Source organism: Myodes glareolus, chromosome 1 (genome assembly GCF_982192425.1).
Source record: "Myodes glareolus chromosome 1, mMyoGla1.1, whole genome shotgun sequence".
In the NCBI taxonomy this organism is placed as follows: Eukaryota; Metazoa; Chordata; class Mammalia; order Rodentia; family Cricetidae; genus Myodes; species Myodes glareolus.
Genome location: NC_142026.1, coordinates 34,840,292 through 34,911,637, shown reverse-complemented (window position 1 = coordinate 34,911,637; position 71,346 = coordinate 34,840,292). Strand labels below are relative to the sequence as shown.

Below are 71,346 nucleotides of genomic sequence, written 5' to 3'. Positions count from 1 at the left end.
TGTGACACACCCTCATCCTGGCCTATCTAGATGTTGGCTGAACCCTATGGGGTGGTGTCCCAACAGTTACCACTGCCTGTCAGCCAGGTGGCCCTAGGCCTCAGAATCACACCTGCAGCCAGGAGGGCAAGGCAGGGGTAGGCAGGGACAGCACACGCAGGCCTGATGGGCTCCAGGGTGGGAGAGGTTTGGAGGCCTAGGCTCAGCACTGGTCAGAGCACCATTGGGGCCACTAGGCTCCTCTAAACACTGGGCCTCACAGATGGAAAGAACCATGGAGGAGGCAGGCTTAGATTCTGGACTCAGGCCAGTCCTGAGACTTCCTGAGTAGGTGCTGGGGTCCAGACAGGCCAGTATCATTGGGTCTGCAGCTAGGGGCAATAGCCTACTGGGCAGAGATGGTCCAAGAAAGGACAACTGAGGGATGGGGTTAGGGACCTTGATGTCACTGACCTTCTGATATCAGAACTGGGCATCTGTGCGTATGGGAGTGTGTTTGCCCTGGTGAGTGGTGTCTGTGTCCGAGTGTGATCTTGTCTGAAGCTGTGTAGGTGTGGGACACTATGCCTGCATATGTGCGCCCTTGTGCGAGTGAGGCCACGTGGATGTGGAGGAGGGTGAGGTACTACAACTCAGTGTTTTACTCAGGAAGACCCCAGAGCCTGTCTGAACCAAAAAGTTGTTTTTCCTTCATCAAAGCACAAAGTCCTTCAGAAATCTGGCCACAGTCTTTTTCAGCCAAATCCCCTTCCTTTGTGGACATTGTTTGGTTATATTTCTCAAGCTGTAGAACAGATATTTAATTTCTTAAGATGTTATTCATGGTACGCGAACTTTGTCATCTCTGCATACGATTCACTTGACAACAAAAGCCAAAGGGAAGGCTGGCCACCTGGCGTCGTTATTTGACCTCCCTTAGCTGTCCTCTCTCAGGGTGAGATACAGCTGCTGAATCCTAGGCCCTGATACGGAGTTCTTCATTTTGCAAGGTGGGCCTATGGCTATCAACTTCCTGTGGATGGCCCTAGCTAAGGAAGTCATTGCCTGTCTGTCCCTCAGGCAAATGCTTTGGAGGCCACTGCAGAGCCTCCAGAATATAGGTGTAACTCTAGGATACCCCAAGGGGAACCCTGAGAAGTAGAGCTGAGTCTCAGAGGCCTACTCTACTTCCTGCCCCGCTGGAGCACTTTCTTGCCTATTCCCCAGTCCAGGATGGGGGAGGAGTACATGAGACAGATTGGGGTGAATGACTCCTAGTGGCTCCGAGGCCCTTATAGAGGGCACTTGAGTCATCATCATCAAGGAAGGAGGCAAAAATGTCATTCAGCGATTTTCAGTAGTGTTTATGGATGTCCTGAGCCAATGACAGGGTCACATAGACCCCCGCCCCACTTCAGGAGAACAGATGGTACCCCGCCTTGGATGGAGGGGTTATTCTTTCCCATAGAGGTATCCCAAGAGGAAGATGACTTCTCTATCTTCACATTCAACAGCCCACCTCTCTGAGTGGCCCAAGCTTGTGAATTTGGCCCAAGTGGACAGGATCAGGGAGTGGCATAATGCTCCAAGTGCCCGGAGGGCCTCTGGGGGACCTATGCAGGAGCTGGGCTGTGGGTGGCCAGGCTTCTTGCTGTTCATCCCATCCCACCGAGGGCAACATTTTGCTCAGGCCAAGCAGGTGCGGCCCCAGACAGCTGGGCTGCCCAGCGTGCTTGCGGCGTGAAGTCAGCTGCCCAGCCCGGCCACCAGCCGCACCCTGGCTATTTTGGGAGCCTCCAGCTCAGAGCCCTCTTTAGCTGTTCCCACTCCTGCAGCTCCTGGGAGTCTGATCAGAGTGTGGACAATGCCCCTCTTGTTACACATCTGTCCCTTCCTGCAGACCTCTCTCCCCCATAGACACAGCTGGTCCTGCCGGAGAGTGGGAAGCAGTGCCTGGCAGGAGGAAGCTGGCCTTGTACTAAGTAGGTCTCAGGATCACAGCAGAACTGGGTCTTGAAGAGCTGGGAGGAAGAGTCTGGAAGGATGGCTTTGATAATATTCATGCTTAGGGTAAAGAGTCTGATAAACTCAGATGAGTGGCAAGGCCTACATTATACTATTATTATTATTATTATTATTACTACTACTACTACCCAGGACTCTGAAAAATTATCCCCAGACCCTCCTACTCCATGCCTTCACAGGCCCCAAGATTGTCCCTAGAGAGTTGGTCAAGGAATAGCAAGGTTTTGCCGCTCAGCAGGGCCAGCCCTGACTCTCTCCCATAGCTGGAAGCATGTGTAGGATCTCTGCAAATGAAGAATTGCATTGTTCATTCCTCCTTTCACTGCCTGGACAGATTTCCAAGCCCTAATGGTAAGGAGTGCATCAGACTTGTTCCTGGATTGGAGGTGTGCCCCTGAACGTATGCTCTGATCCTGGAATATGTGCTCTGACTTTGGGGCAGGCAGCTCTGTGCACAAGCGGTTTGGGAGGAGGGGCCTCGGAGCACCTCTTCTGCTGGGCTGAGTGTGACAAGTTGGGGTCTTCACTGGGGGTCAGGTGAGGGAGAGAATGCAATGCTGTGGGGTGTTGTGGAAGCAAACGAAGCAGGAAGGCAGGAGGACACGTGACTTTAGTGTTTGGGTGTTTTGGCAACAGGACCCACTACGGAGCTCTGAGGAAAGGAGCCACAGGATGGGGGTCAAGGGTCAAGAGGGAGGGGCGGAGGGCACTGGAAGGAAGCAGTGGAAGTCACCGAGGATATGGTTTGCTTGAGAGGGCCAATGGGTCAATAACATGTTCACGGAACATGCTTGGTAGAACATCCGTGTTCTACTGCGTCCCAGCTCGGAGACAAGGCTGAAGGCTCTGGCTGCTTCCAGACGGGACCTGGCCCTCGGTCCTATATGCTTCTCCTAGAATCCAGAGGTACCTGCGTGTAACCTGTGGGGACAAAGCATGCTCCATGCTGTAGAGAATGGTCTGACATCTGCCTTCCCAGAACTCCTGCTGTGGGACCTCCAAGTACCACCTGCCCTCCACACGCACCTTATTCAGGCTCCTGCAGTGAAATCCCACAGCCCGGATGGCTTATGGATGCTATAACCCCTGTCACCACTCAGAGGGCCCTGAAATCCAATCAAGGCAGAATCAGATGCAGCATTCTCTATGACATTGAGGGCCAACTAACTTTTCCAAAGGTAATCATGTGCTCACATAGGTAGAGAGGCAAAGAGGCTACGTGTCTCTCCTCGCTCCGTGTATGTGTGTGTGTGTGTGTGTGTGTGTGTGTGTGTGTGTGTGTGTAGTGGGGCGGACAGTGGTCAGCCTTGGACATCTTCCTCAGTTGCTCACCACCTTATATTTTAGATACTGTTTCTTAGTGACCCCAGAGCTCACCAATTCTGCAAGACCAACAAGCCAATGAACCCCAGGAGTCCTCCTATCTCTGGCTCTCCAGCGCCAGGACTACAAGCATGTACCATTGTACCTGGCTTCTAATATGGAAGCTGGGACTCTGAACTCAGATTCTCATGTGGTTTTGAGTCAGGGTCTCTCATTGGTGTGGACATTGCCAAGTAGGTCACTGAGCCTCAAGAATCCACCTGTTTCCACATTGACAGTGCTAGGGTCACAATGTGCATTGTTTGCTTTTTATTTTTTTAAATATGGGTTCAATTGACATTCTCATCCTTAACAAGGCATCCTTAACAGAGCTATCACCCTAGCTGCTTTTCCTCCTTCGCAAGGACTCAGATTCTCTCCATGAGGGCTATGTTTTCACGATGTGCTCATCCCGAAAGGCTCTCAATACCATAGCACCGAGTGTTAGGTTTCAATGTGTGCATTCAGGGGATGATTGTGAAATAATCTTTTCGTATACTCTGAAGATGTGTCACTCTGATTGGTTCAATAAAGAGCTGAACAGCCAATAGCTAGGCAAGATTTCCAGGCACAGAGGATGCCAAGAGTTGCAAGGAGACACAGAGAAAGACAGACATCTAGGAAATGAGGTAACAAGCCATAAGGCACACGGTAGCACATAGATGAATAGGAATGGGTTAATTTAAGTTATAAGAGTTAGTTAGAAACAAACCTAAGATAAGGTCAAGCTTTCATAACCTGCCTGGGAACAGAACAGGTGTTAGGGAACATGGTCCTGGATGCTCCTGAAGAGAGATGAGGCAGGTACCAAAGGGTCCTCCCCACAGACACCTTGAAACCACAGAGCCCTGCTCGTGAGCCCTTTACTAGGATGTGTGACCCTAACACTTTGGGATGGGGAGTCCTGAGCCCCAGCGGGACTCAGGTGTGGGAAGTGCTAAAGTCCTGATTGGCACTCTGCTTAGGTGTCCCTGGGAATGAAGATGCTCCAGAGGCTTTGGTCAAGATATTGGGTCTGAGTTGACAAGTCATCAGCCTTGTCTGATGTCATAGCGGAGGCCACGCCTTCCATGGCTTACAGCGTTTTCACTCTCCTGTGCGGAATAAGATGTCACCATGAAGTCCCTTCTCAGAGTCAGGGGCCAGATGTGTTCTCTAATCTCTCTTTCTACCCTTGCCCCTCCTGGGAGTCCCACACAATGAGGTTCTCCCTGGTGACCTAACCAGCAGGTAGGGCTGACACTTATTCTCAATTCTGTGTACTTAATGCCTTCTCTTCATCGAGTACAGTGAGAGCCATGTGCTCATCCCTCCACGGTTGTGAGCTAGTGAGTATCCTGGAGGGAAGATGCTAGCCCCGAACTCCTGTCTTCTTCCTCTTCAAATCTCGGCTCCTTTGGGCTGGTCTGTATTCTCCCATGCTCCTCAACCCTGCTAGTGCAGACTCTTCTGAGGGCCTCCCAGCTTGCCATGGGTGTGTCTTATCCCTAGCTCTCCAGCGAAGAGTCGGTTTCTTCCTGATTCATCCCAGCAGAGGAATTGCGAGGCCTCCAGAAGCTAACCATCATCCCGCATGCACCCATCCAACCCTTGGCTCACAGCAGCCTGAGCCTAGGAAGAGCCATCCTGTCCCCCTGCATTGGGCTTTCCACACTCTACATTGGGTGGAGCTCCTCTTAGGAGCACCAGTGTCCATGATTGATGCTCAAGGAGACACCATGTTCACTCTGGCCTTGGGGAGGCAGGAAAGGAAGTGATCCCTGCTCCTCCACAGAGAGACAAGGAAACCTATTTCCAAAGGTGGCACCTCCTCGCAAGGACTGGTTGTTATCCTCTTCCTAAGAGAAAACTGGAGAGGGACACATGCATGTCTGCCCCTTTCAGAGCTGGCTGAGGCTGCGTGGCCTGGCAAGTCCTGGCTTTCCTAGACTGTATGGTTTCTGGGGCCTGTGAGTTCAGAGAATAAAAAAGGTCACTGGATACACTCTCAGGAATGCACAGCCTGGGTTTCTGGGCCTATGCAGGGTAGAGGAGGGGCAGCCTTGCTGTTCTCTGGCTGCTTGGAGTCTGTGGCAGATGGTTCAGGGTTTTCATCTCAGAGTGGAGAAGGCTCCCTCTTCCTGGAGGTCGTAAGTGACCGAGGAAGCTGGGTGGGATGTTCCTGGTCCTGCTGAGCCTGAGCTCTCCCAAAAGCAGTGATCAAAGGCGACAGAGGCATCCTTGTGTTCATGACCACCACTGCTGAGCATTGGAAAGGGGTGTTCCTGTGGAGGGGCCAGTTTAGAGCTCACACACGCCTCTGAGACCAAAATCAGATTCAGATTCCAAGTGATGATACCGAAAAGCCCTGGAGCTCGGGGAAGGCTCCTCAGACTTGGGGAGGGAGAAAAGTATTCTCGGGGTACTAGGGCTGGAAAGCCTGTGAAGACTGAGCGCTCCAGGCCCAGCACTGAGAAGATGCTGCCCTGACAGCCTTCTCTGAGCTGCGTCTATCTGGAGGCATCCAAGCCACAGGGTGGAGGAGTAAGAACATCCAGAAGCCAGAATGTAGCCAAGGAACGCTCATCTGCGCTCAGGCCAGCCGGAACCCACAGGCTTGAATTAAGCAAGCCAGGCTGCGACTGCACCCCAGATTCTGTGGGCACCGCCCCAAGATGCTGCCTGAACCACCACACCACATTGGTTTCTTCCTGCACAGGCAGACATCTGTGTGTGCTGTGGGGGTGGAGAGCAGATCCCCTGGGATATTGTGTCCTGACAGCCTGTGGAGTGGGGGCAGGGCAGGATGCTGAGGTCTTCTCAGGGTTGGGGTCCTGACCTTCAGAGGAGAGAGAATAGCCGTTACTCAGGCCTGTGAGATGACACAGGCTGTGGCTGGAGCCTCAGCACTGCCTGGCCCACCTTCAGGGCCAGCCTCTTCTTTTCCTGTTGACCCAGTTAGGATGAGCCCAGCTTCCTGGGAATGGAGGTGTGGACTCGGGAAGGCCCTACGGTGGGGTCCAAGAGGGTAGATTTGAGTTCTCTTTGCCCTGCAAAGAGGGGTTGCTGGTGGTAGGCCTAAAGGCTCCCACATAAGCAGAAGGGATGAGCCGTGTCCTTTCCAATTACCCACGAGCAGGCTGATGAGCCGGGAGCCTCAAGAGCTGTGAGGAAGTAGTTCTGTTCACACAGCAAGCTAGCTCTTCATCACTCCTACTTGGTAGGGCCAAGAGAGAGGCCGAGGGTAGGACCTGGCACGGCGCTCTCACAGTATCCTGGGTGTTTTGAAGATTCTGAGTCTGGGATGGTCTATAGACTCGAGTTCAGCCAAGGTTAGCAGTGAGGGCTTTGGGAGTTCCTTGGCCCTCCCTTTTGAGGTGCAAGTTTGGGAGCTTTTCTGGGCCTGTGTATTTCTCGTTGCTGTGCTAAACATTCAGCGGCAGGAATGGAAGGTTTATTTTGGCTCATCCTGGTGGCAGGAGCTTGGGCTGGCCGCGTTGTGCATGGGGTTAAAAAGCAGAGGGAGATGAATGCTAGCACGCAGCTCTCTTTCTCATCTTTATTCAGCTCAGGGGCTGCAGGCTAGGGAATGGCGCTGCCCATTGTGCCGGGCCTCCTTGCGTGAGTCAAGATTGTCATTCACAGACGTGCCCGTGGCACCTCCCAAGGGACTCCAGATCTCAAGTTCAGACTTGAGATTGACAACCACAGCCTCTTTACAAATGGAGCGAGCCCTCTGGGGTGCCACGAGGCCTCTGTGAGCTGTGTGTGTGTGTGCATGTGCACAGGCATGTACACTTGCATGCACATGTTCTGGCTAAGCCTGCAGTACTGCTGTGACACAGTTGACCCTCCACCGTGGAGTCTCAGCCAAGCCAATGGGGATAAAGAGAGGGCTTTCTGGGCGGAGGGATCTAAGCACTGTGGTGAGGTGAGATGAACTTGTAGAACTGGGGGCCAGTGACTGCCCTGTTCACGTAGAGCAGGAAGGTCCAGCACAGCAGCCAAAGATGCCTCAGGTACAGCCTTGGTGGTGTCAGAGCGCCTTGGGATGCAAGGATTCTCCACCCAGCAGGTGCTGGCTGTCCACCTGAGTCATTTAAGCTGATGTTCTAGGGTGAGCAAGGTGGCTCGACACACACAAGGACAATGTTCCAGCTAATACTGTGATCTGTTTTGAAAACAACGGGACCTGTCTGGAAAAGCCTCTGTGATAAGCATTCAGAAGGCTGGGAATTCAGAGCACTGGAACCAGGAATGCAATTCCGTGCTGGTATAGATTTCCTGTATCTAAGGCCCCGGTGGGAGACCCTGTGGGGAAGGGGGTCTAGGACAGACACTGTCCTTGGGGGGTAGCAGGGCTGAGGAAGACACTTAGCTTTGCCCTGGAACAATGCTCTTTTAAATCCAAGGACCACAGAGTAAAAGAAAAATCAATTTCCAATTACTTTTAAGCCCAAGGCTTTTCAGGAAGATAAACTCAGAAGGCGGTGGCTGATGAGTATTGCCACAGAGGGGTGGCGTGTCGTCCTGGGTGCTACAGGACATGAATGGCACGGACCAGGACTCCCCCCATCTTCCAAGTATAGACTGGACATGCTTCCACCCTTCTCTTTCGGCGGGGCGGAGGGGGGGCTCCCTGTGCTGCTCTGATGCACCGTTGTAGCTGTGATGAGCGTTGAGGCTGGGAAGAAGGGTGTGGGGTGGGTGGGGCACAGCCTTTCTCCCTTGACATCCTACTGTGGTTTGAATGAGAATGGCCTTCATAGGTTCATACGGTTAAATACTTGGTCTGCAGTTGGTGGAACTGTTTGGAAAAGTGTGGCTTTGTGGGAGGAGGTATGTCTGTCACGGGGGGTGGGGGTGAGCATTGAGGTTTCAAAATAGCCATGCCATTCACAGTACCCTCTCTGCCTGCTGCTTGGGGATGCAGATGTGAGCTTTCCTGTCCTTATTGTTGTGACCTGGGTCTGTCTCACTTGACTACTCCAGAGTCTACACTTGAGGCAGAATGGCTGTCACCACATGGAAAGTCACACTGAGTACACAAAGGCTGCATTTTCTAGGTCTCATGCCTTTCTCTTCTGGGACCATTTGTTTACAACAAATTTCTAAAAACGGAACCCATGAAGCAAAAATCCTGTGTCTGGAAGTGTGTGTGTGTGTATGTGTGTGTGTGTGTATGTGTGTGTGTGTGCGCGTGCGCCTCTAGAGGGTCGAGGTTGACCTCAGGTGTTATTCCTCAGAAGCCATCCACTCCTTTTGTTTTTGAGACAGTGTCTCTCACTAAGACTTGGGGTTTCTCCAGCTTGACTAGACCGGCTGGTCAATGCGCCCTCGGATCCCACCTGTCTCCACATCCTCAGTGCTGTGATTTCAAGAGTGCACCATTCCACGAGTTTTTTCGGTGGACACTGGGGATCGAACTCAGGTCCTCATACTTGAGTGGCAAGCATTTTGCCAGCCGAGTTACCTTCCCAGCTACTGGCCTCTATTTCTGAACAGTCTCCAACAGAGGCAGATGCACACATGTACCAACAGGTAGGTCCCTTTGAACCATGTCCTTGTACCTGTTCACACTGATCATTCTTCCTGTTCCTACTTCCCAAGGAAGTAGAGCCTGGACAGAGAGGCTCACTATTGGAGCCTCCCCTTTGCTCATTGTCTATTGTTCAGATAAGGGCCCTAGTGGCCTGGGAAGCTTTCCCCTAGCTCTTGGGTTATAATTCTGCTGTCCCTGTGACTCCCAGCACTTCCGGTTATCATTTCTGCCATTTGCAACCCTCCCCCACTGGTACCCAGTTCTCTGCAGTGGGTCTCTGCTGTGAGTCCAGCAGATGTGGTGGGGTCATATGGGGCATTGCAGGTCTGAGGGTCTTTTGTCTCTTGCATGAAGGTTCAAGGATGGGCGGGGCTAGAGATCTAAAGTTCTTCCAATTTCTGAGGACACTCCTGGCTGTCTCCTGCATTTCATCAGTGTGCTGGGCAAGGTGACACCATGGTGCCAACTCCCTCAGGGTCCTCCTTCTCTGAAGGCATCTGGAATATGCTCTTCCAAATTCCTTGACACCCCAAAGGGTGTGTGTATTGTCTGTTAGTGAGCCATGTGCCCTTGGCTGTGAGGTCTTCTCTGTCACTCATTTATTGGCTATTGGTTTTTCTGCCTCGTTGTCCCCCTGTGATTTTTAACTACAGATGTGATACCCACAGTCTCCTCTCTCTCCATGTTGATTTTTTTTTTATCTCGTATCTCTTCCCTTTCTGCATTCCCAGAGGAATGCCTGGGCTTTCCCTCTCATGGAGTAGTATGTCAGCTTCCTCGGCAAACCTGTCTCTGAATCTATCGTTGTGTGTGGTGGTTGTAGTGGTAGTTTATGTGTATGTGCACGAGGGACGCCAGAGATCAGTCTTGTCATTGCCCGGACACCATGCACTTTGTTCCTTGAGACAGGATCTCTCAATGTCTGTCCCTAATTTTTTAAGATTTAATTTCAATATTTTTAATCACATGTATATGTGGGCCTGTACATATGTGTATATATAAGTGGGCCTGTACATATGTGTATATATAAGCATGTGGATCCCCTCGATCTGGAATTACAGATGGGTAAGAAAAGCTCCACCCGTTCCCCCCCCCCCCCTGCTAATCCGGGTCTTCTCTTTATCCTCTGGGCTGGGTCAGCCTCCCTCCTGGGTGGGATTTCAGTTCCCTCTCATAGGAGGAGCAAGTCAGCATCTTGGGCTGTTTAGGAGTTATGGGCAGAGGTCAAAGCCCTGCAATGGTCATCAGGGGCTGAGGAGGGGACAGATGAGAGCAAGGATGGATCTGCTTCCCAGCCATAAGATCTGCCACCCCATGTTGCTTATTTAACATGATTATGACCATGGCAAGAGGGGCCTCTGCATGTCAGAAGCGGGTTCATGGACAGTCTGTCTTAGTTTCTCTTCTGTTATTTTGATTGAACACTCTGGTTAAAGTGGGCAACTCAAGGGGAAAGGTTTATTTTTTTTCTTATTTATTTATTTATTAAAATTATCCACCTCCTCCCTGCCTCCCTTTTCCCTCCCCCTCCCCAAGGAGAAAGGTTTAATTTCGGCTTACAGTTCCACAGAGTTCCAGTCCACTGTGGTGGGGAAGGCGGGGCAGCAGGAGCCCGAGACTAGTTCCTTACATGGCACAGCAGAGAAGGAACAGGAAGTGGGGCTGGGCACTAAAACACCAAAGGCCACCCACAGAGGTGCACCTCCTCCCACAAGGATCCATCATTTCCTAAAGGTTTCCTAACCTCTCCTAACAGCAGCAACAACTGGGGACCAAGGGTTCAACCACATTAGCTCATGCGGGTGGGGCGGGGGGAGTGGCATTTCACATCACAACCATACTTTCTGACATCTCTCCTTTACCCTTAGTGCCAAACTGGTCACCAGCTCCCTTTTGGGGCTTCCAGATCTTCTCACCTTTAACTACCAAGTAACCCTGGGAAATTCTAGCTTCCCAGGCCTGAACATAAGGCTGAATTCTTTTATGGACCCAACAGGGGTCTTGGAGGATGGGCTCACCATCCTCAGAGGGTTCGGTTGGGCTGAGAGGTACTAAACTGGAGCCCCTCAGGTCTGGGTGCCAGTCATGTTGGGGATTTGTGCCCATCCTGTTGCTCTCACGAGTGTTGGAGGGCACCCTGGTGAACTGCAGACTTAGTTGTCCAGAGAGCTCACATGACCCACAGGTGCAAGTCCCGAGGAGATGATTGGATGCCGTAGGAGAGATGGAACAGCTTCTGCCTCTGGCTGCACCAGGGCAACCTGTGTCCCTGGGTCCCAGAAAGATAGACAGTTCATGGCACTGTCTAACCACAGAGAGGACTGCCATGGTACAGGTGGGGTCTGGGCCTCTGGGGCTGCTGCTTACAGGGCGGCTGACATCATGGCATCTTGCACAGGGGGTTGGCTCACACAGCTGTGGAGCAAACCCTGCAGTTTGACCCGAGGAAAGAACCAGGGTGCAGACCCAGCCAGGAATAGTGGGGCTGAGGAGGGCAGGGTTGAGCCGAGAGAGGATACTTTGCCTTGCGTGTTCCTCTGTGGGAGGTGTCATTCACTTCTGTTTCACACAGGGTGGCTTAGCTCCTGGCAGACCTCTCTTTTCACAGGTGTGTTGATGCCCAACAGCCTATAACTTAGATCTAACCTGTAAAGTGGACCCAAAGCGGAAACTTCCACTTGTTGAGCATGAGCGTAGGTGGGGGATGACTGGAATGACTGGGGCTTCAATGTGGGTAGTTCCCAGCTATCTACATGCACCTGTCCCATCTAGACCAGATGCTCCGTCCTTCCTCTTAATGTTCCCAAGAGGATGTGTGCATGCGGGAGGTCTGTAGCCTCTCCCACGTTTGGGAAACTGAGGTTGGCAAGCACAGAGACAGAAAGACCCATTCTCCTTGAGAGTGTTCTGTACCAGGGATCGGACCCAGGCCCCAATAATGCTAGGTCAGTGCTCTACCACTGGGCTAGGTCTCCAGCCCCAAGTTCAGCACAATTAAATCGTGTTGAGAATGTTCTTATCTGTATTGTAAGTACCCTCTAATGCTTCTTTCTCCTTCAATAAACTAAGCTGTTGAGCTCTGTGATGATTTGACCCTTTGATTGATGTCTGCCAGACCCCTCGCTTGTGCCCGACTCCCTTGAGCAGGGAGCTGTCAACCAAGCAGCCCCTCTTTTGTTAGCTGGCTGGACCATGGCATCCTAAATGCTTTAAGAGGTTTGAGAGACTGCACTTCAGCTGCCGGGGCTTCTTCAACCACAGGGCTGCTAGAGTCACGTGCTTCTGCTTCAGGGAAGAACTTTCTCCAGTTAGGACTGCTCTAGACAGTTCCACGCAGAGAATCGTAAGTCCCAGAGAACTCTAGATGAAGCTGCTTGTCCTGCAGCTACTCGGGACAGGAGCCACCTCTCCAGTGACTCAGACAAAAGCCTATGATCTGTGCAGAATGATGCTTATGACTGTCAGAATCCAATGCTATACCCATGCAAGGCTGTGGTTTGTGGGGTTACACTCTCAGTACATGTTGCACGCCCATCTTCTGCTACACAATCAGGTTTCTCTCCTGTATACTGACCCCTGTTGTTGCAGAGGTCAGGTCCCATTTGAGGTGTCACCTGAGTGGCCTTTTTACCTACCTTTGGTCCTTATTATGGGTAGAGTGGGCTGAGTTGGTCGCACAAGGAGCAGACAGAGCCCTGGGGCTTCTAGCGGCGGCAGTGTAATAGTCCCAGAGAGCCACCAGGACCTAAGGGTTTGGATAGAGAGAAGCTCTGAACTGAAATGCCAGAAGGCAGCCGGAGAGTTCCAGAGGCTGACCACAGGCATGGACATATAGAGAAGGTAAAGAGACACAGAAGCTGAGACTACAGAACATGAGAGGCTATGAAGTACCAGAAGTAGGAGGTGAGCCATCCGGCTGGAGCTCCAGGAGAGCTCAAGAGGGACACCTCAGAGCAGAGGGTCCTCATCCAAATCTTCAGAGCTGGAAATGGAGCTAGATCTTGGTGCTCTAAGCCCTGGGCAGCTGAGCCTCAGCCTTGAGGACTTGCAGTAGCAATCAGCCCTGGCTCTGAAAGCTTAATATTCCAAGCCACTGGTTCTCGGGGCTTAGAGCTAAAAGCCTTTCGTCTGGAAACGCAGCTCGTGAGTCTGAAACATAGAGCTGTCGGCACAAAGGGAGACATTCTTTGTTTACCTGCAAATTCTGTGGAGCTCTGGGCAGCTTTTGTGACACCACCAAGTGGCTTCCTGGGAGGGCTCAGCTGGTGACTTGCAGAGGACTTGATGTGAATCTGCCTGGAGTCCAGGACTGAGCTCGGAGGCCTCTGGTGCTGGGTGGACACAGAGCTACCCTGCAGAATACAGGATGCTCTCATTCAGAATGCCAGGTTCCACCACAAGCAGGTGTGGGGTTATTAGTCCAGGAGTGTTCTCCTAGGACACTGTCCCATCTTCAACGGTCTGGGGAGCATTGCTTCTATTGTGAGGGTCCCAGGGTACTTCTCACGGGACCAGTACACCTGGATTTAAAGCCAGAGACTGGTTCTGTTTGTCGTGTGTGTGTGTGTGTGTGTGTGTGTGTGTGTGTGTATGATGCATACATGTCCATGTATGTGATATGTATGGTGTGTGTGTGTGTGTCCATGTGCCCAGAGCTCCTGGCTCTCTCAGAGCCACAGGGGAATGCAAACTACACAGAGACCCAGGTGATTACAACAGTGACCGCTGGAAAACCCCTTTCCCAACGCTTTGATCTGTTTCAAAGAAACCAAAACAAAATAAAACCACACCCTTGCAAACAAAAAATCTTGCCAAACAAAACCAAATCAAAACAAAACAAAAAAATCACTCTAGCCTGGAGAGAGAAGAGACCATCCACAAATGTCGAGGAGGCCGCGATTAAGCAAGAACAAACACCTAGCTCTGAAGCCACTTCCAAAAGGCTCATGGCCAAGCGGGAATGCAGATGTGAAATTTTACTGCCTTAGGATCAAGGGCTGCAGCTTCCTGGTTAGGTGTTCGCACCCTTCACTTGCAATACTGAGCAGGGCAGTGACAGAGAAACTGGCGGTAAGATGCATCGATGGGTCTTGGTATCCAGACTTTTCTTTAAGTGGTGATGCTGAGAAGGCTGCCCACCAGTTAGCAGCCAAGAGACAGGGTACCTGACCTAAAGTCGAGGGGCAGAGCATCTTTGCTGACAGCTCAGCCCATCTGAGCCCTATCTGCAGCTCTGCCTGTAGGATTCACACGGGATCAGCTTTGCTTCCGTACCTCCCTTGCCAGCAGGTTCCCTACTCCAGGAGCTCCGATCCCCCTGCTTCTCGTCATGGAGGTGCTCCTCACATTGGTCCCCAGGATACCCACAGTCCTTACCCAGTGGTGCTGGCTGCTTCCCTGAATCATCTGGAAGCCAGCTGTGCTGGGAAGTTCGCACACTCTCCTTAAGGATTTATAAAAAGAGGGGGGGGGACTCCCAGGAAATAAAAGGCCAGGCTCTCCTGAAGAGTTGAGCGTGCCTGATTACTAATCCCCCCAGACCAGCCTTTCATCAGCGATAAGGCCTGTCTGAATTTAACAGCCGCAGAGCCGCACAGACTGGAGACCGAGGAATGACATGCCCTTAGATCGCATTTGACGCAAATCCTTTTCACTTTGTCTCATACTGGTACTTCAAAGGGGCCGAGGATCCCGAAGGCAGAGAGCCGATGCCACCTCCCGCCACCCCAGGGATGGCCCTGCGGTGGCTGCAGTTTGCTAAGAACGGCATCTAGCCTCTGGTTCTCTGTGCTGGGCATGGACTTGCTCGCTGACACTGCTGGCTGGCACACTCAGCCCTCTCATGTGACCAGGCCACAAAAGCCCGTGGCAGACATGTAGACTCATTGAGCCGCAGAAGGAGCTGATTTTAGTAAGGGATGCAGCTGACACAAAACAGACTCAAACGAGACTCAAAACAGATGCAGCCCGTCCTCATCAAGAGCTTTGCAGAGAGAAACCCACACCAGGATTGGATTTTAACGAGAAGCAAACCATTTGCACATGAAGGGCAATGAGAGGCGCTTGACATAACGTCTTGCCAATAGTGCGCCGTGATGACAGGGCCTGTCTACAGACAGGCTAACGGAGCATCAGGCTTGTGCGCACGGTTTCCCGAGCCATCCTTACTACTGTAGTTCATTCCCCCCACCCATCCTTTTTTCCTTTTTTTCTTTCTTTTCCTCAAGTGACTGCATTAGTAAAAATGGTTGCAGTGGTAAGCTACCACGAACGGGCCATAGCCTCCATGATTTCTTTTTTAACCACTGTAATTTGAAACAAACGGATCTGGCTAGGAACACATGAGAACGCTTGCCTATTCTGACGTGGAAGCCCTGGACTTCTCCTGCGTCATCCTGCCTATTGCTTAGCCAGCCTGCAGCTCCTGCTCTAGCGGGGATGTGCACAGCCACCAATGCCTTTTGAACCCCCTGCTGCATCGCATCTTGAGCTTAGGTGAGCTCAGGGATGCAGATACACCCACGAGTACCAGTTTCCTAGGGCTGTGCAAACAGATTCCCACACCACAAACAAACGTAGTGTCGTGACATGACACAAACATTATCATTGCAGTATGTAATCAATTTAAAACGACGGCTCAGAGAGGAGACATTTTTTATTGGACCTTCAAGATCAGGTTTGCTTTACTTTCAGCTCATCTCGAGGCAGACAGCCATCTTTAAAATGCCCAGTGGCTGGTGTGCTGTTGCTGGCACGGCAAGGTCTGAGAGATGACTTTGAATTTTCAGAAGAAGCAGCTATCGACTAGCGATGAAACTGAATGTCAGGCATCCCGGAGCCCTGTGCTATCAGCAACACCAGCTGCTCATGGGCCTTCTAGAACTTTTATCCCTGAGAATGCCACGTCCCAGTTGGCTCAGATTGCTGGTATGTGTCTTCTGATCCCCTCCCCAACTCTACTGGTCCCTCCCCCGCCCCTACCCCGCCACTGGATGTCAGCATCATTTCCTCTAGGTGATTGGTGAGGGTCTCGAGCCATGGCCCCTTAAAGAGCATGAAGGTATTTGAATGACCTCAGGCTAAATGTGGGGGTCCATTAAAAAGCAAACAAACCTACAGGTAGAAATTGTCTTAGGGTTCCTATTGCTGTGATAAAAAAATAAAAACCCACCATGACCAAAGGCAACTTGAGTTTATTTCATCTTGTGTTTCCAGGTGACAGTCTGTCGCTGAGGGAAGTTAGGACAGAACCTCAAACAGAGCAGGAACCCAGAGGCAGGAGCTGATGCAGATGCCAGGGAGGGGAGCTGCTTACTGGTTTTCTCCTCATGGATTACTCAGCCTGTCTTCTTATAGCACCAAGACCGCCCAGCCCAGTGGTGGCACAGCCCACCATGAGCTGGGCCCTCCCACGTCAATTACCAATTAAGAAAACGCACCACAGGCTTGCCTGAAGGCCAGTCTAGCAGGAGCACTTTCTCAGTTGGAGTTCCCTCCTCCCACATGACTCTAACTTGTGTGACATTGACATAAAACTAGCTATCACCGTAATGAAGCTGAGGGCCTTGCAGGGCTTCTGTACCAACAGTCACGGAGCTCGTACTTCCTCTGCCTTGGCCTAGATGTGGGTACAGAACACGGGATGCCAAAGCCGCCAGCTGTCCGCTTCACACCACTCCTGAGAGTCTCTATGGGTTTCTTCTTGATATGATTTGGTTTATACTTTATATAAAATTATATGACCCCCCCTTATCATTATATCGTATTTCTCTCATGATTACACACGTTCTAGAAATGTGCTTGTTCCGACGGAAGAGCACCACAGAAGCAATTCAGAAACCGAGTTCCTCCCTTTCAGTGGGGCTGTCCACAGCAGGAGGGTGTGCCGGGCATGGACCTTACTCAGGATGGCTGGTTGATTAGGTGAGCTGTGCACTGTAGGGCTTCATAGTGCTAACCACCATATACTAATTGCCTGGGCGACTCACTGATGGGTAGGCTGGTGCTCCTAGAGTTGAGGTGCAAGGCTGCTGCAGTGGAACAGGGACCATTTCCCCACTGCTTTGTCTAGGATGGGGTCAGACCAATAGGCTTGCGCGCTGGCAGACAAAATGGATTCAGGACCACAATGATGTGGCTCTGGTTACATCAGGCAGACCTAGGACAGACTAAAGGCTTAGGAACAGAGGCTGAGGTGCCCCTCACTTGAGATGGCAGAAATGCAAGGGGCTGGGACTCTCCTGCACATCCCAGAGCTAAGCCTAGAATGTGTTCAGTGGCGTGGAGCCCTCATCTAATGCTTCTGGCATCCCCAGGCTGTTCTGGAGGTAGGGAGCCCTAGAGGAGACCAGTTTTCACTCCCACCTCTCCCCAGGCTCCCTAGTGGATCTGGAGCCCCTGCAGGGTAGAAGGGGGAAGGCCTTCAGGTCTGTAATGGTCTCGTTCTAGTTTGTCTGTGCCTCTATAACAAAATATCCTAGACCTGGGGGGCCAAGGCCGAGGCACTAGCAGGGCTGGTTCTTGGTGAGAAGTGTTCTCCAAGTCCAAGGTGAGAGCAGAGCAGAAGAAAGATGGAGCTATGACTTGCAAGCAGATGGACGAGACTCCATTGCTATGACTTTAGCCCCAGCAGATCAAGAAGCCTCTTCAGCTCAGGGAGAAGAGAAAGCAGAGATGGAGGGAGCAGGCTGCTGCTTGTAGAACAAAGGAAGCAGAGGCTTTACCGCTTGCCCGGGGTGGGCTAAAGTTTGGCAGCTGTCCATTGGTCTTGGGCACCGTTTCAAAAGATGTTTTCTTCTCCTGCATAGCATTCTGGCCTTGAGGTTTGCAGGCGGACGGGCAGTGACTTAACCTGGGAACTGCTGAGTTACTCATCTTGCATAAATATTCTGACCTCGTGCTTTGGTCTGAGCTTATGATGAATCCGAGTGACTTCAGGGCCTGAGCCGCTGAGAAAGCACAAGGGTAGCGTGGAAGAAATACACACGGGCTCCAGTGGTTGACAGGCGGAGTCCACTCCGCATTAGTGTCTCAGACAAAACAATTTTTCACCGATCAACAGGCCTCTATATACAGCTGAGTGGAGTCTTGTTCAAACGTGGGACAACAAAGGGTACAGGACCCAGTGTGCAGAGGTGCCCATTCCTTGACCCCTCTCGCTCGCCCTCCGGATATCTGTGGGCTCCAGGGAAGACTTGGTAGTTTAGTTACCGCGCAGTCGCCAGTGTGACTGTGACCATAGCTCGCTAGTCTGTGTGATACTTGCACAAAGCTAGTGGGGAACTAACAATGTGTCACCCAGCTGCACGGCCTCCAAAGTGAAAGACTGACTCAACTATGGGAAAAGGCCACGACTGTGTTCTGGTGGCCAGCTTGACATCTGAGGTGGACTGGAGAAAATGAGGTTCCCCGTTTTGTCTTCTATGTGGCTATTTCAAATCTCACCTGTTGAATCGTAGGGGCCCCTAGTCTGTGACCATCCTGGTCTTGTGGTGCAACCCTTCTGCCTAGATGCTGGGAGCCTGGCACACAGTCCCAAGGAGACAGAAGCACACTTCTTGTGCAGGGGATGCTCCTTTGGGTCTCCATGTCCTCCAAGGGGCCTGGGGGTGCATGGGAGTGCCCCTCCCTTGAGAAGCTCCTCATGGTGTAGGAGCCTCGTGTGGCCCAGAGGGCATCTGGGAAGCAGACAAGGGTCTGTGCGGATGCATACAGTATCCCAGACCAGAGGCTGCAAGGGGAGCTCAAACCTGCTGGCCAGTGCCATGTAACTGTGAAGGGCCAAGGCTCTCAGCCTAAGCCTGTGTCCGGAGCCCGCAGCTCAAGGTTGAGAAGCACACTCAGGGCGACAGGAAAGATGACCTTGCCTTCCCCTCCCCTGTGCCCCTTAAGACTCGACAGGCACAAGAACATTTGGACATGTGACTGGGGGGGGGCCTGTGTCACAAAGGATGTTGGGCGGCCTTTGAGATTGACATAGACCGTCGAAACCAGGCTTATCACCGTTTTAATAACCAGAAACGACAGCCAGTAACAAGAAAGGAGCAGTCTGTCCCCCATGAGGAGGGGGTTAGGATGACACATTGGGTGGGACCTGAGATCAGATGGCTTCTGCTTAGCATTATCCTATGATAGTACCCAGGGAGGACTTGTGTGGTGAAAGCAGCGGGTGTCAGTCTGTTTCCCTACCTGGAAGGGAGCTGAGCCAGATTCAGGAGGTTGGAGATCCAAGCAACACGTTTGGCCTTACCCAGGTCTTGTTCACCCCTTCCTACTCCACTGCTGGCCCCTATACCACGGATTCTGAGTCTCGGTCCGACTCTGTCTCTCTTGTCTGCAGACCTTTCCTTGTTCCACAGGGTTTCGTGACTCTGTCCAGCACTGATGCCCTTCTGGGCTTAGGGTTTGTAGGGGGTTGAAAGAGACACAGCAAGGAAGCAGCCCTGAGGCTTGACCCCTAACCTAATAGCAGAGATCCTTTCTTTCTGTGTTCAGATTGAGGCGGGCCTGTCCTGGGCAGGCCATGGGCATCGGTCACAGCCTCCTGGACCTCCAATGCCGAGGCCCCCTTTTCCGGGCCCCATTGTGATCTCACTGGGAGGCCTTGGGACCAGGCTGTGATGAACACTGTCCTATTGTTGCCTTGACTCAGGCTCCATCCTGGGGTCAGATGGCTCAGAAAGGCCATATTTGCCTTGTAGGCATGGAAGGGGGAGGGGGAGGGAGCTGGGCCCGCTGCAGTGCGTTGTTGTCTCTGGGTCCCTACCCCATATACTGTGTCCCATTCATCCCACGGCAGCCAGGGACAATGTTCCTCAGGACACAGCAGGGCCCCCACCCAGGAAGGGTATCACATGACCTTACCCAACCAGCCAGCAGCAATGTTGATGGAGAGGCCGACAGAAACTGGACTCTGGGCATCTTTTACCTGTTTGGGGTAACCAGAGCCTGTCTGTGGCCCCACTCCTGGAACCTGAGCTGGGTGGGCCAAAAGGAGGGAAACTAGTGGGAGGGGCTAGCTCCTGTCCCCTAGTCCTATTTAAAGGGAGCTCAGTACCTTTTCGAAGTGCCCCGACCAAAGTGAGGAGCCTGGGCTCTGCCTGACCCAGGATTCAGCTCAGATACCTCTGCCCAATTCTGGACACCCATCTGATTTAGTTCAAGAGAAGGGTCTGCTAGGTGAGAGCTGGTACACATGCGTGTGTGCATCCTCCTCCTCCCACAGGGATGTGCCCCCATCCCCCAGCAAGACTTTTCTGATTTCCCCTGGATCTGAAGGCTCTGTGCCAAGCCCAGGGATCTTCTGGAGAAGGAGGCGACGGTGCTGCTCCAGGATCCAATTTCTACTGGCTTTGCCTTGACCTGTGTGTGTGTATGTGTGTGTGTGTATGGAGGGGGTTAGACTTGTCTGTAGTGAGGAGCTCCCCTGGTTATGGGACGAAGAAGCTCTTTTCTCGGTTGCACCCTGGTGTGACCGTGGTTGGGAGCTGTGGTTATCACAGAACCGGTCCCTCAGTGGTGGTCAGGATATGCCACGTAACCATACCCACCTGCTGCAGCTGAGGCTACGCTTGCCTTCCACTCTGACACACCCTTGTCAAGCTACTCCCTACCTTTCTCAAGTCTACCTGCAGGGAAAGTGAGGCCCCAGAGAGCTTCATGACTATGTATCTGTCAAGATAGCACCTCCTGAGGTATGGCTTATGCTAAACAGAAGTAAGCAGACCTCCAAATAGCTACAAAAGCCTTTATTCCAAGGAAGGATCTCTTCCTAGGCTGGGGTGAGAACATGGCCATTGTTCATTGGGGGCAATCAACCCCCCAGTTTCAAGTCCACATGTATGCACAGCAAGGCTAATGAACCACCCAACCCTGATCTGGTCTCCCCCTATTCCCCAGCCCCCCCCTGATTCCTCTGCTCCAAGTCCCAGTCCCAATACCCCCTATATGTTATATTCTGAGCAATGACCCAGAAACAAGGAGCATGTGTGGCCTTCACCTTAATTCCAAGCTGTCCCTTTATTGTTTCCAGTCAGCTAAGGCAGTTCCATGATTTTAAACAGGATGAGCCAGGAATGTCTAACTCCATAGCGCCATGGATGAGACCAAGCGAGGGGGTCCAGTTTCTCTGACAGGGTGAGCAGCCATTTACAGGAAACTTGGCAGGTGCCCACCCTGAGCTGCCAGCCTTCCAGACACAGGTAAACTCTGGGTTGGTTTCTGTGGGAGCCTGCGTGTCGTAGATAAATCAGGAGGGGACAGTGGAGGTCAGCCACTTGCTTGCTCTTGACATGTAGACCTAGTTAGAATCTGTGTGTGGTCTCCATGTAAAGTCTTTTACCAAACACACCTGTTGTCAGCATGACACAGCTGGGGCTGTGTGCAAGCTGTTCTGAAGAACTCTCCTGACCCTCTCTCTCAGTGTTTCCAGCCAGTGGTTCTCTGGCCTGGTGCCAGGGCAGTAGGGCAGGACGGGGTTGGGGAGAACAGGACTCTCTGCTTAGCATGTACGGAGGATGATGTGGCTCTACCTGTGGTCTCTGAACCCTTCAGTGACCTGAGGCATGAATCAGCTTGATTCTCTTCCAGTTCCTGCCTGCCACTCACTCCAAATTCAACCTCAGATTGCCTGTCTCCTGAGGAAGTTGACTTTCTCTATATTTGGGGTCCTGGTCTATCTGTGAGGCCTCTGCCCCACCCCTTCGTCCTTCCCTTCCCTGTTACCCCCTATTAAATTCATCTGGAGTGATGAGAGGTGAACACATACCTACTCTGTTCTCCGCAGGATACCCTCCAGTGTGTTTTTCAAAGTCAGTTTCTGCATCCTCGACAAACCAACTTTGTGCTTCCTCCCCTTGGATTTCTTGGGACATAGTGGGTACTTGCAGTGGCAGGTGGGCATTTGAGCAACAGGGGGGTTCTCGGTGCATACGTACTGCGTAGATGGCAGGTACTCTCAGAGACAAGGTTCCCAGGGGTGCATGACAGACTGTGAAGGGGGGAGTGGCTTAAGGGGAGTCTCCAAACAGTCAGTATGTGCTTCGATTGCTGAGGAAGCAACTTCCATGGGGGTATATGCCACGGGGCACAGCAATTGTTCCGGGCTGCTGTTGGATTCCCCGCAAGTGGGGACTGGGACAGGGCCTGGCTGTTCTGCCAGTCCTTCAGCATCTCATAGAACCACATTCACGACAGCATACTAGAGCATCCTGAGGACTGTGGGTGAACAAGGAGAACCAGGTGAGTCAGGTACTCCGGAGGACTTTCCTGGGACACTTCACTGTCTTGGCCACAGAGACATGAGCAGAGGCAGTGTGTCCATCTCTGAGGGGAGTTTATGAGCCAGTACCAGCCTGTCAGGATCACTCCCCTCCCTACCTGGCTTTCTGCACTCATGACTCCCCATGTTGGTGCTGAGCGACCGCAGTGGGGACCAGGTCCTTGGTTGACTCTTGGTGGATGAATAGGGGTAAGGAGGACATTAATCTTGGCTGTGGGGAACCCCCCGGGGTCTGGGTGTTGGGCTATCACAATGTAACCCAGCACCTTTGGCTGCTTGGCACCCACAGTGGAATCTCAGATGTGTTTGATTGGACAGTATGAATTGTAGGCAGGTCAGGACTGAGCTTCACATCAGAAAAGCAGCCACACACCACCCATGTAAGGGGCAGCCTCTGCTAACTCTCCTAAGGAACTAGATCACAGCTACCCATCATGGATAGCCGTGGGTCACCTGACTGTGTCTGGTGCATCACCAGGATAATGACCTGGTGGTGGAAGTGGCCTGCACTGTGGATGTTCACAGTGACATGATCTTGCACACGCTGGCTTTGAAGGGAGATTTCACTGTTAGTTACATGTGTGAACTAGTCACCTGCATTCCTTCATAACTGTTCTGAAAATATTGTTCCCCAAGGAAAGGCCAGAAGTAAGAAAATGACAGTGTAAGCAATCACAAAACCAGGAGTAATGACCTTCTATCACCTGACTCAGGGCAGAGCCTTTCTGGTCCTCACATTCATTTCCAGAGGCCTGAGGTTGCATTGATGCCCAGCGATGCCAGGCTTTGTCTGAGTTGTCAGGAAGGGGGATGTGCAGACAGCAAGACAGTGTCTGGTGTGTCACACATGGCTCAAAGCACCTTCACACTCTAAGTGTCTGAGAGAGGAGTGTCAATAGAAACTATCGACAGTGTGTATTGCTAACTTGCTTTCCAGACAGCCTGCATTGATTTGCCCTCCAGTGGCGACATGCAGCCCATGCCTTCTTCTGGGTTCTCTAGCAGCAAATTTCATCTCCAGGGTCTCGGCTAATTCCACAGGCAAGCTCTTACTCACTTCTCTTCATCTTCCTCTGAATTTAGAGACTTTAAAACGTGACCAATGATGGTTTGCGTTTCTTTCTTTGAGTTTTATGTTTTGTTTTCGCTGTGCTTTTCCTCCTGTTAAAGCCCTACTATCTGGACCAGTGGGATGGCTCAGCAGGTAAAGGCGTTTGTCACGGAGCCTGAAGACTGGAGATTGATCCCTAAAAGTCATAGGGTAGAAGGAGGAAACTGATCCTCACAGTAGTTCTCTAGCGTCCACAAGCATTCTGTGATATACCTACATACACACAAACACACACACACACACACACACACACACACACACACACACACCCTACACACACGCACACACACACCTACACACATGCACACACCTCCCCCCCACCTACACACACACCTACACAGACACACCTACACACACACCTACACACACACGTACTACACACACACACACCCCTACACATACACACGTACTACACGCACATCCCTACACACACACACCTACACACACACGCGCACACACACCTACACACCCCTACACACATGCGCACACACACCTACACACCTACACACACACACACCTACACACACACACACCTACACACACACACACACACGAACACACCAAATATTTGAAGAGCCTACTGTTGTAAGAATACATTAATCACATATAACTCAATATGTCAACAGCACTAAAATGTGCTGGGTGAGGAACGGAGCTGACTGTGATGGCCTGTCCCTTAGCCCTTGCAGTTGCTCTTTGCTCTTTGACTGGCATTTTCTGGCTCTGCCTTGTCACGCAACAGCCTCCAGGTTTCATGTGAATTTGGAATGATAAGATAAAAGAATGTGCAAGAGGGAAGTCATTTTTGCTCTTTGGCTTGCTCGGCCTTTATTCTTGTTGGTAAGTTCATCTACTCTGTTGCTTCCACTATGGATTCCTTCACCAATACTATCCAGCTTCTTCAGTCTTCCAACAGGGACTTTCTAGGAGTCTTCTAGACCTTCAGTGCGAGACTGGGACTGCCAAGGCATCAAGCCTCTTGGGCTCTCCTATGTGAAACGGCTATTGTTGGGGTGCTAGGCATAAAGTCAATCTGATAAAACCTCTTTAATGTTCATTCCTTCTATGGGTTCTGTTCCCTTCAGACCCCTGACTGCCACAGCTGGGCAGCACATGTGTTCTGCACTGATATTAGGTCCTAGTTCCCCCCTAATTCATGCCTCAGCCTTAAGCCTAAGATTTTAAACTGTTTGTACTTTGCAACATTTGGACAAAGTACCTGACATTAACACCTTAGGAGAACAGACTTCAGTCAGCGGGTGATGGTGCACACCTTTAGTCCCAGCACTTGGGAGGCAGAGGCAAGGGGGATCTCTGTGAGTTCAAGGCCAGCCTGGCCTACAAAGTGAGCTCCAGGACAGCCAAGGCTGTTACACAGAGAAACCCTGTGTCAAAAAAAGAAAAAAGAAAGAAAGAAAGAAAGAAAGAAAGAAAAGAAAAGAAAAGAAAAGAAAAAGAAAAAGAACAGATTTCTTTTGGTCCATGGTTTCAGAGATTTCTGTCCATGGTAAGCTGGCTCTGTTTCTTTGGGCCTGATTTCGGGGTTACTCATCTCATGGAAACCAGAAAAAAACCAATGACAAGGCTGTTGTCTCTCAAGGGCAGGTTCCTGGACACCCTTCCACCTGGCCCCATGTTGCAGGGTTTCCAAGGCCTGCAAACAGACCAATCAACATAATTATTGTCTAGTCCCTTGATGAATTCACCTCTCATTGGTTGGGTACACCAGCCTCAGACTAACCGCTCAATGCCTCAGCCTCGGAGGAAAAAACCTCTAGATCCAAACCACAGAATGAACGAACAAACAAACAAAAAAGCAAAAACCTGGAGTGCTTACCTATCGTGACTTTGTGACTATTGTTTACCTTCAACCAAAATTAAAAAGAGAAGAGGAAGAAGAGGAAGAAGGGGAAAAGGAAGAGGAAGAAAGAAGAAGAAGGAGGAGGAGGAGGAGGAGGAAGAGAAGAAGAAGAAGAAGAAGAAGAAGAAGAAGAAGAAGAAGAAGAAGAAGAAGAAGAAGAAGAAGAAGAAGAAGAAGAAGAAGTTGTTACTTATCTTCCTCGGTGGAAACTCTCTTGTACTAATGTTTTAGGTACCACAGTGTATTTTCCTCTAATGCCTGGTCATTTGCGTTCCTGGGACATTAATAACTGCTCTTCCCTGGTTTATCTCAGTTGCTCAGTGAGTTGGTCATGGATTCTAACACAAAAGCTTTTCTTGGAAGTTCCAGCTGGCCTTGGTGCTTCGTTCTGTGATCTTTGATATTTCTGCAGCCCAGGGACCTGCTGGCTGGGCTGCAGTTCATTTGGAGTCGATGACATCGCCGTTCCTCCCTTAGGCTGTGTCTGAGCTCCTGTCTCTTTCTGTTGTGCCATTCTTTGTGTTTGCAAGATATGATCGAGAAGGCGAGGTAGATAAGTTGAGCACTCGTAACTCCCCAGTAAGAAGGCAAAACTGAATTTAAAAGTTGGCAAAGGACACAAACAATTTCCACAGGAAAGTTGTGACAATGACCAGCATACTTAGGGAAAAGCAAGTTAAAGCCACACTGAAAGCCCATCAACCAGGACAGCAGTAAGTGTGGACAGGGCCAAGGGCAATCCCAGCCTCAGTGTCCCTGGTGGGCACTGAATGGTGCAGGAACTGAGGCTAACAGTTTGTGCAACTCGCAAAAAGTACATAGATGCAGGGAAAGTCATGGAAGTAAACTCACACATCTGGTGTGTGGTAGGCAGCAGGTCCTACAACTCAGAGGCCTGAGGACTTACTGCCCCTTGTCCTCATGAGTGTTCTTATTTTCTATTTAATCTGAGAAAAAGAATGTATTGTACCTACACCTGCCAAGTGAGAGAAGAAAATCTCCTGGAATTCAGAATTCTATACCCAGGTGGACTCCAGACTCTATCCCAGGAACTTCAGTAGCCCAGCCCTGAAAATGGCCTTTCTGCTGAGGACACAGTCTGAGAATTAAAACTGCATTCATGGAGCCAGTGGGTTGGCTCAGCAAGTAAAGGTGCTTGTGGTGCAAGCCTGGTGACCTATGTTTGATCCCTGGAACTCACAGCGGAAGGAGAGGACAACCAAAACAGTGGGACTCGCTGAGACATTTACCCACGGGTGGAAGGAAATACTATACAGCCATTGAAGCAAGCTTAGCAATATGTTCCGCGATGTAGCTCACTCTGTAAATACTGTGCATAAGGTAAGAAGCCAGACAGGAAACAGGATACATGGATGAGGCCACTTATTTGAAATGTTCACCCCGGGCAAATCTACAGAGACAGAAAGCAGTTTTGTAAGTACCAGAGGCTGGGGACAAGAAGGGACACTTCTAGCAGGGGTACAGAGAGGCGAGGACCTGCTGTTCAAGAGACATCTGTACTCTCTCCTGAAGGTCCCGACCTTGAACAGAACATTTAAGACGAAGGATTTTAGAATGTGTGAATGGCATCAGTAAAAATTCATGCGCACGTGGTTTTGTGTATTCCAACATGGCCAGGGTAGAAACCCCTGGAGACTATAAGTCTGAGCCTGTCTTCATTTTCACTCTGTTCTCTTTCCTCACTGTCTGAGGAGTTGCTGCCTGGCCCCCACCCCCAGCCCACCCCCAACCCCCACCCCACCCCCACCCTGCCAGACTAGCTTCCTGGTTTGTGTTTTTCTGGCCCATACCTTTCCAACTTGATAACGAATTGGTAGAGCATAAGGTATATCTTGACACAAAGTATTTTCAGCTGATGTCTGTCTCCCCAGAAAAAGGTTACATTACTGGGCTAGAAGTGCAATTGGATATTGTGTATCAAAACGCTTGAATTAAACCAAACACAGTAGGTCGAGTGTCAGAAAGAAGCCTGAGATGGTGTCACTGGGGCTCCATCTCCGGCATGCGTACAGCAGCCACCCAGACACTGCTCAACAACTCAGACTTAAAGTTTGCTAATCTGTAGTTGTTTTCTCACCCTTTATGCCATTTTAGGAAATCAGCAGGGTTTTGAGATTACTCTGTATTCATTGTAAGTTTGTTTTAAACATGATGAAAAACGGCTTCTCAGGCTGTGTCCTCAGCATAATGGATGAGTCTCAGGGCGGGACTACTGGCATAATTCCTGGTATAGTCCGGAGTCTGCCTGGGTATAGAATTCAGGGTTCAGAGAGATTTTCTGCTCTCACTTGGCAAGTGTTGTTCTGGCGATTCTTTCTCTAGGGTTAAAATAGAAAATATGAGCATTTGTGAGAACAAGGGATAATAGGTTCCCAGGCCCGACTCTTAGGGCCTGCTGCCCACCACACTCTGGCGGAGGGTCCTCTTATTCCAAGGCTTACAGTGTGTGGGATATCTGTCTCCTCTCACAAGAGAAAAACAACTTGCAGGATGTCCCCAAGGAATGCTGGTCACCAAACTGTATCTTACACACACGGTAACATTCATTTAAACTATGAGGAAGAGAACAAAACAAGAGCAAAACAATCAAACAAATAAACAAAAACCCACCCCAAACCAAACCACGACAACAAAACCCTCACACCATTCTTTTGACCAGCACACTTCAGAGTCCACACAAACCTGACAGGGAAGCAGTACCCCCATATCGGTCAGAGTCTCCTTGAGGCCACATGGGCCCTTTCACTTGAGGGCCTCTTCTGGAGCTTTTAGACTCTCATTTACTTTAAGGGTCTGCCTGGCATATGCCGCATGTCCCTGGCTATTGTGGTTATGCCCCTGCCTCCTTCCTGTTTTCATGACTTTCCTAGGATCACAGATCTAAGGGGGTCTGTCTGCCTGGTGCCTGGCCCTATGGCTCTGTTCTGGCAGTCCTTGATTTCCAACTTTGTCAATACTCATGTGTCCTTGAACTGGCTCTCAGGTTAAACCAACATCTGTGGACTAGCCTGGCATTAGCATGCTAGGTCTTTGACCAGCAATACAGTGAGAGCCCTGGCTGGCAGCATTGTCTGGTTCTGGGGTTTTGAGTCTGTTTGACAGTGTGGCCATGTCAGCCTAGGAAAGGCATGGGACAGAGTCACAAGAGAGGTGCAGCTGGTTCCTGCTGTGTTGTGCTCCAGTCAGCAGCTCTTCGTCACCCTTTGTGACGGGTGGCTGCCCTCAGTGCTCCCCAAGAAACTACAGCAGTCCCCCTCTGTGTTCCTTCCCCTTTACACCTTTTTCTCAACCCTTCTGGATACCCGGGACACAGACTAAGTTTTGCAGGTGTCCCCTGGAGTGTGTCTGGAGTGTGTGTGGTGGATCACAAAACACAGTCACTGAACAATCCATGAGTCCCAAAACTGCTTCCAGGTTGCTAAATAGCACCTCACAAAGTGATCTGCTTGGTCCTTAGCTTCAGCTGTAGGGGAAGAGAGCAAGGTGAGGAGGGCAGGACTGGAGAACATCAAAGCGCCAGCATTTAAGATAAGCATCTTTTGCCTTGGAGCCTTTACAAAATACCAAAGGGGCAGAAATAAAAGCCCCAAGACAAAACAGACAATTTCAAAGGGTTGGGCTTGGTTATAGGTGTGAGCAGGAGCCCAGGCAGAAGGGCATTCAGGACATTGGTCCTTTCTTAAAAAGTGGCCAGTGAGGTGGTTGCGGGGTGTCCCTCAGATGGCTCTGCAGGCAGATGTGGGGCAGGCCAGCCTTGGTTCCAGGGCTGTGGGACTCCTAGTAGGGAGATGTGGAAGACCAGATCACCACAGTTTCTGACTTTGCCCGTCATACAAATATCCACAGAGAAAAAGTCAGGTTTCCTGAAGTCTGGGACTCAGAGTGAAGCAGGTTTTCTGTTATGGTCATTGCTCATTGCTGCTCCCTCTGTACGGAGACTGAACCAGCAACAGAGACCACATAAAATCCAGAGCCCTGACTTTCTGTACTGCATCAGCCTTTCTGCCAAAATCCTTGTCCTGACTGAGTCCTGATTCTCCAACCTTCCAGAAAGGAAGTGGAAGCTGCACTCTCTAACAGGCAGGCCAACGGCCACTGCCCTATTTCTGCCAAAACAAATACTACGAGCCAACAAGTCACAGTAGAAATAAACGTGGCTGTCGTTGATTCTGTTCTCACGTCTTCTGTCTCGTGTCCTCACAGCTTCCTGTTGCCTGCTTATCACATGACACCCAAGGCGAGTGGACCCAGGACAGCGATGCCAAGAGAGGTGAGATGAAGTCATGTCACTTCTGAGTCAGCTGATTTGTGTCACTGTGACCGCAGTTCTTGACAGGGATAGCTTGGAGGAAACATTCGTTTAGGATTGTGGTCTCCAGGGGATTCAGTCCATCATGACAGAGAAGGCCTGGGGCGATAGCTCAGCTCACAGCGGAGGGGACATAGAAAGGAAGCAGGGAGGGAGTCCGGGCCCAGCTGTGACCTTCAAAGACCTGACTTAGTGACCACGTCCACCAATGAGGCCCTACCTCCTGAAGGCTCCACAGCCTCTCAAAATCTTATCAGCAGCTGAGGAACCTGCTTTCTAGACACCAGACTTCGGAGAGACGTTTCAGATTTAAACCAAACCACCTTGTTGATCAGGTTTCTCATGTGACAGCCTGGTTAAATGCAGATTTGGACTGAGCCCAAGGACCCCAGGCATGCTGCTGGTGGCAGTGGATGGAAGGGACAGACTGGAAGCAATTTTCTCTGCATCCAGTGCTGTGAGTTGAAGTCCTAAACCCTAGTCTATGTGACTTGGTTTAGATCAGTGGTCCTCAACCTTCCTAATGCCTTGACCTCGTGCTGCAGTGACCTTCAACCAAAAGATTATTTTCATTGCTACTTCATAGTTGCAATTTTGCTACTGTTATGAATCATAATATAAATATCTGATATGCAGGAGATCGGATGAACTCTCGTGTAAGGGTTATTCACCCCCAAAACGGGTGTCAACCCACAGGTTGAGAATCACTGATTTGGCGTCTTTAGAGATGTAAATCACATGGGTTAGAGTGTGATCCTAATGACAATGCCCTTAATAAGGTGAGTTTTGGGCGCGTACAGAGATCCATGAGGAAAGGTGGCCAAGGCGCTCTATGTCAATTCAACCTGCCATAAGCCAATAACAGCAGATACATTAAGCTTGGAAATTGGCAGTCAATGTATAGTGAACACTCAGTCCTCTCAGGGAGCCCCTTCAGGGAGTCCCTGCCTGCTGAACGGGCTCCCCAGACCTCCTCTGTAAGGCTGTGACCCCACTCCTGATCAACTGCCACTGTGGAGGTCAGTCTGGACCCTGCTCTAAGTGACAGCCGTGGCTTCCAGTGACTTCATTTTATAAAACAGCGGCTGGCTCCACTGAATGCAAATGCCAGGGCAGAATGGCACCTCATCTTATTTCTGCAAGCCAGCATCCATCGGCCCAGCCTGAGCTACAAAGGATAGACAGACAACATATACAAATAAAATATTACCTCTCCTTACAAATTCTCCAAATGAAACCAAGAACCCATGGACGCCACATGGGAACTCAAAGTGATCTCAGAAAAATAAGGCCTGAGAAAATATCAAACATGGAGAGCAATCCCTGAGGCAATCTTTACCCCTTGGCGTAGGAGAAAATGCGGGCATGACCTGGCGGCCTTCTAAATATGAAGCATGGTGCACCGTGCCCCTGAAATCGGAAAACACTGAATTCTGAGGCAGCCTGAGTAACTGGTAGCTGGCTGGTTGGCCAGTCTGCACTCTCCACACTTCATTTTATATGTTTCTTCTGCCCATGAGCCTTGTGACCAGGCCCTGGAAGCCGACAAGAGCGTCACCTGAAGAACCATCAGGATTGTTCTGCCCCTAGGCTTCTGGGAAGTTCTCTAAGTATGAGCAAAGATTCCTGCAGGAAGTCAGCTGCCACTAGAGGTGGGGGACACCTGGACCATGACTAGAAACTGCCATGGCTTCTGTTACTAAAGCGAGGGAAGTGTGGCGGTAGAGGAGGTGGTATAAGCGCTCACCGTCCAATCTGTGGTACTGTGCTCACCAAACGTGGTTGACAGGCGTCCACTATATAAGTAGTTGTTCATGTACAACAAAGCAGATGCTGTTCCCTAAAACCGTCTCTTGAGTAGCTCATCTCCACACCCTTTGCTGACCCACTGGCATTGCAAACTTGGCAGGGGATGCCCCAGTCATGAAAGCACCTGGGCCACAGAAAAGGAACAACACCCAACGTTGGTGCCCAGTGGCACTCACGAACTAACCTGTCGTCAGACTGCTGTATTGGCTCCAGAGCTCAGAGCGGATGAGCTCTTGGCTTGGTTCTCGGGGTTTCAGCCCAGCACCATACCCTGCTCAGACTTTGGAGGGGGAAACACAGGGCACACTAGAAGCCACATCAAAGCTACAGAGAGCTTGGGGAATTCTGGAAAGCAGAAATAGGACAGGACGGTTCTTCCCCAAAGCCTCTGGAGGGAGCGGTGGACACCCCAGACTTCAGTTTTACAGTCGTTAGAATGTGGCAGAAGTCCTCAGTGTAGGGAAGATTTCTGGGAAATAACCTTGGAAACTGACACCCAGAACAAGATGCCAGCCCTTCTCTGAAGTTGGGGGTCTTACACACACAGCAGAAAGAGCTAGAATAGGGGAAGCATCGAGGACTCAGGTGAAGGCCACCGCTGTGTAGCAAGTGCTTTTCATGACCTTGTGCAAGCTCCAGGAAGGACTCCTGCCCGAGGTGCTGTTAGGGACCCCTGCGGCAGACAGACTTGTTCTTTCGGCTTCCCTCTGTCTTCTGACTTTCCTCAGTTCAGCACACAGAATCTTTGCAAGTGAGAAAAAGCCACTAGCCACAACTTTTAAGGGAGGAGGTAAAACTTAAGAATGTCCTGGCCTGGGGCTGTCTTGCTTCTGTCAAATGGCAGAGCTTCCATTATCAAAGGGTGGAGAAGGGCTAAGACCCTGCCAGAGCCCGTTGGTGCCCCACTTCCCTTAGCAGACGCCCTGCTCGGTGTGTCTTTCTGCATCGGCTGCTCCCATCTCCCCTCACTGTTGGCTTAATCCATGTCCATATCTTTGCTTTTACCTTATGAACAAAAAGCAAAACTGTCATAGGATCGAGAGAGACGTATGAAAGCAAGGGTTTGGAAACGTGACAAGCTCCCACTGTCGTCTAAGACACCACCCCGTGTGCTGTCACTGCCACTGTCTTGAGTAAATACCAAGGGGCTTCATCTCTTAAGTCCCGAGCCAGAACCCAACAGCCTTGTGACCAGGCCCTGGAAGCTGGCAAGGGCAAGGGCATCACACGAAGAATCGTCAGGATCGTCTTCTGCCCCCAGGCTTTCGGGAAGTGCTCTAAGAATGAGCAAAGATTCCCGCAGGAAGTCAGCTGCCTAGAGGTGGGGGATACCTGGACCGTGACTAGAAACTGCCATGGCCTCTGTTACTAAAGCGAGGGAAGTGTGGTGGTAGAGGAGGCATTATTCCATATCACGCGTGGTTGGAATGGCGAGCGGCCAGCTGTGGAAGTGGCCATCTGAGTCTGATGCATGCAAACACTCCCAGGCACAAGCACCACGCCATGTGGACAGCCTGTTAGCACTCACGGTTTTATGTCCTACCTGTGGTCGGGTTAGGGTTCAGCCCTTCAGTGCACAATGGACCTGCTGATGGCATCAGGCACGTGGCCAGCCTGGACTAAACCAGGTGTGGACAGAGATGCAGAGGACAGACGGTTCAGGTCTGCGAACTCTAACCTGAGCCGGAGACATTCTCCTGAGTCAGCTGGACCATGGCTTCTGCCAGGCCACCGGCAGCGAGGCTGGGCCTGGGATGGAATTCGTGGGCATTGCCCTTAGTGGGGAGGGCCAGGGCTTGACTGCTTTTAGGCACTGTAACAATTGCAGCTTAGCTGTCAGATGCCAAGATGCAGTCTAAGAGCATGCTGGGGACAGCAAGAGTAGCAGGGCGTTGAGCAGCTACTGGCATCCACAGAACTCACACTCAGTGATAACGGGGCTGGATCAGGACTGGGCTGAGAGGAGGTGTGTGAAGACAGGCCGATGGACCCGAGGCAGGACTGAGTTGTCAATCCAGAGACATCCTGAGAGCCGTTGAAGTCTAGAAATGAAGACAACACCTACGTGGACCTTAAAACGGTGGCTGAGACACACCTGCTGATGGAAGAGGCCCCTAGAAGTGAATCGCTTTACAGCCAAGAAAGAGAAACAACCGGCATTCTGCCGAAATACGGACACAGCACTGAGGGAGACTGGCATTGTCATGCTGGGCAGAGCTTTCCCCAGAAAGTCTATCCTGCCCCCTCCCCAGCACAGCAAAGCTAGGATGGCGAATGTTCTCTCAGCAGACTTCTCATAGAGATTCTGAATCACAGGTGAGGCAGAGGGCAGAGTGCTGTCTTGGGCTTGTCACTGGCAGAGGGACAGCGGGAGAAGAGCCCCTCAGCCCGGACACAGACCACTCTATGCCAGTGGCCTCTGCTCAACGGTAGAATGTGTGGGACTGAGGGTGGACATCTCTTTGCCATTCATTCGAATCCGATGCTTCATTGTGAAAATCTGAGCTTCTTTGGTTTGAAAGTCCCAGGTCTGGGGTAATTTGGGCTTCCAAAGGACCGTGCTAAGTCCCAGTAGACTTTGGGGCTTAGCTCCTGCTCCATCTCTCAGGGCTTCTCCAGCTGTGGTTAGTTACTTTCAATTGTCAAACTGACTCAGTGTAAAATCTCCTGGGAAGACAGTCTCAATGAGCAGTTGTCTGGATCAGGTTGGCCCGTGGTCATGTCTGCGGAAGATTATTTTGATTATGGTCATTGATGTGGGAAAGCCCATTTTAAAAGTGGGTGGCACCATTCCTTGGCTCGGGGTCCTGAACTGTTAGGAGTAGAGAAAACAGAGCAGTGGGCACGCAGGCCTTTATTTTCTTCCTGCTCTCGCTTGTGGATGTGACTAGCCGCTTCCAGTTCCTGTCTTGGTTCCCCCACAGGGATGAACTGTAATCTGGAACTGTGACCTTAAATAAACTCCTCTTCCCTAAATTGCTTTTTTTATCCCCCCCCCAGGTGTTTTTTTTTTTAATCACAGGAACAGAAATGAAACTAGGATACCATCCAAAAGGCCAGCAAGATGAGGAGGGCGGTCAACACACTGGCAGTAGGAGACATGAGAGCAAGACAGAATTGCTTGTCTTGTGAGGCTTTGAAGTGTTAGTGGCTGGGTGGTTCTGAGCAGATCTGAGCTCTCGGTAATCCACATTTGCACCATAGATGCTGTGGGAGGGTGCCAGGGTCCCAGGTCGTGGGGGTGGCAAGCATAGTGGGACTCTCCCATTATCCTTCCTGCTTCAACTCTCAAGAGCAGAGGCCAGTGGACCCCGAGGATCTGCCCCTGCAAGACCTAGCCTGCCAGGCCATGCTATCCTTAGGCAGGCTGTGATGGCAAGATCCCAAGGAAGAGATGCTGTGTGTTGGTGCTGATTCTTAAAGCTGTATCTCTCTAAGGGAACTTCTTTGACCCAAAACATATACTGTTTTACACAGTATATGTTCACAGTATATGTTCACACCTGAACCGGTTCACACCTCCAGGCTCTCTGTGCTGTCCCAGCTCCAGTCCTTGCTGCCCAACACAGGGCGCCCACACTCTGCAGTGCTGGGTGCAATAGCCACATTGATTTCAGCTTCTCCTTGACCCGATTTCTTTCCATGCCCTTACATACGTGAGTCTTAAGGGTCCAAGTCTCTGGGATAGGAGTAGCCAGTGGAAAGTCTGCTTCTCGTGATAACCAATCCCACAGGTAATTCTGTCATGATGATCAGCTCCTGGTGAGCTGGTCCTCCTCACTGGTGAGGGCTGGCCCCCTGTCACCTTCCTTGTCCTTCCTTTCTCCTTCCTTCCAGTGTAATCAGATCATGTTATCCTTTCAACCTTTGTAGCAGCAAATACTTCACACAGGTAACATCTCCTACAGGGAGCACCTTCTACCAGGAGGATCTTCATACTTCATAGGGAGTACCTCACATAGCAGACATCTCTTGCAGGGAGCACCTCCTACAGGGAAAATCTGCATAGGGAGTACCTCAAATAGCAAACATCTCTTGCAGGGAGCACCTCCTACAGGGATGACCTTTCAAGGGAGTACCTCACTGTCTTAGGGTTTCTATTGTCTTAGGGTATTCCATTCCTGTTCTATGACCACGGCAACTTTTATAAAGGAAATCATTTAATTGGGTGACTTACAGTTCAGAGGTTCCGTCCATTATCATCATGGTGGCACATGTGCCACACAGGCAGACGTGGTGCTGTAGAGGTAGCTGAGAGTCTTATGTCCTGACTCGCAGGCAACAGGAAGTGACCTAAGACACTGGGTGTGGCTTGAGCATATACAAGACCTCAAAACCCATCCCTACGGTGGCACACTTCTTCCAACAAATTCACACCTCCTAATAGTACTGTTCCCTTTGTGGGGAGGCATTTTCTGCAGACCAACACACTCACAGAGTGGATATCTCTCACAGGGAACACCCTACACAGGGAGCACCTCACGAAGAGAGCATATCCTACAGGCAGTACTTCACACAGCAAACACTTCATACAGGTAGCACTTCACGCAGAGAGCATTTCATGCAGTGAGCTCCTCACACAATGGCACTCCATACACTGAACACTCATACAACAGAAACTTCTCACAGCAAGCCCCTCACACAGTGTCGTTGTTTCTTCTGACACCCAGTGTCATTGTAGCTGCCTTTCTGTGGTCAGCCTGTGGCTATGTGACACCAGGATTCTCCCCTTGGACTCCTCCACCCCCTGATGCTGCATTGTTTATGCCCCATCACCAAGGTCTAGATTCGGTCCTGCCTTATAACAGAGAGCGTCCTAATTTGGAAGGTAAATGTTTGCCTTGTGGGCACCCAGATTAACCATAGCAGAATCAGGGAATAGCTTTCTTTTCTCCTGAAATCTCAAGGGCATCCTGGGCACTCTGCCTCTATGGCGCTGCTGGTTTTCCCTCTGTCCTTGAAGATGTTTGAAGTCTCCTGGAAGCCAGCACTCCATTTCAAACAAAGCTGATGTGTAGGGTGTCAGGGCTGCAGTGTAGCCTGGCCAGGATGGAATCCTCACTTCTCTGGTGCCTCTGCTGCCAACAGGAGGGTCAGGGCTGGGTCAGGACCTCTGGGAGCTCCTTGTTTCCCAGTTCTCGCTTCCCGGAAGCCAGTCTTGGAACTTTTCAGGCAGGTATGGATTGCCAGAGCTCCTGATCTCATGCCTGAGGCATCTGGGAGGGTTTGTCATCAGAGCTGAGGGTGTGGGTCCTTGGGAGTATTGGGAGGTACCAAGGTTCCACAGCTGGACTGTCTGCTGCCTCCACACAGAAGTGTGACCTTGCTCCTCCCTGCGATGCTCTGCGAGGCAGATCCCCCAGGTCTGTCATGTGGGTAACAGTCCTCGGCGGTGTCTTCTTCTGTGTATAGACCATGCTAGGGACTCTGTGCCTTGTCACCCACTGCCACTTTGCCTTCAGCGTCCAGGCTTCCTCAAACGCATTTAAACCCTGAGTTCATGAAGGTGCCTCCCCTTTCTCTTCGTGGCAGCAGGTCTGTTTTGTGTAGCTTCTCCTACAGCGGTCCAAGGTCCAGATGGAGTTCTGTGATTACCGGCCATTGCTAGCTGGCAATGGGGCTCTCTCTGCTGTCAGGGAAACCCGCCAAGGGCTCGGCCACACACCTTGCAGATGTGGACTCCAAGATTCTAACAGCTCATTGCATTTACATACCTGGCAGAGATCTAACTCTCTGACACTTACATATCACACAGTGGTGCTGACAGCTGGGACCCGTTCACCATCACACCCTCAATCCAGAGACTTGTGTCCTCTGGCCTTTTTATGAAAAAAAATTGCCTGAATACTTGAATAGTCCCATCTGAGGCACCTTCCCATGAGAAGGTGGCTCCAGAGAGAGTTTCCAGGACCCTTTGGACACATGTGATGTCCTTCATTCTTACTTTCCATGGTTGCAGGAAGGAACCTGAGCTGGGGAACTCTCTCCCTCTTTTCTCCTTGGCTGTGCAGGTCATAGAACAAGGGTTTGAAAACCCCAGTGTCTGGGGTGGACCGATGCAGTGAGCTCTCACCTAGTATCAAGAGGGCTCTCTACCTACAACTCCCTTCTGCTGGGTCCAAAGCTCAGTGCATTGCAGACCTGCAGACTTGCAATCCTGGATGATCCTGGACTCTGGTACGTGCACCACTGGTTTGGAACTGATTTGAGAAGAACAAAAAGCTACAGAGAATTGGGCCTCCAGCTGCAGGCACCCCAGCTCTCTTCCATTCTTGCACATACTCATCATCACATGCATAAGGCACGCGTCTGCTTCTCATGAAACTGGGACAGTATCTGCTGTCAAAACGTCACTCTTCCTCCAGTCCTGAGAGCAGCGACAGTGGCCCTGCTCTGCCCTCCTTGGCCCTCCTGCACATACGTGGTTACACCTGGACCAGCATGCACGGACTTGGCAGCAATGAAGTTTCTAGACAGGAGGAAGGATGCTGTTTAATCTCCTTGCTCTGGCTCTGCACTTTGCAAAGCCAGAGCACCTTCACATCCCTGGAGGACCACAGGTCCTTGGCATCCATGGATGTATGTGTTTTTGGCTTGCATCCTCTTGGACCCTACACCTTCCCAACCCACTCTGGGTTGGTCCCCCTCGAGAGTGTTACAAAGAATTTATGCTTTCCTCCTGGGGAACAGGGATGCTGACTCAGGGAGAAAGGACAGCTGGGCAGCACACTTACGTCCACCACTAAGACTCTTTCCTCAGGATCCAGAACCAATCTTGTTTCCCGCCCAACCCCCAAGGTGAGGCACATTAGCCAATGCAGATGGCACAAGCAGAGGGAAGGAAATTCTCCCTTGGGATGGGGGAGACATATCTCAGACCTGAGGGAGACACCACCTTGGACCATGTTAGCATCTCGGAACTGCCCTAGGATGTTGCACAGCTGAGGACAAGAGGCCTGTTTGTGTGACAAGGACTTATCCAGAGCTGCCTACAACAGACACGGTCTTAGTGTTTTGGGGGGGGGCTGTCTTTCAGAGCTTCCTTCTCTCTGGAGTCCCTCAGGTACACACTGACTTGGCAGTCTTCCCAACACCTTCAGACAATTGATTTCTGCACACAGGGCGAGACCTGCTCTTTTTCAGAATAGTTAGCGAATGAACAAAACGTAGCTCATTGTGCTGGGAGTGAGCAAGGTGGTTCTTTTTATCCTAGCCAGTGATTCAACCCTTTTCCTTACAGTCTGATGCTGTTGTTTCTCAGGAGAGCTTCTCTATGCCAGATCCTAAGCATTTTCTCTTCCACTGTGTTTGTCAGTGTTGAAGGTTTCCCCTTCCACACACTGTAATGCTGAAGCTGAGTGTCACTATGCTGTTGGGAGGGATGGTGACTCAACGGCACAGGGTTCCAAGGACAGAGATCCTGTCACTCATGCCAAGCGGTAAAGTTCCTTTTGCAAAATCCTTTGTTTTAAAAATGGTAATTTGCATACAATTCTGGTCTAGCAAAAGCCCTTTGTTTTTCTCTCTGGCTCTTGTGACAGGCTGTTGATAGAGCCCTTGTCACCCTTGCTTGTCTGATGCATTGGAAGGTGTCACTCAGCTCAGACTCTGCCTGTTCTTGTTAAACCCCTAAAATGTGGGGACGGTGGGAGGAGCAGTGAAGAGGAATCCAGAGAGCAAAGAAACCCTGGACTTCCCCAGGTTCCTAGGGAGATAGCTCAGATGGCTGCCAGAATCAACGATTACAAGTGGTCTATCTTAGTTACTTTCCCATTGCTATGATAAATAAGTATGACCAAAGCAACTTGCAGGAGGAAGGGTTTATTTGTGGCTTACAGTTTCAGATGACAAGTCTGTCACCATTGCAGAGCTGAGCACAGTGACAGGCAGGCAGGGATGGTGCTGGAGCAGCAGCTGAGAGCGCACATCTTGATCTACAAACACAAAGCAAAGTGCTAACTCAAAATATTGTGTGTCTTTTGAAACTTCAAAGCTCATCCATCCTCAGTGACACATCTCTTCCAGCAAGGCCACACCTCCTGATCCTTCCCAAACAGTTCCACCAACCGGAGACCAAGCATTCTAATAACATATGGGCCCATGGAGTCATTCTCATTTAAACCATCACATGGTCATAGGATTTACATATGCTGGGATTCTTATGAATGGGAGCTTAGGTCTAGGGAGAACTTGAGGGGTCACTAAGCATGTGCAGGCATGAGGCAATGTAGGGGTTCAAAGATCTTTGTTATGTTGGATATGAGACTGGGCTTGGAAAAGAGTCTCTGTGTTAGCTGTCTTTTCATCATTTTACAAAATGCCTCAGATAATACACTGCCCCTAAAATGGATAGTTTCAGCTCACAGTTTTCAAGGTTTGGGCTCATTGGTCTTAAGCTCTGGTGGGTGAAAAACGGAAATGTCAGGGAGGACAAACCCACTTATAGCACATGTCAGGACACGAAAAAGAAAGATGGTGGTTTGATGGTTCCATCAAACTGGGAAAGCATGGGGAGTCTCTGTCTATGATAGCAGAGTGTGAGGTGGTGGCATGGCCCAAACAGCAGAGAACTAGGTAGGGACCACGACAGATATAACCTTCAAAGACTTGCCTTGAGTGGCTACTTCTGCTAGTCAGACCCGACTTCCCAAAGTTCCCACCACCTCAAATACCTGGGAGACCACTATCTAGAGACAGGAATTCAAAATATGAACCTGTGGGAGACATTCATATTCAAACTATGACATTTCACCCCTAACCTTCATAGCCAGGTGATTATCTTATAAAAGAGAACACATCCAGCTCAACTTCAAATATCCCCATAGTTTTACTGATCTTAATACAGTTTTCTAAAAAAATCTCATATGAGACTCAAGGAAATCTCTTAACTGTGAGCCCACATTAAATAAAAAAGAAACTTAGGATCTTCCACCATACAATTTAACAGAGTAAGACAGGGGATACTTTGTGGAAAAATAGGACAAAAACAGGACCAAATGGCAGCAGGGAAGACACCACACCTTGGGGCTCCATGTTCTGCATCCTGGTCATGTAGTGGCATCGTTTGAGCTCCGTAAGACTCGGGTATCCCTTCTAGTTTCATTCTGTTGCTGGGACAGATACCAAGACCAAGAGCAACTTAGGGGAGGAAAGGGTTCACTTCATCTTACAGGTTACAGTTCATCATTGAGGGAAATCAGGGCAAGAACTCAAAGCAGAATCTGAAGGCAAGTTTGCTTGCTATTCCGCACAGCACAATTTCCAATCAGGGAACTAACTCACAACCAAGGAAGTGCAGCAGCAGTGATGGAGGAACACGGCTTAAAGGCTCCTAGGTGAGTTTATAAGCAGCTATCTTTCTTACATAGCCCAGAACCACCTTCCTAGGGAATGGTGCTGCCCATGGTGGGTTGAACCTTCCTACATCAGTTAACAATCAAAAGAATTGCCGACAGAGCAGACATGGGCACAGGCCAATCTCATCTGGGCAGTCCCTCAATTTATACTCTTTTCTCAAATGACCTAGGCTGTGTCAAGTTCAGTTAAATCTACCGAGGACAGCCTCTCTAATCCTACAGAACTGCTGCTTGCATCACACAAGGTCTCTCTAATGCCAGTTTCTTGGGCAAATCCCAAGTTTCTGACCTCTCCAACATCTTGAGAACCACTGCCGAAGGTGACTGGGGAGACCAGATGTGAGGCCATTGGCAACATTGGGACTCCCCCACCGGTGCAAAGAAACCCAAGGCAAGATGACCAACTGCTCCCCTGCAGGACCAACTTCCAGTTTTGCACTCGAGAGGGATCCTCTGAATGAATCAGCTTCAAACCTCCGGGGCGGATGGGGATGGTAAACAAGGCTTTAAGATATAGATTCCCAGGATCCTGAACAGTGATAACCAAATGGATGTAGCGGAGGATGCTGGAGTCCGCGGTCCACACACCATTTTGAGATTCTGGGAACACCACACTAACTGGGCTTCAGTGAGACAGTATCAGCCCAATAGTAAGCTATTTTACCCCCATCCCTTTAGTAAAGCTGAGGAGCAATACGTCTGTATGGCTGTCACCGGGTAAAAGATTTTGTTTGTTTTTGTACATTTTCTGTGTTTGCTAAATTTCCTATAGTGGTGATGTATTTCTTTGAGAGTAGAAGATCTTTTCTGTTAAAGGGTCTTGATTAATAGGGCAAACACGGAAGCCTACAGGCCACAAGTGTCCATCACTGTGAGCTAAGACTGTGACTTGGCTCTGTGCCAACATGGGTGACTTGAACAGCCGCAGGCGAGACACAATTATCTGCTGGCACCCAACCAGCGATTCATGGTTTTAGATCAGCAGTTCTCGGCTGATCTTCAGGTCACTGCCAGGCCCCTGCTTGTGGAGGGGTGGAGCTACTGGGCTAGACGTTCCAGAGCAGAAAGCCATCAGTTACATTTTGTTAACTCATGAAAGTTATCCACAACAAACTCATTGCTCTTCAGCCCAGATAATTCATTCTGACGAAGACTATAAATATTTTCCAAATAAAAAGGGCGGAGCTGCCCTACTTAAAAAGTTGCTTATTATTTTTGTGTACGTGTGAGTGGAGTGCATTTGGTGTGTACCCCCACCATGAGATGTGTGTGCATGTCAGGAAGCCACTGACAGAGACTGGTTTATTCCTCTCTCTGTTTGTGTCCTGGTTGTCAGTCTTGGCAGCAAGTGCCTGTACCTTCTGAGCCACCTCATTGTTCCAATGAGAAAACAACAACAACAGCAGCAACAACAACAACAAAACAGGTTTTCAGATCTGTCTAGTGTTGGACTTGCTAGAAGGCAGCTCCATTTTCCCAGATGCTTCTGTATCCTCTCTGCGGTCAGAGTGTCTCTGCTACAAACGGCAGCTTCACACAGGAGACACGGGGAGAGCTCAGTAGAACTCGTTGACAATTGTGGATGCTGTTCTTTGAAATTAACTAAAACTCGACACATTAGCATCTTCGTTAGTTCAAAGGAGATTATGACAGCGCATACAAGACAGAACATTTCTTTGTTACATAACAATCCAGAATTCCTGAATAAATTTTTGACAGTGATTTTTGCAGAGTTAGCTGTTGGCTGTTTGGGAAACACAGGTTTACCACTCTACGTGGGTCTCCCTTCCTTGTGCAGCCTCCCCAGGGCTGAGACACCTTATCACAGCGACACACAGCTCGGAGGACTGGCCCTCAGGTGCTGGCGTTACGTGTAGCTCACAGTGTGAGGTTTTCACAATTCCAGTTTTTGATTGGGAGCTTGACTGTTATCATTGGCTCAGTTCTATCTGCTACCTTTTTTTCCAAATCAAATCTCATTTTGCTCATTCTTGGGGAAAATGTCTGCGAAATGCTGAGTCTGATTAAACACAGTTTGATCTCTGTTACATCCTGCACAGTTCCAGGGGCAGACAGACACACAGAGAAGCAGGGTTCAGTTATACTGGACTCTCTGATGAGAAACCACAGAATCCTGGTAGCTCAGCGTGTTTATTACATAGAGTTGAACAGAAATGAAGGATTATTGCATACAGTTAAACAAGGAGGCAGGGTTTATGGGGTACAGCTGGATCAAGGAGACAGGTTAAGCTCTGGCTCAAAATGGGTAAAGAGAAGACTTTGTGTTGAGGCCTGGGCACTGGAACTTGTCTACTGGATGCTAGATTGTACTGGTATAAGGCAAAGGACCTTGCCTATGGGATGCTGAGCTGTGCTGGGGCAAAGCAATGGAACTGGCCTAATGGAATGCTGAGTTGTGCTGGGACAAGGCCATGGAACTGGTCCACTGAGTGCTGCCCTCTAATGGAGCAAGGACAATGGAACCGATCCAAGGACAATGGATGCAACAGATCTTTCCCATGAGCCTCAGACTGTGCACTTGAATACCTGATGGGATCGAGGACAGTTAAGGGGCAGGAGCACAGCAAACTGTAGACCTGGTTTCAGCAAAATGTGAAAGGCCATTTGAACTCTCAGATGATGGATTTCAGCAGGGATTTCCCTCTGGTCCTCGCTCCCTGATTGCCCACTACCCTTCGTGGTCAACACGGCTTCAGTCTTCCCTGACACCTCTCAACTTCCAGGCAGAGGGAAGCATATGGACTCCCTGAAGCTTCGGGTCCAATGAGATTCTGTTCCTGTGTGCATGACAGGTTCTTGGCCTCTGACTTCCCTGGTCGGTAGTGTTTTCTCCTTCCTGCAGGAGCCTGGCACACTTGTACTCAGGGTCTTCGGCTGGCTGGTCCCTTGGGAGCAGCAGGCTTGTCGGGTGGATCCTTCATGCCAGGCACCGAGAGTCCTGAATGAAGACACAAATTGCATAAAATGAGAGACGATGAGAAGGGAAGGCTTTTGTCTTAGACGGGGAAAATTACATATCCCATTGGCTGCTGCTGGTAAATCTCTAAAGATTAAGGTTAAATCAACCCCTGAATTTCTGACTCTTGTCAATTCTTATGGTGTAAATATGGCACTGTTGTTGATCCATCTGGAAGTGCTGACTCTCAGGAGCTGGCAGCAGCAGCTCTTGCCCTGAACGTCAGTGCGCAGGCCCAGGGCTCCTCCGCTGACCCCTCTGAATAAGGGGGTCATTCAGCAGCATGCGGAGCTGTGGCGTAAGTACAAGCTCCCATCATGTTGATGCGTAAGGTGATGGGACCAAGGGCAAGAGCATTGAGTCTCATCCACACAAGCCTCCAGGTTCTGGAGATATGACAAAGAAGGACACAAGACAGGCTGAGGAGAGGCTGCCTCTGCAGAGTGAGGTTTCCCTCTCCATTTCCCATGTCCTCCATTCAGCCGCTGACTGACCCGTTTCCTTCTGTGCCCGTGAAGAGCTCCCTGTGCTGAGCGGCCAGCCCTCTGTCTGAACTGAGAGGAATCAGATTCTCAGACGGTCCAGGGAGTTGTACACTCGTCTTCCCTTGGACTCACATGTGTATTTGGAGTATCTCCGCTGTCGGTTCCTCCCTCTGCCCTGAAGGCCTTGATGCCTGGCCCAGCCCATAGCAAGCTTCGTTTGCACCTTTTGGCAGAGCTGGGGTGTTGGGCTATTTGGATTAGTGAAAGCCTTACTTCTGCTTCTTAGTCACCTTTAGGCTTCCTCCACAGGCTCCCCTAAAGTAAAGCTGCACCTACATTTCCTTGTGCAGGCTGCCAACCCTAGCACCACAAGCTGTCCTTGACTTGGGTCATTTCGGTTGGTTCCTGGGTCTCAGTTGCAGGACAGGGTCCAGGGTTCAGGAAAAGTGTCTTCCTACCCCCAGGTCAGCCAGTGAGGATGACCTTGTAGGTCAAAGGCTTCATAATAGGTTCCAGGCTGCTTGATGGGCAGACCAAACAACATGCCCTGGTTTGTCCTGAGTATCCCCGAAGGCCCCTTCCCACCACAGTAGCTGTGAAGCAGAGGCTACGCAAATGTCTGGAGTGGGCAGATGGGTTGGCATTGCTCAGGGTGGAGAGGTAGTGCCACCCCTAGCACACATGACTGTTTTAGCACTTCTGCTTTGACTTTTGTGATGAACGCAGAGTTCTTCATTCACAGAAAAATTTTTTTTGAACTGAGAAAGAATCACAATTCCCCATGGTTTCAGTCAGAGTGGTGGAGATTGGCCAGGGTCACTTTGAAGCAGCCCATCCACAAGATCAGCCTGACCAGACCTCAGGTCTTCCTTTCTGGGCTACGCAAGCAGCAGCGAGGCCTGTGTGGCCTGTTCCAGCTGTAAGGGGGCTTGCTGCCCTGGTGAGATTGTTCAGCCCGGGTCCAGCTTTACAAGCATTGCTGATTGGATGTTTCTTATATATTTGACTTAGGCTATGGTTTTTCTTGGTGTGTGTGTGTGTGTGTGTGTGTGTGTGTGTGTGTGTGTGTGTGAAGGTATTGGTACATTTCAGAGCTTAGAGACAGAGGAGGATCGGGTAGGCCTGGCCTATGTATCTGGACTCAACAGTGACACTGATGGTCTCTAGGGGTTGTGGGTCAGTGCTGTTCCTTGAGGTGCCTGCAGCTGGCTATTTGGAAAAGAAGCTCATGGATTAGATACAGGCTTGCCCCGCAGTGAGAGATTTACTCAGTGCCTTCAAGCAGGGTCATCTGAAGCCAGGTCCAAAAACCTTAGGAGGGAGTTAATAGGACTGGGCTAGGCCCTTGGGAGGTGGGGTATCCTCTTGACAGTTCTTCACTTTGACAAGTGTCCTACCATCCACCAGGAAGGCCTGGAGCAAGGCTATAAGTAGAGGTTTGTGGTCTGGAAATGGCCAGGAACTTTCACAGAGACAGACCACCGTGATACTGAGTTGGGAGTTTTGGAAGGGGCCAGGGGAATCTCTCTTGCCAAGTCTTTCTTTGCTTTGCTATTTTGTCCAGGATGGGGTTTTAGTTGCTTCCCAAGAGAGTTCCATTCGAGGTTTTCCAGAAGCCATGACTATCCCCCTGGGTTAGTTTAGGTCCTGTTTAATCAAGTCACCCAGGTATCTGGAAAAACATCAAAAGAAAGGAGAGAACAGGAAAAAGAAGGGAAGGGGTGAGCGGAAAGAAGGAAAGAGAGTGGGGGAATGGAAGGAGAGAAGGAAGGAAGGATGGAGAGGAGAAGGAAGGTAGCAACAAGGAGAGAAAGAGGAGGGAGAAAAAGAAGGGGAGGGAAGAAGAATAAGAAAGGGGGCAGGGAAGAAGAAAAGAAGGAAGGGGAAGGAGAGAGGGGGAGAAGGAAGAGAAGAGAGAAAGACAGGTGTAAGCAGCCCCTAGGAATTTATCTTCTCCCAGCTCCCAGGCTGTCACTCAATTCCTCTGCAGATGTTGTGGATATTTTCCCGTACCCATGCTTCTGGATTTTGCGTTTCAAGCTTTCTATTGTCCCTGCTCTCCTGGGTTCTACTCCACTTTCTCAGACTGCTCCCAAAGTTGGCACCACCTGTCCTTTGGTGAGCAGCTCAACGGCTCCAGGACTCTGTAACTGTTGCCCACATCTTTGTAGGAGTCTATGGTAGGCTTCTGGGTTGGAGGACAGAGGCTGCATATGGGCCAAGTCATCAAAGGTCCCTTTTCTGGAAAGCCCTGGTACCAGCTGCTCTGCCTTGAGTTTCTTCTGTCTGGGGAAAGCTGAGCATTTCGTGGGGTTGACTCTGTCCAATCTTGGAAGGCCCTCCTGTGGGAGCAAGACAATGTAATTAGGTTAAGTAGGGATCCCCAGCACACAACTTTCTGGGGTGAAGGGATGAGGGGTAGACTTGGTAGGAATCTGGACCCTACTTTGGAGTCAAGTGTTGGGCATCTGAACCTCCTGCCCTTTCTTTTCTCTTGGGTACACAGAAACTCCTCAGTTACCCTGGGAGTCACACACTCAGGCTGTCACGGGGTCCAACAGAACCTTCTAGATTGTCAACACCTAAGTTCCCTGATGCCACTCTTCCCCCAAAGTGACTCTGCGCTCACCAGCTAGGACCTCCATGCGGGCAGCTGGCTCCCTTCTTTGTTCTTTCATGAAGCCCCACTCCAAATGGTGTATGATTCTGTCCCCTGAAGTCTTCCCTGAAAAATGTAAGGGGAGGGCCTGCTGATCTCCCATGGCATAACATCTGACACTTTTGAGGCTCCCCTAATGGAGTTTCCTGGGCTAGAGCATCCTTGAGCATCTGCAGAAGCAGCATGCAGCACCTGCAAGACTGGATACCAGGGCTTCCCAGCAGAACACAGGTCCCCTTGAACTTGGTTAATGCTAGCAGAGGGCTCTTCTCGTGAAGGATTAAAGGGAAGCAAGGAGAGACAGATCCAGTGGGGATGTTCCTTCTGGAGTCCCATCCGGGCCCCACTGGGGTCTGATAGGCTCTGAAACAGCTGACTAGACAGACCAGAGGAGACAGGGAGAGCTGAGAGAAAAGGGTCCGGTCTCCAGCCCAGAGCATACACAGTGAATGACTAGACCAGCATGGGAGGGGGACACCCCATCAAGACAAGACCCCGCCCTTTAGAAGGGTACCACCTCGGGAAGAGTCACCAGAAACAGCACCCTCAGACTGGCCTGCAGACTTAGAACAGGCAATCGGAACAAAGCAGTCATCTTGAGCCCTCTGTCCTGGGTTATTGGAGATGGTTCAGGGAGGCAGAGAGTGTTCTGTGCTGGCCTGGAGAGGGAGTGGTCATCAAGAACCTTCCCAAGCCCTCTCCCCTCCTACTGGGCCAGCAGGAACCAGATCTTCCAAACCAGGGAGGGAGAGGGGACCTTGCAAGGGCTGGCAGCATAGCCCTTCATGAATATGCATGAGGGAGGTGCCCCTCTGGGGGCCATTCCCACCCGTCAAGGCACTTATCTTTGGTGGTGAATAGGGTGCTATTGTGGGCAGGGCTTCAGAATTTTAATGACTTGCAAAATATAGTTAATTATGTAAAAAGACATCTTCTGCACTTTTTCATGTAAATGAGACAAATTAATTGGCGCTCAGTAGTTTTGAGAGCCGCCTGGTCTCAGGGGGGGAGGGGGAAGTCCTTGATGGTTCTGAAGTAGGTGCTTGCTGAAAGCAAGGTGGAAAGCAGACACAGAGAAGGGCAATTTCTGATCCATTTAATTAATCCCATCACTAAACCCGCTTAGGGTTTGTAACTCAAACCGTGAGAAAGCGCAGCCTGCGTGTTCTCGCGCCACTGCCAGTCAATGGGTATAGCCCAGGAACCCTGGGGGCTGCTGGGAAAGGCTGGGGGGGCAGGGCCCTGAGGCAACCAACTCCACCAGCCCCTGGTCCTTAGCCAAGTTCTCAACAGAGGCTCTGAAGATGACACTGGGGGCATGGGGGGCAATGTCCCTCAGGTGAGACAGACCATTTGAGTGGCAAAATCTGCATTTTGAAGGTCTTGCAAGGACATTTCTCCAAAGATATACTACTGGCCAGCAGGCACAGGGAGAGTTGGGGCACCACTGTTAATCACTGAGAAGTCTGAGTTCAACCATGGAAGGATGCCACCTCTGGCCTGCCAGGGTGACTATAATCAAAACCACAGAACACACGTGTTCACGAGGACTGGGGTGAGCCTCAGTATGCTGCTGTTGGGGATTTTCTTAGGTATATTTCTCTCCACAGACGCAAATAATTCCAGTCAGTCCCAATTAGACCAAATAAAAGATGCCCATGTTTAATGCCGTGCTCCTGGGTGGCCCGGAAAAACATGGCGAGGGAAAGAGAGCAGGGGAGACCATGCAAAACCCGGAGACCACGTGTTCCAGTCAGATGTAAAGTGATGAAGGCAGGAAGCAGTTTGGTGTTTTCAGGAAAGGTTTGCTGTAGAAGCACCATAAGCCCTTGCGACTCTCCTTTGGCATGCAGACCCGGAAAGCAGGGGCTCGGAGATGTTTGTACACAGTGCTCGGGCAGCATTGTTCACAAGAGCCAAACAGCCCACGTGTCCGTCAGAGGATGAGCCGGTAAGCACGGGGTCCATCCACACAGTGCAACGTCATCCAGCTACGCAAAGGAGGGAAATGCGGACACAAAAGAATCTCAGGGACATTGTAAAAAAGTGAGCCACATGAAGGACCAAGCTCCTCCAAGGTCCCCAGGAGAGGCAGAGAGTGGAAGGTGGCTGTTAGGCAACTCAGAAGTTTTGGTTGTAGCTGAATGTACTTGGTGCCATTGTCCAGCAAAAATGGTCTCTTGAATCCGCCCCTTTGCCGGCATTATCCAGAGCCCTTATCTAAGTTTATGCCGGGCTTACAGAGACCCTCCAGCCGCCGTGTCCCGTCTGGAGGGTAGCTGGGCTCAGCCGAGCAGGCAGAGTACCAGGGAGCACACTCACACCCTGGGCCCTCACCCTCCTCCTACTCTGGCAGCAGCAGCCACCAAGGGGGTCACTTTACACATTCCCAGATCCTAATCAAATCGCACCTGCCCCACTTGGCTCATCTTTCTGAAGCCCCTTGGCCCAAGCAGCCTGACTGAGGAGCCAGCCTGGAGGCCTCTCTGCTCTGCATGGGAAACGCCATGGGAGAGCTGGCAACAATGGGCTTCTATCATAGGAGAAACCTGAGCCAGTGTTCTCATGGCCGGGCTGCCCAGGCAGGGGTGGAACCTGACCCACACATGCTGCTGTCGTCCTACTGGCTTTGGAAAGTAAGAATGGAGCCAGGGTCTTGGGGTAGGCAGCAGGCAGTGCTGGGGATATGCCCTCGGGCATGGCCGTTTTGCTTCTTCCTGGGTCACACTGCCTGCAGCCCTGGGATTCCCGTCAGAACCTTGGAGACAGCACATGCTCCCAGGCAGCAGGCAGCCTTGTTGCCACCCAGATGTGCTGCCAGAGCCCTGTAGAGTCACAGCTGGCTGCAAAGTATCCAAGCTGGAGAGTTGCAAAATCGACCGTAACTTTCTAATTTCTGTCATGGGCACCCACCTGAGTTGGGGTGCTATGCGGCTTCACCGGTTGCCTGGGAAACAGTTAGGGCCTAAATCATCTGTGACAAAACTGAGCCTGCAGTTACCTCCTAAGGACATCCAGGCCAGACACACTGACAATGACATGGCCCCAGGAGGTCAGGTGCACACCTCACGTTGCCAGAACACAGCCGGCCAGGGCCTCTGTAGGTGTAGCAGAAGCTCAGTCTGTCAGAACTCTGCCTGGGTCACTCCTCCCTCTGAGACAGGAACACACCCTGGAAAGGGCTCCCCCAGGCCAGCCATGGTGGCTCTTCTCTTCATGCTTCCCCTTTCTCTGTAGTTAAGAGTTCTCTGTGTCCCTCAGTGCTGGCTCTGCAAGCCAAAGGGCAGGGCAACCTGGACAGGAGTCTCCTTCCCAGGGTCACTAGCACCGCAGTACAGCTCCACGGCTGGGCAGAGGCTGCTTGGTGAAGACTGGGCCTGGCAGGTTAGATGGTCGCCGGTTGTGACTGCCCTAATTTCCTTCTGCCTGTAAACCCTGCTACTGAGTGTGACGTCACCGGATCCGGAAGTCCCAGAGTCAGTTTGATAAAGCACTTACTTATGCAAGGTACAGCTTCAGGAGCCAGTGGCCTTTCCTCCTGAACTGCCCTCAGGGCAAAGGCTAGTATCTTCAGCTACAGCTGGGGATCAAGCAGGACTAAACACCGGGCACTGTCACACACAGTCTCCACCAGAAGTTAGCGACTTCCTTCCTCCAGGTTGGTCAAATGACAGACTATCGTAGTGGGGTTAAAAGCCAAGAATGGCAAAAGTAGTGTTGGCTGGTCCTGGAGCCCTGTCCCAATTCTGGTGCCCAGTGATGCCTGCTACCACCAGCATCCTGCCTAGCGGTCTGTTGGTCCTCTGCGGAATGCCTTGTCCTGGAGGCTGGTGTTGAAAACACTCCTTTCCCAAGCCAGCTTCATGGTTGAGGGGTGAGATCAGCGCACTAACCTGGGGCCTTTGGGGTCTGGGCCTATTTGTTTCAGTGCCCTTAGGGTGTGGTCAGGGTTCTGCCCATGGGGACACTCAGAAAATGAGAAAGGGAAGGGAGAGAGAAAAAGGATAAAGAGGGAAAGAGAGGCAAGGGTCATGGGTACCGGAATATGTAATAGGGTCAGTGGTCCAGGTCGTGCACTGGTTGAGGACTCAGAAAGCCTAAACATACATGGTAACACTATAGAGTTGTGCCCTTCCAGGCACCATTAACAATGAAGGAGTGTTTGGGAGCATGGATGTATGTTTACACATGTATGCATATAAAACAGACCTTAGTTTTACAAGGGGGTGTTGGTCCCCTCAGTAATAATGTTTGGAGTCCTACGTATATCAGAATAGAACTAATTCATTCACTACCACCCCCGCCAGTGCCCATGGCATGACAGACAGATTGAAGCTTGTCTCTGCGTACTGACAGAGCTGACTGTCATGATCTACTTGTTTTGAGCAGTCACCCCTTGCTGTCAACTCTCGAGGTTGGGGTTTTATGACTAGCTGTGTCTGTGTACCACGGGCAAGCAGCACGCATTGGGTAAACACACAGAACCTGTAGACCCACGGGCTGATACATGACTAACATGGACAGATGTCCTCCTGCTGTCTCTGAGCTGCTCAGCATGGGCCTCCGGGAACACCTACCCACTCTCTCTGAGTCTGTCAGCTCAGACACGGGGGGACTGCAGCTCCCAGTGATCTCATTAGTGTTTTGCCGGTCCCCAGCAGACGGGGTGTCTTTCTGGATCTGATCCTCTTGCATTACAAGTGTGGTAAGGTGCGTGGGACCTTGTTTGGTGAGGTAATACAGGTGGGACTCTGGCTATGTGAGATGGCGGCATTGTGACTGGACGGACTGACAGCAGTGATTGACAGATTAATGAAGTCTGTCTTTGCTCCAGGGCTGAGGCAGTGCTGCGGGACATGGAGGAATCGGTGCTCTCTTTGACCACAGAGAAAAGGGAGGGAAAAGGGGTGAGCTGCCCTGGATCGTTGGAGATTGCCAAGATGCCCCTGAGTCCAGAACCCTCCACTGCACAGGGCTCTCCTGTGCGTGACACTGGTCGCTGATTCTGGACTTCGCCTCTTTTCCTTCTGTTTTTGTCTTCTCCGCGGTGACAGGAGGTAGGCAATGTATTCTGGACATGGCTGATCTTTTGTGTTTAATCTGTCATGAATGTTTCCTCGCCCACTGGCACTTGTCTTTTCACTTGAAACACTCACTGAAGATATTTTTCAGCCCCCGAAAGGCATTAATATTCATGAGCAATAAATGTCTGTCAATATTTCCCTTAGAGCGTCTGGGCTTAGGGCCCGGAGCTGCAGGACATCCTTCCAAGGTTACAGAATGCTGTGTGGGAGTCACCATGCTCCAAGAGCCCCATTCTCGTGGAAGATTCTGGGCTCAGTGGTGGCTTGGCAAACTATGATCATCCAGGGAGCTTTCGGCCCACCTGCCTTCACATATTTTGCCTCTGCATTTCTTTGCGGTCGGGAGGGCCCCAGTTTGTGTACCTTAAAGCTGCCTCGGTTCTGCAACAAACCTGGGTTCGTTTCATTCATTATGTGCTCGTGGGTCATGAGGAAAACAGCATCCAGCTCCGAGGGCTCACTCAGTACCTAGCCCAATCCCCACCTGGAGTCTTTATGTTGTGAAACTATTGTTCTAGTCATTCAATTACTTCGGTACAGGAAGGCCTCTGCTGGTGTAGGTTAGGCTCTGAGCCCAGAGAAAGGAGTGGCTGGGCAGATAGACATCTTTGGGGCTGTTGGGCCAGTTTGAAGCTGCAGCAGTAGCAACAGAGGATGTGATGGGGAAATCATCTGGAAAGAGCCTGGGCAGGGAGTGTCTTTCTCTCTGGTTCCGGATGGGAACTGTTCTTCCCTCTCTGGGTACTTGGTGAGGAAGATGAGCAGGGCAAATCTCAGTCCTTAGCCTAGGCTTATCCTGCAGCTGTGGAAGCTCTCAGGAGAGGGTCTTGTTCCTCCTGTAGTACCAGTGGGCAGCAGTCCACAGAGCTCATGGGACCTAGGATGTAGGCTAGGAAACCATAGCTGGCTCACTCCAGGACACCAGCTTGTACTGAGGTAACCCAGAGGCAGGACCCAGGCCAGGCCTTTGCCTTACATCCTTCATCCAGGTTGCAAGGGCCCGGAGGGTGTGAGGAGAGGGTAGGGGCACAGAGATGGGGTGCAAGGGCCATCCCAAGCCCTGGTCTCCCAAAGTGAGACCCAGGTGTTCAGGGCCACACCTCCCAGTATCCCAGGTTCTGCAAGAGCTATTGTGGTGGTCAGGGCTACAGGCAGCAGATGCTAAGTGAAAGGTTTTGGACTTTGGCCACCACATTACTTTACTTCAGTTCTCAGCCTCCTCCGTGACCTGAGAATAGGCCCTCATCAGCTCAGAGAGAACACCCTCTAAGTTCACCACATCTTCATGAGGGCCTCCTACAGTCAGGCTAGGCAGGTGCACCTATCTCTACCCGAGACCTTGAGGGAGGACCCCTTACTCCACAGCAGCACACCAACCCTGGGAGCAGTTCCTCACAAGGCCTGCCTCTGGACTGGCCCTCAGGCCTGCTGCTCAGGATGTCTGCCACCAAACCACTTACAGAATGAAAGCGAAATGGAAGGGAAACGGGGCTGGGGAGACAGCTGAGATGGCACATCACTTAATTAAGAAGTTAGCTAAATTATACAGGTTTACGCATCTCAGAGAACCTTGCTGTGTTCTTCCTAAGGAGGCCACACAGAGGGGACACACTGTCAGAGGCTACATCTCTTACGGAATTGCTGACTTGTTTTTGCCCACTCAGGCTCCATTGAAACGTCTCGATGAATAGACAAAGGTTTATATGATTATTGGATTCTGCAGCTGATTGGTCCTAAAAGGAAAATAAAGTCTGGTCACTTGGCTCAGGAGCTACAGGCTGGAGTTTGTATAGTGACTCGAGCTAGCGTCTTAAGGGTCCCTTTTCTGCAGTGGTCCACCCAGATCTATGGACCATCCCTCAGGAAGAGTGTGGACCAGGTGTCACGGCCTCCTCAGGTAGGCTTCTAGCTTGTCCCTGGCCTGGGTTAGGGCAGCCAAGCAGGTTCTGAATATACCAATGAGCAGAGTGTCCCCTGGGAGGGGACAAAAACGCTAGATGAGAGGGAGGTGCTGTGTCGGGGCAGGGACTGTCTGGGAACTCAGGGTTGTTTGAGGTGCTAGAGTGTCACATGGGGTGGGGGAGGGTGACTGCCACAGCCCGAGGGCTTGTCTTCCCTTTGACTTGGCGTCCCTGAGCAGCAGATGCAGGCTGTTCCAAGATCCTGGCTCTTGGCTTGCCCGGAGATGCCAGCTTTGCTCCAAGCCTAGGCGAGACAAGCCTGGCCCATGGAGGGAGCAGTCAGCAGCAAGTTTTTCCTCAGCTTCCCGGGGGGGACCCCAAAGTTTCAGCTGAGATGAGCAGCACTTGTCCTAAGGCATGCTGAGCCACTGGGGGTGCTCAGGGCCCAAGATGGCAGGCTGGCTGGTGGGAGCAGATAGTCCACTAGAGGCTCTGGAGAAAGAGAAAGGCTCTCCTGTGTGACTCTCTGTTATGGGCTCTGTGCATCCAAGTGTCAACCTTCCAAGGCCTTGCTGAGCTAGGGAGGCCCATCTGAACCAATGACCAATGTGCCATGTCACTGGTCCCTGTAGCAGAGTGTCCCTAGGGTGCTGATATTCTGCAGGCAGGTACCATGTGTCTGTGAGCACTGGCTGTTCAGAGACACCATGATGCCCTTGTCACAGACTTACTGGACTATTCAGTGAGTTTCCTACCAGACTGCTTTATAGGAATACAATGAGGTCTTTCTGTCCATTGTTCCAATTCTCTGGCTTTGAGCAAGTCTCAGAGCTCAAGGGGGATGGACCCCAAATCTGCTCAAGGACACCTAGCCAGAACATCCCCCATTGTGAACCTAAAGTACTTTGCTTGGATTAGAACTTCCCTTCCAATGGCATGTCACAGCAGGCTTTCCGTCACTGTTCTGCAGCCAAGCCCAAATCATATTTCATTGGTTTTCAATAATGGTGTTGTCATCTTGCCAATTCACTCCCGTAATTGGGCCAGCAGGAAGCCTGCAGAGAATGCTCCTCCGTGCTTGCCTGAAGGCACAGGGGACCTGTGACAGGCAGGGCTGTAGCTAGGCATGCTGCAGGTCCCATCCATTCGATAGCACAGGGGCCAGTGCCCATACAAGCTGGAAGCCACCCACATCAGTCTAATGGACACATACCCAGGGTAGGTCTTTGCTACTGATGCTGCCAGCAATCTGTGTGCTTGGGAACTTAAGTTGAGCTATTTAGGTATTTCCTCCCTCCCTCCCTCCCTCCGCCAGGAGACAGGCACTGACCAGAGCATGAGGAAGTGGTTCTCGGTATTTGTCCCTTTGCTGAGCTTGCTAGGGATGATGTTAATCTAGGCCAGAGACAAATGCTACAGTTACAAGGAAAACCACGATGCTGACGGTCTTTCCATTTCAAAAGGGGGATTTGAGCCTTTCCTGGTTTCAGTGCAAAGCTATTGCTCTCAAGTTTTACATTGCTTCGCTGGGAGTCTCAAATACGGAAGAGACACAGCGAATGCATCCAGCACTTGTGACGGCCATGGGAGGGAAACCTCCAGGGGTCCTGCGCCCAGGCAGAGGCACAGATATTTCCAGTTTCCTAGAGGCTTCCCTCACGTTCCTCGGGAAGTTTCTCCCATCCCAGCGTCCACCACAAAGCCAGTCTTGCCTATTAACATATTTTACAAAGGAATGGTGCGAACCATTTCATTTCGTGTGAGGTTTCACTGAGTAGCAGGGTGTTGGTGGGCTCCATCTTGCTGTGGTTTGAATGTGGAATGTCTCCTCAGGCTCACGTTTTGAACACTTGATCCCCATCCTATGATACTATTTGGAAGTCTGGAAAGGCTTTAGGGTGTGGGGCCTGGCTAGCAGAAATAAGTGTGTGTGTGTGGGGGGGGGGCCTTTGGAGGTCAGATCCACTTCTGGTTCTGGCCTATCTTCCCTGCTTTCTGATCGATGACTATGGTGTGAACAAGCTCACCACGTGCTCCTTCCGCTGTGGAGCCAATCCTCCATGCCTTTCTCGTTGCTGCCATGGACTGAGCCTTCTGAACCAGGAGAGGATGGGGAAACACAAGGATGTGAGCTGGTGGCTGTCAACATGTCCTTGGTCTCTTTTCTGTTGCTCTGATAAAATACCCAAACCAAAGACGCTTTGAGGAGAAGGAGTTTGTGGTTTTGTTTTTCCCATAATTCTTTTTTTTGCAGTCCATGCTTGTAGTCCATCACTGCAGTCCATCACTGCCGTTCATCCTTGTCCATCACTGCAGTCCATCCGTGTAGTCCATCACTGCAGTCCATCCTTGTAGTCCATCACTGCCGTCCATCACTGCAGTCCATCCTTGTAGTCCATCACTGCAGTCCATCACTGTAGTCCATCACTGCAGTCCATCACTGCAGTCCATCCTTGTAGTCCATCACTGCTGTCCATCCTTGTAGTCCATCACTGCCGTCCATCCTTGTAGTCCATCACTGCAGTCCATCACTGCAGTCCATCCTTGTAGTCCATTACTGCAGTCCATAACTACAATCCATCCTTGTAGTCCATCACTGTAGTCCATCCTTGTAGTCCATCCTTGTAGTCCATCACTGCAGTTAATCACTGCAGTTCATTGTTGCTGGGAAGTCATAACTGCAGGGACTTGGAGGAGCAAGGACATTGGCCATCAAGAGTAGAGAGCATGTATGTCAGGGCTCAGTTTACTGTCTCCTATTCAATCAGTAAGTCAAGCTCATAAAACGGCACTACCCACATTCAGGGTGGGTGGACTTCCCAGCTTAGGCTAACTCAGACAATCTCTTATATCATGTCTACAGGCTACTCCAATCCAGATAATTCCTCAATGAGATTCCTTTCCAAAGTGATTCTTGACTGTTTGCCATTGACAGTTAAAACTCTATACCTTAATTCCAGAACTTGATAGGCAGAGGTAGAAAGATTCTTATGAAGGTGAGGCCAGGCTTGTCTGCATAGTGAATTCCAGTCCACCCAGGGCTACATAGTGAAACCTTGTCTCATAAAAAAGAACAAATACATGAATTAAAAAATCCTAACCATCACACCATGAGAGCCACAAGATGCCCTAAGGGCATCTGCAGGTCTGGGCTCAGGGACTGCTCTGACAGCATAGTGCACCGGGGAGACATACTACTAGACTCTCATGACCCTAATCTTGAAACCTGCTAGTCACCCTTTCACCATGCCTCACTTTCTCCACCAGCCCAGGCTTGCCACTCTCCCTCAGCCATCTCTCAGATCACTGCTGACAGAATTTGATAATCCCAGGTGAGAGGTAGTCCTGCTACCTGGGGCTAACCCTTCCTGGCTACACAGCATGAATGGAGCCTGTAATTTTTTTCCCATTTCTTTGTATTCTGGATGTAATATATATATATATATATATATATATATATATATATATATATATATATATTAACAGCCTACATTGGTAGCTGGAGGTCAAGCCTTTGGGGACTGGCAACTTCACGGAGGCCAACAACCCAGATCTCTTAAAGTCCTAGCTGTGTGTCCTTCACCAAGTTATTTGGCCTCTCTGAATCCATTGCTTCATAAATAAAACACAGGGGCAGTTATATCACCGTTGATGAGGTCCTACCCAGGAAACTCAGCCCTCATACCTGTGACAGGTGAAATGGGCCTCATTCTCCAGCCAGTTTTTGAGGGAACCATTGCTTTAGACTGGTGTTCATACCAGACTGTAATTTATGTCTCTTAAGACAGTGGCATTTCAAGCTGTGCCTTGCCTGGAGAGACTCCATTTTAGAAGCAGCACTCGACTCAATTTTAAGTGCAAACACAAAGGCAGAATGACTCTGCATCACGGGCGACCCTTGACAACATCGTCTCTCCTGCACCGGCCGCGAGGCACATACCGACAACTTATTTCAAAAGTAGAAAGGGTGCTGCCTACAAGTTTGTTCTAAATATACCCAAGTCAATTGGGACCACAGGAAATCAAATCGAGATGACCAGATCTGAGGAACACTGAACACACCAGACTGGGGAAAGGAAGCAATATTACTCAGACCTCCGTAAGGGAAGGAAGACAACCTTGTGATGTTGATGGCCCCGCAGACCTTCCATCTGGACACCTGGCATGTGAGTTCAGAAATGACACAGAGACTCATGGCTATCCCAGGGCTTCCGCTCAGCTTGTCCTTTGCTGTTCACGTGGCTTGCTAATGTTGCTATATGTCTGTCTGTCTGTCTGCATATTCATCTGTTTGTCCATCTTGACCTCCCATTTGTTCTTCTACACATCTATTTGCTGGAGACAGTACCATGTCTTTGGCCTCTGTGATCCCAGGACATTTGTGAACTTGAATGAGGGATTCTTTGGTTCAGAGGCCTGGGTGGTAGGGGGCTAAAGGTAGCTCTCCACTCAGAAATATCAGGCATGGCTCTTTGGGATGAAGCAGGATTGGGTCCAGGGATGGAGTCTGTAGGTGTGTCTGTGGGGAGATGCTCCGGATCCTGCCGGGCTACTGCACAGGTGGGAAAACACCCAGGTGTTGGGTTATATCCAGGTGTGGTGTGCATGCCCAAAGGTATGCTAGGGAACTACAAAGTGTTTCAGGCATGGGTTGTGCACATGGAGTAGCCAGGGAAAGTTCAGGCTTCTTGAGCTGGTTTTTCTAGGCACAGTAGCCCTTCTTCAGGATCACCAAGTCCCAATGCTTGGCTGTCCTACAGAGTTGTAGTCATGGTGACCATTCAAGAACATGCACTCAATCCCCAAGCTCATCCAGCAGTTCCCGCCCTCATCATCGTCATAGTTACTCAGTTTTTGCTGATTTATTCTTGGGTCTAGGATCTGAATGGGGCCTGAATTTGATTGCATGTAACAGAGAGATAAACAATGATTTTTACAAGGAAGAATATGTTTATCTTCTGTCTATGAAATAAGACAAAATTTAAGTATTTTAAATCTATAATACTTAAGATGTAACGATGTAAATTTTATTATGCTATTTAAGTACACTTAAATACACATATGCGCACAAGTCAAACACTAATGTGGACTGAGGTTGCCTGTGCTCAAGGACCCCACCCTTTCTGTCTTATTGCTTGTGTCCATCTGATTTTCCTTTGTCACTGTGGTAGTTTGAATGTAACTGGCCCCCATAATTTCATAAGGAGCGACACTGTTAGGAGATGTGGCTTTGTTGGAATGGTTATGGCCTTGTTGGAGGAAGTGTGTCACTGTGGGGATGACTTTGAGGTTCCCTATGCTCAGGATACCACCCAGCGTCTCAGTCAGCTTTCTGTCGCCTTTCTGTAAGATGTAGGACTCTCAGCTAGTTCTCCAGGACCATGTATGCCTGCATGCTGCTATGCTCCCTCCTATGATAATGGACTGAACCTCTGAACTGTAAGTGAGCCACCCCAAGTAAAGATTTTCCTTTATAAGAGTTGTCATAGCTGGGTGGTGGTGGTGGTGACATATGCTTTAATCCTAGCACTCGGGAAGCAGAGTTAGGCAGATCTCTGAGTCTGAGGCCAGTCTGGTCTACAGAGTGAGTTCCAGGACAGCCAGTTACATATAGAAATCCTGTCTGGAAAACAAAACGAAACAACAACAAATCAAAACAAAACAAAAGAGTTGTCATGGTCATGGTGTCTCTTCATAACAATAAAAACACTAAGACAGTCATCTCTGAAACAACATCAGGAAGGAAGATATGTTTTGGTTCCTGGGTTCCTGGTTTCATCCATTCGGGGCAGAAAATCTCACCTCATGGCAGAAGCAAGTAAGGAGCAGGTACGACCTTTAAATTCCTGCCTCCTCTCTCCTACTTCCTCTAGCCAAATCCCACCTCCTGCATTTTCTACCACCTCCTCAGATAGTGCTACCAGCTGGGTAGCATACGATTCTGTGGGAGACACTTCATAGTCAAACTCCAACATTCTGCCTCTGGTTCCCAAGGTCAATGCCATCTCATAAGGTAAAATGAATTTAGTCTATCTGCAAGAGCCTTTTAGGTCTTAAAAATTCTAACAAGTCTAAAATTTCTTCTAAGACTCAAAGCAAGCTTTTTAGCTGTGAGCTCCTGTAGAAACGAAAGCAGGGTACACATAGCCCCCAAATGTAGAGCAGAGAGTAAACATTTCCATTCCAAAACCAGCGGTAATGATATAGGACTGAAACCCAGAAGGAGAAACAAAGATTGGATCTGAGCCATACCCTGCCATGTCCTCTCTTAAGGGTTGCAGCTGACCCACTGCTATGGCCCTGCCTGATGCAGTCTACATGGACTCTTACATTGGCTGGATCTGCTCATCGCTGTCAGCTTTCCTCAATATTTGACATTCCTGGAACGTCCGGGGTCCCTGTGGGATTTCTACTGAGTCTTTGGCTGCACACATCTGCTCTGGGGATGCTGCAGGCCTTCAGACCCTGTGACCGATCACTCGGCTCCTTGGGCCTTCTTTTGAAGTCTGGGGGGACACCACTGTGACCTCACAGCTTTTGAATTCTGCATGCCTGCAAAACCAGCATCTTGTGGGTGATGCCAAGGCCTGCTGACAGCTTGACTGGCGGTTGGGGAGCACTAGGTACAACTGCAGTGGCTTCTGGGTACGTAGATGGCTGAAGGCAAGGAAATATTTCTCTAGGCAGTCCTGTGTGAGCAGGTACGTTGGAGCCCTCTTCTCAAAGTCTTCCCTATCAGCTGAAACTTTGTCCCCTTGAACCAGAGCTGGATGGAGTCTGGCCAATCCATGAGATGGTCAGGACATCTTTCCCATTGTCCTAATGCAGAAGTACTTGGCTTATTTTAAGGTACAAATCTCCTTCACAGCATCATCTTCCTTGACCTCGATTTTAAATGTACTCAGTTTCTTGCCAAAATGGATGATTTTCAAATTTTTTGTTCTTTTTTAAAAAAAGATGTATATTTTTTAAAAAAATTATGTGTGAGCATTCACGTGTGTGTACATGTGAATAGGCACATGTATTTGAGTGCAGATACTCATGGAAGCCAGAAGAGAGTTTGCATCCCCTAGAGCTGAATTTACGGGTAGTAGGTGAGCTACCTGCTGTGGGTGCTGGGAACCTAACTTCGGTCCTATAGAAGAACCGTGTATGTTCTTAACTGCCAAGCCATGACTCCAGCCTCCGCTTTCTGGTCTTCTCTTTTCTCTCGGTTCTCTCTACTAAATTGACTGAAAGCAGCCACTGAATCCCACCCATGATAGCTCAGGCCTGCAATCCCAGCCCTCTGGGAGGCTAAGAGAGGAGGATTTTGAGGAAGGAGTTCAAGGCCAGCCTGGACTCCACAGCAGAACCCTGTCTCAAGTCTTCTACTTGCAAGAATCTGTATTTCTGCTAGCTGTGTCTCAGTAGACGGACAAGAGGGAGACACGTTTCCTTCTAGATATGACATGCACAGCAGAGTTACTGCTCCCACCTGAGACCCAAGCACAGCCTTCACTGTGCACACCCCTTGGCATTCTGATCTTCCGAGCGCCACCAGAATCACCCACAGGCATTGCTGACAGCACTCTAAGCCTTCTCCAGCCTGCTTCTCCAAATGTTTCCACATTCCTCCCACAAGCCAAAGGCTTAAGAACCACATGGTGAGGTTTAATCACAGGAACAAACCATTTCGCTGGCACGGAGTTTCTGTGTTAGAATCTTCATTGCTTTGGAAAATATTCGAGAGAAATAAGAGAGGAAAGATCTATTCTGGCTCAGGGAATCAGAGGATTCCATCTGTTATGGTGGAAGGGTGAAGGGCAACAGCCCGTGTGATGGTGGCCAGAGTGATGGAGGAATTGTGGGCCAAGTATTGGCTTCTAAAGCATACCTCAGTGACCCACTTCTCTGGCTCAGCTCGACGTCCTGAAGTTTCCAGCGCTTTCTGAAACAATACTGCCAGTTGGGACTAACATATGAGCCTGCAAGACCCATTTTGTATTCAAACATCACACTATTGCACCTCATTTAGAAGTGACATTTACCCTCATTGTTACCACGTGGCTGATACACCTCCAGGCATCGAGTCTTCTTTCCAGGGAGGAAGAGATATGAAGAGCAAAAAGAGTGAGTGAGCCACTCCCTGGCAGGAAAATAAAACACAGCCCTGGAAGGCTCATGCGGAGGGCTCTGCTCAGGTGGTGGCTGCAGGAGGCTGCGCAGTGAGCACCCCAAACTAGAAGGTGTGAGGATTGTGGGAGAGGGGGGGTCAATGAGCTCATGGCCTGCTTTAAACTCTCCTAGGGTAAGTTATCATGACAGACAGACACCGTAACATTCCCAGGACATTGTGGCTTATTCCGAGTGTATAATCATGACCTTGTGTTTATTGAGACGCAGCTATTAAGCTATTGGCTGTCTTAATTGGCACTGAAGTTTGCTTTAAGGTTTTTGATTTTAGGAAGGAATTTGTCTTTGCTTTTGCTTTTGTGTTTTTACCTGGTTACTAATGCTGCCAATGAATATGATGGGACAATAGACTGAATTATGACTTGTTGAGGAGTGATGATTAGGGTTTTAAAGTTTTTTTTTTTAAAAAAAGATTATGGGTCTTTATAGATCCTGGTGTGAGGGATGGATAGACACAGGACTTTGTCACACAGAGACCCTGTGAAGATGTACCCAGATCTCTGCCTCATGCACAGATCCCAGAGCAGGTGATTAGGGAGTCTTGAGCTATGCACACTTCCCTCCTCAAGAGTCTGTATCTCTGCCTGGTTGTCCCCAGTGTGTGATCTGTCAAGCAAGGTCATTGTAAGAGAGATAGTTCTCGCCGAAGCCCCGCTAGTCTTCCTCCTCTGTATCCCTTCTGTGGCTGCTTCTGATCCCCATCCAAGGCCAGCCATGAGCCCTTGCACACAACAGTAACATCTGACCCTTGGAAGGCCCTGCTCGGAGTCATCAGAGCTGAGGGGTCTGCCTTGTCTGCCGCTGGAATTCTGAGGGGCCCAGGGATGCAAGGGACTTGGCTGCAGCAGACCCTGTCTCGGCACTGTGTCTACCAGGAATGCTCTGTCACAAGTCAAAAGCAGCTCCCTCCCTCTGATGATGGGACTCCTTGACCTGCTGGCCTCACGACTGGAGAAGTCTGAAGGGACACAGTGTCAAGAGATTCCCCAAAGTTCATTGACCCTGGAGTCCAGGAAGGAGCCATCAGTCTGTGTGGAGAGGGAAGCTGGCTTCACTAATGAGCCTCACTCAGACTCAGGCCTGAGGTCTGGGCGGAAGAGGGCTCTTTGGGAAAATGGATAGAAGGGGGTGGCTCCAAGATAGAACGCTTCCCAGAGAACCGAGGGAAGAAAAAGAAAGGAGAGTCTCACTTGGACAGAGATCCTTGCGAAAGATCATGGGAGAGAGAGAGAGAGAGAGAGAGAGAGAGAGAGAGAGAGAGAGAGGCTCCAACTGAGACCCAAAGAGACAGCACTCAGTGGGTTAGCTAAGGAAGACACTGACCACGGTTCCACTTGCCAAGTTGGCATTTGTTCATATTCCAGAGTTGGAGTTTTGGGGCACTTGGGCCACAAAATCTGGGCAGTTAACAAGAGAAGGGAATGTTGACATGATAGGTCTCATTGGGGACACCAAGTACAAAATGACAACTGTCAGCAACCCATACTCCTGAGGAGGGACGTGTGCAAGGCCTGGTCCCTCATACCAGGATCTATACACAGACGCAAAGTACTGTGTCCATGCTTCACAGTGTCTGTGTGTGATAGAGCCCCGTGTGCATCCCTCCCAGGGTCTGCGTGTGATAGAGCCCCGTGTGAATCCCTCACAGGGTCTGTGTGTGATAGAGCCCCGTGTGCATCCCTCCCAGGGTCTGCGTGTGATAGAGCCCCGTGTGCATCCCTCCCAGGGTCTGTGTGTGATAGAGTCCCATGTGCATCCCTCCCAGGGTCTGTGTGTGATAGAGTCCCGTGTGCATCCCTCCCAGGGTCTGTGTGTGATAGAGTCCCGTGTGCATCCCTCCCAGGGTCTGTGTGTGATAGAGCACCATGTACATCCCTCCCAGGATCTGTGTGTGATAGAGCCTGTGTGCATCCCTCCCAGGGTCTGTATGTGGCATTCCTGTGTCTATCCCTCACATCATCATCTGTGTATAACAGTCCTGTGCCCATCTGTCATACGGTATTTGTGATAGAATCCAATGTCCACCCCTCACACTAGAGTTTGTGTGTCATAAAATCCCAAAAACTGTTTTTAATTAATTATTTTTGTGCTTTCCTTGACAGTTGCCAACAGTTCTCTAATTGGACTTAAGACTCACTGAACAAGAGAGAAACCATGTCTGATACTGGAAACCTAACTACTTGGTGCTTGTAAAATCACAGTTATTGGGGAGAATCTTTAGCCTCTCCTCTGAATCAGCATAATTCCTGACAGCACCCAATAAACACGATACCCACAGACAAGTGTGGTCCTCACCTCTCATCAAAGAAACTTCTCTTTGCACGAGACAGAGATCACTACAGAAAACCACAACAATCAAAATGCAGAGTGGTGGATCCCAGCCCAGTGCCTACATCTACAAAACACTCCCACACCTAAGGATCAGAGGGAGCGGAAAGACTGTAGGACGGAGCCAGAGGACCAGGGAGTTTGCTGTGGGATGGAGTCTCCTAAGAATGGCAGAAGCTACACCCATAATGTCTCACCAACATGACTGCAGAAACGTGAGCTGAATGAGGGCAACACCAATGGGCGTACCAAAGGGGACAGGGCAAAGCCCATGAGGTCTCCACCCTAGGCAGCTATAGAGGAAGGTGGGAGAGGTGGTCTTCCCCAGCGAAGAGTACAGCCATTGGCTGTCCAGTGCCAAGTGGTCAGCCTTGAAAGCATACTTACAAGTGACACATATGGACTAAACAGGCAATATATACACACAAAGATTCATACGCATATAATAGCTATGAATGAAAATTGGCCCTGCATTTGAATGCAAGTAAGGCAGTGTACATGGGAGGGTTTGGAGGGAGGAAAGGGAAGGGAGAGTGTGGTAATTATACTATAAACTCAAAAATTAAAAGAAAGTTAAACATTTAATTAGTTTCAAACTCCCTGTTGTAACATGAGGCCGACTTGTTGGGGTATCTGTCCCGCCCAGCACCCCACAACCGGCAAGCCCCAAAGAAAATTACACACAGGACTCCATAAAATTATGAACTGATTGGCCCATTAGCTCCGGCTTCTTGTTAGCTACTATGACTTATATTAACCCATCATTCTCATCTATGTTAGCCATATGGCTTGGTACCTTTTTCAGCTGTCAGCTCACATGTTGCTTCTTCGGTGATCTGGGCAGGAATGCAGAGGGAGCTTCCTGCTTCCTAGCCTTCTCCTGTTCTCATCGTCCTGCCCCAACTTCCTTTCTGGTTGACCAGCCTATACTTCCTGCCTGGCCAATCAGTGTTTTATTTAAATACATGATTGACAGAATACCGATAATTCTCCCACACCACCCTGTGTTGGCTAATTTTACTTCACTCTGACACAATCTATAGTCATCCAAGAGGAGGGAAACTCAATTGTGAAAATGCCTTTATAAAACTGGGCTGTAGGGCATTTTCTTAAGAGATTGATGTGGGAGCACCCAGCCCATTCTGAGTGGAACCACTCCAGGGAGGGTGATCCTGGGTCCTTCAAGAAAGCAGGCTGAGCAAGTCATGAGGAGTAAGCTAGTAAGCAGCACCCCTCCATGGCCTCTGCATCGGCTCCTGCCTCCAGACTCCCACCTTGTTTGAGTTCCTGCCTTGGCTTTCCTCAAAGGACTGTGATTCTGGATATGGGAGCTAAATAAACCCTTTCTTTCCCAAGTTGTTTTTAAAGGTCATGGTGTTTCATTACAGCAATAGGAACCCTAACTAAGACATACACCCTCAGTACCCTCTAGCAAGTCATAAATTTGTCTATGGATCCAGCAACATTGGGAAGTAGAAATGTTGGTCTCAGATAAATGGTCTCGTAGCTGGCACCAGATTCACTCTCTGATGATAAGTTTTGAACAAATACAGTAGAGTTTAAGGCATCAGTGTGCAGTCTAACACAGACAGGAAGGAAGGGGGTTAGTGCTAAGGAGAATCTGACTCACAAACCCATACAGAAGGGCAGGGCAGTTCACCTGGAGAGTCTGAGGATGGTGGTTCAAAAGTGGGAGGAAACCTAAGAAATTAGGGAGCTACAGAGGGCACAGTTTGGATCTGCTTCGCTATTTTTCATAAAGTTATACCTCTGTTATTTCTGGACCTAATGATTTTCCTTCTGTGGACATACTGAGAGAGATAGAAATGGGCGTGTAGGAAAAGGAATGGACAAATATTTAAACCACGTTGTGAGTAAAATCTCAGAACCAGAGAACGGCTCAAATGCTCTTGAAGGGTGAATTGGACAAATACATAGATGGCATCTTCACACAACAGGACACCATGCAATAGTGAAAATGAGCAACCAGCATCATAGAAAACCCCCAAGGCTTGGGGAACAAGTGACAGAAACCATATGTAAACAACACTGTCTAATGAATCTATTTTAATGAGGTACAAAGAGCGGCAAAGCCAATGGGTAGTGATGGGCATTGGAAGAGTGTGTGAGTCAGGGTCCAGGAAGCAAGTGACCATCCTGCCAGGAGAGGGGCAGCTCAGGCTGAGATCGACTCTTGGAGATATTGTGAGCCACAGTGCACAAAAGTACAGTCTGCCCGGCCCTGCCTGGCCCTGCCCAGCCCTGCCCAGCCCTGCCCGACCCTGCCCGGCCAGGGCGATACAGTCAGGTCATCTATACAGACGGCAGGCCTAGTGGAGTTACAAGCATGCAATCCTCCAGGTTTGTCACTGGTTACAGGGAAGCACTAGCTGTCCCCACCCAGTCAGCGTCCCACTGTGGTTACTCACAGACCGTGCAGGGCCCTTTAAGCTCTGCCCTTCCTGCAAGCTCTCACTTCTGTGTTAAAATTATCTGGCAACTTCCCTTCTCTCAGGATGAGGTACCAGGCTCCCCTGAAGACATTGAAGAGACCCCACCTAGGGCGAGTGTGCATCTCAAAGCGTTAGAGGGGCTGGGGAGGCTTGAGAGCGCCCCAGTAAGTATAGGCAAGGGTGCCTGAAGCAAGGAGAACTGGTGTGGGCTTTTGGAAGCAATCAGGAATGGTGTCCCACATCAGGTTGGAAGCCACTACCCTGGCTTCCTTGTCCTGGGAGGAGCTAACTCTGACAGATGGGGCAACTTGCTGGCCCGGCTCTCGTCTTGAGTTGGGACAAGGGGTGGGGGCTGGGGCAGTGGAGCCAGGGGCACAAAGCTCCCTCTGTGCCAGAGATAAGTCACAGCGCTGCTTCTGTTGTGTTGTCAGAGGGCAAAAATAGACCGAGTCTCTAGACGTTTTCCAGAAGGGGCCTGCTGTGGGGCCCCAGCTAGGAGGCCTTCTGCCTTTAGCCTTGAGAAGAGACTGCACAAGGCTTCCTTCCTTTTCCTCTTCCCTTTCTCCCTTCCCCCGCCCCCAACTCCTCTTTTCCTCTACCTATCCTCTTCCTCCTTCTCCTCTTTCCCCCTTTCCCTTCTCCTTTCCCTTTGATGGTCCAGGCTTTTTCTCCCCAGAGGCACAAGGATAGGAAAGGGCTCTAGACGAGCCTGTCTGTCTTTCCATGAAGTCCCCAAGAGAAGGAATCAACGATCATCCTCATGGGACTTCACTGATGGTACTTCCTGGGCTGCAAGGTCACAGAACCCAGGACTCGCTCACGACTGGGATCTGTAATAGTGTGGGCTCAGTCAGGAGAGAGAATCAGGTAGATGCACTGGCCTCCTCTGAGGTACCCCCTCTGTTCACACAGGAGCCTAGGCCAAGAGCTGGACCCAGAGGCTGCTAGTGAGTGGCCTCCCAAACCTGAGGCTCTCTTGAAACACTTGCTACTATAGGCCATGGTCAATGAAGAGGCCTGACAGGCGCCCCAAAGGCTTCCTGGGACATGCAGGTGAGTGGAGGGCTGTAAGCAGCTTGATGTCCTAGCAAACTGTCCACTTTCTACATGGGGCCATTTCCAACCCTGTCCCTTCCTGGATATCTCATCTAGGGAGGTATGCCCTGCACTAGCTCACGACATCCATTCACCAAGCACACTTGTGGGAGTTCATTCCACCAACAGCTTTTGGGGTACCGGCCTCAGGGCACAGCCTGAGGTGCTACGTGGGGACCAATAAGCTGGAGGAAGAAGTGTGCTGGCTCTGTTGCTCTGGCTCTTGCTTGGCGTGAGGGGAGACCCAGACGGCGGAGGGGCAGGAGAGGCAGCGCGGGATCAGCCGCAGCTTCAGCCATTTTCTGTATTGTGTATTCACCCTTTTTCATTGCAACCCTTAGTAAATCATTTTTGATTACCTCTGTGAGCTCATGCATCACATGCTTGGCTCCCTCTCGTGTGCTGGGCACAAGAGGGAGCGGAGGGGCCTAACACATTGCCTTCAGACATAATTACGTCAGAAGGTGCAGGAGGCAGATCTGTTTCGGTATGTCCCAGTCACAGACAGACTGGGGAGATTGGCTGCGTACCTGGAGAGAGGTATGGTATGAAGTCATGGTGAGAGTCAAGAACTCTGGTGTCATAGTGGTCCTCACTTAGTCCAGAGGGAGGGACAGGTCAAAGCTCCCACGGGACTTCCCAGAGAGCGCCAGGTTTTCAACAGGTGGGCATTCCCACCATGTCTGGGTCCTTGATAGTGTGGCCCCAGTCACAGGCCATTAAAGCCTGAAGTCTACTGTGAGGGATGGAGCCCTCACACAGCTGGGAAAGAACCGAGGTCGGGTCGGGGACACAGATGGCTCAGGAGCATATAGTTCAGCCACATCCCCCCTCGTTTGCCATCCTCAGGAGACTGGAGGAGTCTGGGAATTTGAGGCATGATGAGGGCCTACCCAGAAACCCTTTGAGATGGAGGTCAACCAGGTCAGGAGGGCAGCCCCACCTGCCTTTGCAGGAGCCCAGATGACAGAATGAGGTAGGAAGATGCTGGCCACACTGCCAGTGTGGCAAGTTCCATTCAGGCAGCTGATAACTAAGGTGACCAAGTAGGGACTGTCTTCCCTGGGCAAGGGGTGGTCTCAGGGTGCCTCAGTTGGTAGACCCCTGAGAGCACCCAGTTGAAAGAACAAGGGGAGGGACTGGTTTCCTCCACGGTGACACCATTCTGCATTGTCTCCTTTTGCTCTCAAGCTGCCTAGGGCTGTTTGCTCTGACCTGGGCCAACTCCTTGGCCTTCTGTGAATTCTTGCAGTCCTGGGTGCCAGGTAACTCCGCAGGGGTTGAGGAGGCGTGGCTAGACCACCAGGCAGAGAGTGGGCTTCAATCCTCACGGTAGACTTCCGGCTTTAATGGGCTGTGATTGGGGTCACACTATCAAGGACTCAGACATGGTGGGGACGCTAGGTTGAGAACCTAGCGCACTACCCACCACCAGGAGGCTTCAGGGCCTGAGTGTGGGGCAGGAAGAGACCCAGACAGAGCCAGGTGAGGCAGTTTCGTGCACTGCTACTTTCACCCACAGGAGCTACAGAACTGAGCTGAGGGATAGGGCTGCCAGACTCCCCTCAGGCCTGCGAATGCTTCTGTCTTCTGTCCTTACTCGCTTTGACCCCACAGCCTGTATCCCGATATATTTATGTTCTCTCCTGTAGTGCATTTCAGAGGTGGATGTAAAGAAAATTCTGGTCTTTTAAAATAGATTTCACAAGGGGAGGGAGAGAGGCAGGGATGGATTCACCAGGAGATTGCTTTAAAATAGGCCAGTGTGCACCTCGGGTGTTTGCCTTTGGTGCCAGCTCCAAGGACAGCCCTTTCTGAGAAGGCCGCATGCTATTTCTATGCCGTTGACTCTCAAACCTGAGGGGAACTTGGTCTAATAATGATACTCGTGGTTGGAGGTGTATGTGGAGGAGAAAGAGAGAGAGAGAAAGAGAGAAAGAGAGAGAGAGAGAGAACATTGAGGCTGGAATGTTCCCGAATTGCTCTCAAATGCTCTTGAGTTATCATGAGTCATGAGTGAGCAGGCATAGTGTGAGCTCTCTGAAGCTGACCAGGGAGTGGCCTCTGTGATGGTCAACAGCTAGACATACCCCAAGGCCCTGTGTGGTCTCAAGCAATTCCTAGTGAGCCGACTGGAGAGATTTACAACTGTGTGGCTTCATGGTGGAATTCAGGGGTATGTGTCAGAGTAGGGGCAGGGTAGAAACTCAGAGGGTGGTCATCTTGATAATTCACAGCAGCAGGTGGGGTTTCCTGGCTAGAAGCACCCCTACTTTTGTGACCTCTGGGTTCTGATCTCACCTGTGGGCACTGAGATCCCTGCCAGTGAAAGTTCCACCCCAGGGGAAAGCAACTTCTTTCTCCCCGCTATTCCATCAACTCTACAGCAAACAGACCAGCCCAACACAATCCAGTCCCTATGAGGAAGGACTTAGTGCTCAGAGACCCCTCCTGTGCAAGGGAAGGGACACCTTCAGTCTGTTTTGTTTTTGTTGCTTTGCGTCTTGTTTTTGTAACAGGCTCTTAGATAGTCTAAGATGGCATTAAACTCATGCTGAGGATCCTTCTGAGGGTCCCGCCTTTATCTTCTGAGCTCCAGGACTAGGGACATGTACTACCATACCTGTTTTTATGTCATGCTGGGGGTGGAACCCAGGGATAGGACATGCTAAGCAAGCACTCGGCATTCCCAGTCATAACCCCCAGCTGCATCCCCAGCCCAGACACCAACCATCCTTAAGACCTGGAATGGTACAATTACTTGTTTTATACAAGTGGAAAATTAGGGACAGATGAGTTTTATCAGTACAGCTGCATCTGGTGGCAGGGGAGGGGCAAGAAGGCGGGGGGTGTTCGGGGTGTGTGGAAGGTCAAGTATCAGAAAGACCAATCAGTCTCTCTGCTTTGCATTGCTTTATGCTAAAGTTAGCCATCTCTAAGGGGACGTTGATGGCTCTAAGACCCTTCACAGACTTCCGAGTCTCCTATCAGAAAGATTTGCCATTTGGGGCCAGGTGCCCTACCTTGTGCTAGACCGTATCTTAGGCTAAACAGAAAAGACTGGTCAGCCTGGGTCATAGTTTCACCGCTGTTTCCAACTCATCCAGGCCTGAGCATCTCTAGAAACACAAGGATTTGATCTCACTGCCCATGTCTACACCAGGGGGCCAGAAGGCCCTAGGGAGAGAAAGTGTATTGGCTAGTTTTTTTGTTTTTTTTTTTTTTTCAAAGTAACTTGATATAAGCTAGGAATTATCAAGGAAGCAGAACTTCAGTTGAGAAAACACCTCCATCTGAGTGCCTGCAGGCAAGCCTGTTAGGTGTTTTCTTGATTGATTGATGTGGGAGGGCCCAGCCCACTGAGGACCAGCCCACTGAGGACGGTGTCATCCACTGAGGACGGTGTCATCCCTGGACAAGTGAAAGCAGGCTGAGCAAGTCATGGGAAGCAAGCTAGCAAGCAGCCCTTCTCCATGACCTCTGCTTTACTCCTGCCGTGAGTTCCTATCCCGATGTCTCTTGGTGAACGACAGTTCCTGGAAGCTATCAGGTGCAA

At 50.4% G+C, this 71,346-nt stretch overlaps 2 long non-coding RNA genes across 3 annotated transcripts in view; both read left to right on the top strand.

Annotated features, from left to right (window-relative positions):
* Window positions 1–51,189: 51,189 nt before the first annotated feature.
* On the top strand, window positions 51,190–65,578 carry LOC125405318 (uncharacterized). Its single transcript, XR_007233539.3, has 3 exons — window positions 51,190–51,464; window positions 51,589–51,811; window positions 64,017–65,578. It is a non-coding gene; the product is annotated as an uncharacterized LOC125405318 (long non-coding RNA).
* A 1,601-nt stretch (window positions 65,579–67,179) lies between these two features.
* Window positions 67,180–71,346, top strand: part of LOC146896107 (uncharacterized) — an 11,689-nt gene continuing 7,522 nt past the window's right edge. Inside the window, exons 1-2 of one of the 2 annotated variants that reach the window (XR_014999128.2) lie at window positions 67,180–67,472; window positions 67,608–67,748. This is a non-coding gene — a long non-coding RNA (uncharacterized LOC146896107). Of the gene's footprint in view, window positions 67,749–71,346 lie in introns of both variants that reach the window. The other variant, XR_014999106.2, reaches the window with a different exon arrangement.